The 72,089-nt window shown below is 34.2% G+C and overlaps 2 protein-coding genes across 2 annotated transcripts; one reads left to right on the top strand and one right to left on the bottom strand.

Annotated features, from left to right (window-relative positions):
* Nucleotides 1–16,083: 16,083 nt before the first annotated feature.
* Nucleotides 16,084–49,548, bottom strand: Mmut (methylmalonyl-CoA mutase). The gene is made up of 13 exons (XM_076858609.1): nt 49,427–49,548; nt 45,412–45,835; nt 43,798–44,165; nt 40,823–40,980; nt 38,708–38,879; nt 35,060–35,308; nt 33,545–33,656; nt 32,160–32,275; nt 29,234–29,349; nt 27,580–27,711; nt 25,582–25,729; nt 20,478–20,645; nt 16,084–16,549 (listed from the first exon to the last, which is right to left on the bottom strand). The coding sequence occupies exons 2-13, from the start codon at nt 45,794–45,796 to the stop codon at nt 16,421–16,423; spliced, it is 2,253 nt and encodes a 750-aa protein (XP_076714724.1). The 5' UTR covers nt 45,797–45,835; nt 49,427–49,548; the 3' UTR covers nt 16,084–16,420.
* Nucleotides 49,549–50,099: 551 nt separating this feature from the next.
* On the top strand, nt 50,100–68,115 carry Cenpq (centromere protein Q). Its single transcript, XM_076860109.2, has 9 exons — nt 50,100–50,129; nt 56,855–56,962; nt 57,699–57,753; nt 59,051–59,171; nt 59,759–59,827; nt 61,983–62,112; nt 65,936–66,055; nt 66,577–66,654; nt 67,460–68,115. The coding sequence occupies exons 2-9, from the start codon at nt 56,861–56,863 to the stop codon at nt 67,589–67,591; spliced, it is 807 nt and encodes a 268-aa protein (XP_076716224.1). The 5' UTR covers nt 50,100–50,129; nt 56,855–56,860; the 3' UTR covers nt 67,592–68,115.
* Nucleotides 68,116–72,089: the final 3,974 nt, after the last annotated feature.

The following is a 72,089-nucleotide window of genomic DNA, read 5'->3' as shown; positions in this document are numbered from 1 at the left end:
GCACCAGCCACTGTACCCGCTTCTTATTTCCTTCTCACCAGTAGCTCCTGTTTTTCCTCTATATGCTAAATGTATACACACTGTTGTTTATTTTTCAGGGTCAGTTCTTATGTCTATTGAATATTTCCATGCTCCACTGTGTTGAGGGCAAAGAAACATCTTTTTCACTTTCACCCCATTACCTGTAGCAGTTAAAAAAAAAAAAAACTCATCTCCTCCCAGCTCATATGACTATGATGTCTACACAGCAACACCCCTTTCACCCAGAATGAGCTATCTTGGCCAAAAAGCAGCTTAAAGGCAAATCCCCAGAAGACTTAATGGCACAACCTGGAAGGGATCTCTATAAAGCCCTTGTGTAGAGGATACTAAGGACTTAACCTGAGGAACTCCCAGGAGTGAGGCCATTCACACATGGACCATATCCTACCATGTATGTTTTCATTCCCTAGCCCATCCACCAGTATGAAGGGTTTAGTAATGTAGAAGAGAGCAATAAATTCTATAAAGACTATAATTAGGGTGAGATTTTAATGTGAGACATAGTGTTTCTGATTAGACATAACTCCTAATCTTGACTTTTTAAATTTTTTTAGGAGACACTGATAATCTCCGTAAAGATTCTATTCATTTTATTATTTTGTGGTTAGAGATTATGCTGAAAGAAATGGATGTTTTTCAACTTCCATGGTCAAAAAGATCAGTAAGTCAGAATAAAGTGCTAAGTTCTTGAAAGTAAACCATGATTTTATGAAGATTATATAAAAGGAATTAGGTGAGATGAAGTTGTATAAAGAAAAGAGATATACACCATGATTTTGAAAAACCTTTAATTAATATTGATGGGCTAAGACTTGGAGGGGAAGATAGCATAAATGAAGACCAAAGGAAACGAAAAACAAATAATAACATGGTACTATAGTAATGTAGTCTAGCACTCATTCTCTGAAAATTATATTTACTATATCTGATCCACAGATGTTTGTGTCACTAGCACTAATATTACTTCATATCCTCTGGGTATTTACCTTTCAGTCTATTTACTGTGGTAGACTTTTGCATGTTTTCTTAAGTTTATTTACATTGTTCAGTTGCTAGAATTAAATAATAAAATCTTGATTTTTCAGTATGAAAGTAAACATCTGTTTAATATCTATGCATAAATTAACATCAGTCTTCCCTGAACTGACAAGAAGTAATACTGGCAGAGAATGATACATAAATGTAGAATAATGTGATTATATTACTCAAGTATAAAAACTGGCTTTTTGATCATTGGTGCTCTTAACCCTTGTAACAAATGTCCCACTAAAAACTTTGTGTTAATTTTTAAATAATAGGTATCAAAACAACCAGTATTAAAGTCATCAAAAGGAAAATATTTTACTTTCAACAAAACAAATGTAATGTTTTCTTCATGTTTGGTGTAAATTTATCATGTTGCCCAAGCAATCATTTTGATGAAACATTATTATAAGTAATTACATTGCAGTCATCTTGGGAGTATTCACACTTGTGAAAGGTATGCGAGATAGAGAAAATTTAAAGCAACTAGTGGGTAACATATTCTGTAAAGGAATCTGAAAGTACTTGTTAGTGTATATATAACTATTTCTGCTCAAGAAGTGGAAAGTTGACATTTTTCCATTTTGCTTCACTGTGATATTCTCTGGGTAGTGGGCTTAGAGGCTAGGCCATCTTTCATTCTCCTCTAAGGAGAAGATAATAAATATATTCAGGTTTTAATGCCCATTTCAATGTAAAATAAAACATTAAAAAATGCAAGTGAACAGATCAAGGGTTTATGAATATTTTCTGTGAATAAATTGAAGTTTTTATATCTCATCTTTGGGCGATTATACTTAACTGTTGTTGTCTTCTAAAATGTTCCTTAGAATTAGTAAATTCATGGAACAGGAAGGTCGCAGACTTTGTCGTCTTGTCGCAAAAATGGGACAATATGGTCATACAGAGGAGCAAAAGTTATTGCTACAGGATTTGCTGATCTTGGTTTTGATATGAACATAGGTCCTTTTTTTTCAGGTATGAAAATTGTGGGGAGAGTTCCAAATAGTATGCTGTAAGTCTCATTAAAAAATGGAAAAAAAATGATAGATCAAGATGATGTTTTTGAAGTTATAAAAGAACTTGCTCAACCAATCCTCTAATTATTTAATGCTTAAATCTAATTATGACAAATAAAATTAAAGTTAATTTATATTAATTTACATTAATTAACTTATATTAATTAATTAATTTATTCATATTAATTCTAACTTTGTATTAGTAAATGTCAGTTCAGAACTGCAATTTTTATTAGACTTTGGAAGCTGGAGATGACTTTCAAAGATTTCATTGTACTTGAGAGGTGACATATTTTGTGAGAAAGCCCACATAGAATTGGTGGAAATGTTTTGAAAAAGAAATAAAACATCAGAGTGAGGTCTGTCTGTAAAGGGTTTTATTCTTTCTTATTGTCTAACTGGCATTATATTTAGTCACAGACTATTAGAACCAGATAGGAAAGTAAAAATTTGTTGGTGGTAAGTGAAACCCAAGTTCTCTGTAAAATGATACCACATTAATTATTCTAATAAACAAAACCTTGGACTGAACAAATACATTTTAATAAATTTTGTTCTGAAAGCTTTATCTTTTATATATTTGCAGGTCATTCACCAGATACTGGGCTACATGTTGAACGAGATAAGACTTTGTCTTGAGGGAGGTTACAGTCTCCTGATAAGGAAAGATTTACTAACCACTAATCATAGTAGAGTGTGGTAATTACTATGTTTGAAGTATACACAAGAAGGCAGTTCATTTGTGTCCAGTATTGTATGAACACACTTGAACTATGCCTTTCAGAAGCCAAGAGAACAAGGCAGGGAAGGTCATGCTACAAAAGAGGGTCAGCTCCATTTCCCTACCCTTTTACTTTGGTTTTGGTTGGTGTAAGATGTAAGGAATAATAATAATTGAGACACAGAAACAAGATGCAGAGGCAGGAAAAGAAGTGACTCCTTGTCCAAGCGGCCATGATTATTTCTACCAGTAGGTTACATTGGTCATTAGGACCATAACTACATTATTGTTTAGAGTATCAGTAAAGTGGCTTATTTTGTAGTTGCATTTTACAGTTACAATGAAGGATGTTAGGAGCTTTGTGCAGCTCTCAAGAAAGTCCATTTTATAATAAAGTTACTGTTATGTGGACAGATTTAGGTTTAGCGAAACATTGTGGTTTTCTAAGAAGAGTCCCTATATTCCCAGGAGCTATGTGCCTTAGATGATAGAGCTTCCTTGTGAAGGACATCACTACAGCAGCAAGGCATCCCATGTCTTTACACAGAAGTTTCCCAGCAGCCAGACATTCTGCATACAGAAAATTCCTAGCAGTCAGGCATTCTGTGCTTTTGCACAGAAACTTTCTAGCCACAAAGCATGCCACTATCGCAAAGTTTATCAGAGATCTCAATCCCAAACACAGGAACCCCTACTGCAAGATTTAATGGTTGACTTGTTATTATTATTCCTTTTGTAATGGAATGTTTTTACCTTGTCATTCTACATTGCGACTTTTTTAAATTTTTTAGCAAGTTTCACAGCTAAGAGTTTGCCTTGAATCTCAACGAAGACTTTAAACTTAGACCTTAGGAACAATGTTGGTACTAGACTATAGGAACTCTGAGAAATGGACTGAATGCTTTTTGCATTGTGAAATAGACATTAGCTTTTGGGGGAGCTGAGGGAAGAACATTATGGTTTGGATCTTAAATCCCCAAAAGCTCACATGCAAACGGCTTGGTCCCAGTACAAGTATTCAGAGGTGAGACCTTTGGCGGGTGACTGGATCATGAGGTCTCTGACCTCATAAATGGATTATGAGAATTCATATGGATTTATAAGTGCCGGTATTGGGAGGTGGTGGTAGAAACTTTAGGAGATGGAGCCCACTTGGAAGAAAAAGGTCATTAAAGCTATAAGGAAAAATACATTTTGTTATTTTATCCCTGGTTCTCTTCCCTGTTCCTTCTTCTCTCTGCTTCCTGGACACCCTGAGGTAAACATCTTTGTTCCACCACATGCTCCCCATCAAAATGGTCTGCCTTACTAGAAGCCTAAGCCAAGTGTCTATGGATTGAAACCTCTGAAACTATGAGACAAAATAAGTATTTCCTGCTTTGAGGTTATCTTTCTCATGTATTTCATCACAGTTATGGAAATCTGACTATCACGCCTCCTGAGGGCATTGGATCAGCACTCAGTTGGACCATGAGAAAGGGCTACAAGAAAAAAACCCAGCTTCTCACCTTGACTCAGAGCCCTTTCAGTCTGCCCTAGAGACTGCGAGTTCAGTTCTGTTTATCTGACATGGCAAACACTGCCAGCTTCATCTTCCAAATTCAGCAGTTTTCATACCTCCTTGCAAACAATATGAAGTATACATAACACTGTTGGTTTTGGGGGAAAAAAACAGAGTTTAAAAAGCTGTCTCACTATGGTGTTGAGTAAAGGAGATGTTTGCAAAAAAAAAAAAAAAAAATGGGTTCATTCTATCCAACTGCTTTTGCTTACATGTTTGGGTTCCAATTAAGATAGCATTGGAAATTAGCCCTCCCATTATCTGGGAGCAGCCCCTTTACCCCACATATCAGTAGTCCTTGTCCCCTAAACTCTGTACTCAGCCCAAAACCCCTTGCTGATTCCTTTGGAAAATGTCAGTCACCATTGAGTAAGCTAAATAGGAGGGATGCTGATCAGAAATGCCCCTTTCAATATTATTCTAAGCACCACAATCCAAACTTCCACATGTCTATCAGCTTACACTTGTGAAGTGGACACATCCAACTCTGGATACTGGCCTGCTTAGAGAAGTTATGTTTTCCTTGAATAGTTATATGTTCAGGCTGCCCACTAGAATCACATGGAAACTTGTTCAAATTAACTTTCTCTTTTTACAACTTTGTGGTTTCTAAAAATTTTATGGAAAGCACATATATCCAAGAAAAATAAATCAGGGAAGAAGGTCCCTAGTTTTCCCAATGAGTGGACAGACCTCAGCAGACACTGGGAAATATTTCTAGCCTCCTTGAGCAGACTTCATAATATGTCACTCACCTTGACATAAACCCTGATGATGACTTCCCTTTCTTGCTCTCTCCATAATTCCTGTCTCTTCCTCAAACTTGGGTTCAACTTTCAGCCTTCTCTGTTTACACTGAAACATCCTCTAGCATTCAACTCTCTTCTTCAAACCAGGCTCACCTTCCCTCTTTACTATCTGGATGCAGTTCCACGGCCTGATCAGCCTTGTCCTAGGTTAGTTCAAGCCACTCTTGGTACTGACAATAAACAAGTTACCATTGAAAGAAACAAGTTATTTAAACCAAATAACAGAACAAGGAAATACAGCTTTCTTAATATATTATCTAAATCCCTTTTATATAAAGAAGACCTCCCTTCCCTCATAGACATGGTGCTGTATCAGACTCAACTATAACTGGTCTCATGGGAGGTCCCTACTGCAACAGTTACCTTCACTATCTGTGCAGAGAATTTCAGTTTTCAGTGCACAAATTCATAGCAGGTAACACACCTCTGTAAGATGGGGATATCAAGAATTATTTTCCAAATTTGCAGACAACTGCAACTCAGAGACCTGGCACTGAGTGCCTTATTCTCCCTGATTCAGAGCTTATTCATCTGTGAATAGTGATGATTATACCCATCCCCAGGAGTTGCTGTGTGGATTAACTGAAATAACATATGCAGCTTGCTGAGTAAAATGTCTGGAACAGGACCACATTCAACAAACACCAGCTCCTATGACTGTTAGGTCAGTGGGAAGCTCAAAGTCACATAGCTGGGAAGTGACAACACCAGGATTGGAATCCTGGCCTTTTCATGCCAAGTCTTGGCTTTTTATACCTCATCCCCAACACTGGAAGAAAAACCTATAACACACGCCACCTGACAATGGGTAACATAGCAAAAAGACATAAGGACAGTGAACATTTTATAGTCAGAGGCAGAAATCACTTCAGGAAGATGAAAAGGCAAATGTGCATAGGTGCAGTCTGGACAAGAAACCATTCTGTCCCCTTGATATTCTTCACCATAATAATGGAATCCAGGATCTTCGACCCTAGGGAATATTATTTCTTTATATCAACTTGACCTCATAAACTGGCAAAAAGAAGAGTTCAAAACTCTGTGGTAAAATGTTGAAGTTTCTTTATATAGAAGAGGATAACTGATTAATATACATGTGATCAATTCACACTTTCAAATGTTTTAATGTGCTGTGTGTTTTTATATCCCCAGCATATAATTCTTTCTAAGATAAACAGATGAGACTCGACTAAAGGTTGGCCCTTATCAAAACTATAAAGTAGGAAAGTTTATCTTCCAAAGCACTCTACATTCCCTTCTTTCAAGTCCATTACCCTGGAAGCAAGGGTGGGGACCGCCATTCCGTGACCACCTTCAGGTGGTCAACTGTTGTGCCTAGTTTACATCAGTATCTGTTTCAATGCTCACAACAATATTATACATGTATATTAATTGCCCCATTTTTTCAGAGATGAGGAAATGCTCCCATAGTTTAAGTAACCTGTCTAAAGTAAAGGATTTGATCAATGATTATGCAGATTCCTCTACTTCAGTGCCCATGTAGGGTTCTCCCCTGAACTGTGTTCCATCAACATTAGATATTTCTTTTAGCTCTGCACTATGGGCTCATTCACACCAGGATATTAAAGACAAGACACTATTTGAATTGGTCCTCTTCAAAGATGTCTGTATTCTAAAAGTGACAAGTAGACACAATCTTAACTCAAAGGCTCTACTAGTAGAATTTGAGACAAGTTGGCAGGACTTCAGAGTACTGAGACAACTTGACTTCTCCTAGCCAAACAGTTCCCATATTGTTGCACAAATTTAAGATAACTGAAGCCTGAGAGGAAGCTACATAGCAAATCAGACCCAGTTGGAATCCAGGCCTTCCAGAACTTTCAGCTCAGTCCAGTTCTCTTCTTTGTTATCAGTCACAAATACTCAAACACAGAGAGAAAAGCATTCCAAGCCAAATAAGCATTATTTCAAAATTATTCTCATTATTATTGCCACTAGCGGTAGTTCAAATAACTGAGTTAAGGTTTTCATTCTTGAAGATAGGTAGAAACATCTCCTGCTATCAAGTTCATCTCCTCTTTGCCAAAGACAGCCCTAGATGATCTCAGGAAAGTAAGAACAGTAGAAAGTTAGCACCAGGAATGAAGAAGTTACCTTTGATAATTAAAGTGCCTATTTAGCAGTCTTATTTAGATGTTCAAACTAAAAAAAAAAAAAAATGCCATTTTTCTTTAAGCCTACTCTTTCTCATTTGCTCCTTATCTCAGTCAAAAGCCTGAACCTCCATGTAAAATAAAAGCTTCTCCTTCCATACCACTGCCCACTTGGTGACCAAATGCTACCCATTCTCCCTCTCAAATGGCTTTCTCTAGATCACCTTTCTCTTTCCCATTTTTCCCCCATTCAGCACATTTCAGAGTGTGTGTGTGTGTGTATTTGCCAGGACCATTCCAATGGTCTGGATTCGGAGATCATTCCTTTTTTGCAATCTTACCTCTCCACCACCTCCAAAGTCACTTTTGCAAAATATAAATTAGATTAAATCATTTCTCCATTAAAAGTTGCATGATTTTTCCTCCTCAGTAGAATGTATTCACAGCCCAGGTTCACTAACCTCAAACTCTCCTGCCAACCCCTCATCTCAGAACACTGTGTTTTCTGAATGAGAACTCTGCATCACATGTGCCTAGTGCCTTCTCTAGAGCACTCCAAATACCCCTTGGATCTAATCCAAACTTTCCTGCCAACTCCTCCAGATTCCCTCTACCCTTCCTTCCTTTGGCTGCTGCTGAACTTGTTCTCATCTGTATTAAACATTCACCATGTTGAAACATTATCATTTATTTTCTTATCCTTCTCTGTTAGATGAATTTCTTTTTTTCTTTTTTTTTAAGAGAGGGTGAGAGAGGAGAGAGAGAGAGAGAGAGAGAGAGAATTATTTTCACAACATCTTTGTACGTGGTGCTGAGAATCGAACCCGGGCCGCACGCATGCCAGGCGAGCGTCCTACCACTTGAGCCACATCCCCAGCCCCTAGATGAATTTCTGGGAAATATGGGCCTCAGTCTTTTAGCCCCCAGCACATAGGACACACTAGGTCCTTAAATCAATCAAGTGAATGCACAGAAAGTAAAAGGAATAGAAAAAGGAGATCACAGAAACCATCAAATTTGTTTCAATAAAATAACTGCTAATTTCTGCATTAAATGTGACTATCTACTGTGGGAAGCCTGTTAAGCTCGAATTCGGGACCCCCAAAAGACCACCAGATCGATGTAAGCAGCAAAGAGGTGTTTATTGAGAGCTAGCTCAGTCCTCCGCACACACACACAGCAACTGGTGACGCTGAGAGGCCCTGAACCCAGGGTTTGCAGCAGTTTTATACATTTTTTGGAGAGGGCAGGGACTTCACATACATCATAGCCTCTTTTAGCAAATCATCACACACCGCGGGAAAATCAAATAACAACTCTAAAACATGATTAGCACATTTACTGGCAGGAACAAGTTGTCTAGGGGTGATTGGTCAAGAGAAAGGGGGTATTCGTTTGAACTGATTGGTTTAAGCCAAGAGGGGGGTACGTGCTGAACTACATGGTTTCCCAACATCATAAACTACTGGGAGGGTCATCTGGCATCCCAGGTATTTCCCTGTCTCATGTTGATTGGTGGCTGCTAGGGGGCTGCTATGGGTCCCCACCTAGCCTGACTGAGTCAGGGACACCTGGCGCAGCAGATCTCTCCTGTAGATAAACAACTTAGCAGGGTGGGAATGTGCCTAGGAGCTCTCTGTGGGTTTTTCCAAGGACAAAGGTCATGTCCCTTCCTTGGACAGGCTTTGCTCTGAGATAGAGGCTGGTTTTTCAAGCCATCTGTGAAATACATGAGGATCTTCTCTCAGCATAGTACAGATAGGCCTGGCATTGGGAACTATCAGTGGCTCTCCTACTGCCCAATGCACATGACCATTCCCTCCTTTCTGCCAAAAAGTTTCCTCATAGTAACTCTGGAGATGAGTGTAAGATGTTAGGAACTAAACAGCCCACCTTTAACCTTTTTTTGGAGAAGAACATTTTATGATGTTTCCTGCTATAAATAAAGCAGGTGCAGGTGCCATTTTGCCAGAAGCTCAATCTGTCTGGTCAGCTTGCCTGTCCTGCTTCTGCTTTTGAAACTTCTTTCTGTGTTCTGTGGAGGTTTTGCCATTTTATTTCTCTTAGCTTTTATTTCTGAGCTTGCCATTCCACTGAGGAGAACCCCATTTCCACCGCCAGTACAGGACTTCGGTGGGAATCTACAAATGATTACGCAAGAGGTTTTTACAAGTGTGTGATGAGTACTTGCAAAGATAAAGCTCTCAAGTTCCCACTTGCCTGTGACACATTCTTCACTGAAGAGAGAGCCACATATTCTCACTTAGGTGAGTTCTGTAGAACCTGCACACACTAGGCATTTTCAAAACTTTTGAAATCCTGTAATTTTAGTTGTGGATACTTCTTGCTCACAAAATCCTAAGGAATGGACAGTAAGGATTCAAAAAATTCAGTTAGGATTTGCAGTGGATTTGCAAGTCAAGTGCAACACATTTTTGAACTCATTAAACACACTGACTGATCATACTTAATATAATAGCTCCAAGGCATAAAGCAAATCAGTGAGGATACCAAAAAGCAACGAAGTGTTCACTCTGTTGGTGAGCATTTGGTGCCTTTTCCACTGTCCCTTTTGACCTGCTTCTTGATCCTTCCCAGCTTCTGGGCATGTACATCTTCATTGTACCCCAAGAATGGACAGGGCTCATTAGCAAATGTTACCCTGTGCCTGTGATACACTTGTCCTTTATTTAGAGGTTGGTGAAATTAAGAACGATAAAAGTGTGAGAGATGAGTTACACTGACAAGAAGTCCTACTTTTTCTAAAGCCTCCATTTGTATGATAGATGGCATACTGGCTGAAGAGAAGAAGGAAGAGCTTTCATCTCCATTTGTGGAAAATTGTGGGACTGTGGGAGTCAAGAAATCTTTTGTTTTGTGCTGAGAGCCATAGCCAAGTAGGAATGAAGCATGGCATTTTTGGTTGAAAGGTGAGGACAACAAGCCATTGAGATGATAATGATTATGTTAAGATGTGCATTCAATTGGAGATTAGACCCCTGCTGTCCACCTCTGCCTGCTACTTTGGAGCTCTTGTGGGATTCCTGGAGATTTCCATTGGTTGGGGAAGTAGGTAGGAGGGAATTCCGGAGGAGGGATTTCCTGTTGGTGTGGTGTGTCCCGGGAGAAGGCCACCAGCTTGGCATTCGAGGGAGTTTTGGAAATAAAGTTTGTTCCTGCTTGAGTGGCTCGTGATTTGTGCCCAGCCAGACTGCGGCAGTTTTGGAGGCTGATTCATAGTGGGGAAGGGAGGGGGAACATGGGAGGAATACATGAAATCTAGATAGGTCAAAGGGATGGGAAAGAAAGGGAGGGGGCAAGGGATTATTAATGATGGTGGAATGTGATAGACATCATTATCCAAAGTACATTTATGAAGATACAATTTGGTGTGAATATACTTTGTATACAACCAGAGATGAAAAATTGTGCTGTATATGTGTAATAAGAATTGTAATTCATTCCGCTGTCATTTATTTTTTAAAAAAAAAATCAATAAAAAAGAAACCTTTTGTTTTTACTAAAACAATATTTCTTATAAACTACTGGCATTGGACTCATTATAGGCCCACTGATCATCTCTATCCCAATGGAAGAAACATGAAAGTATCAAAGATACACTCGGGTATAATCCCTTTGGGGTAAGAAAAAGATGGTAGGGCCTTGGAGGAAAAAAAAAAAAATCAGTAACTAAAAGTGGAATGAGGCACCCTGGAAACCAGCGAAGTCCAGAGACCACTGAGGGATTAGAAGACTGGGATATGCCAGTTCCCCCAGATGATTTCTGGAGCAAAGCGTCCCACGGGAAAGACAAATCCAGCACACAGCCATCCAGTTCATTTGTTTCAAACTTGACATTTTTCTTAGATAACCCAAGCCCGCTAGTCACAAGCAGGACAGAATTCTCAGCATGTAGTTCCTCAAAGCACCTTCCTGGTCCCTATAGCATTTGGCTAAACCTTGAGAAGAGAGTGGTCTCTATTTTCTTCTTATATCTCTGGGTTGTCAGACTTCCCTCGTCCTTTCTCCAAACCCCAACCCAGGGGATCACAGTAGTCATTCTCCATCCTTCACGTATGTTACTGGGAAAGCTCAACTTGGGCCACTAGGACTGCGTAAGGGGTTCCTTGAGAAACGCGCCTCCTAGAGGCGATCATGGGAGACCTGTGCCCCGCTGCCACTTCAGAGATAGCCCACAAAGAATATTGAGCCTCTTATCTCCGCTTCCCCTGTCCAATCCCCAAATTTCACCGGAGTTGTCTGCCGTGATCCCTCTACATCACTGCGCACAACCCCAGCGGGACCGGGTGGAGCTGCTAGCAGCCGGGGGCGGTGGCAGCTGCGGGCTCGGAGCTTCCTGCTCACCTGCCAGCCGGTGCCAGGGCCTGTGGGGGCGCGCTCGGGAAGGGCAGGCCTGGTCTTCAGGCGGTACGCGGGGCGCCCCGCCTCATTGGCTCCAGGTGCCTGGATCAGTGGGTCTGTGCCTCCTTCCCGCTCCTCCCCGCAACCTCCGCCGCCATCACCCTGGACAAAGCGGCTCTGGGCAGGGGCCAAGCTGACAGATCTCTAGGAGCCTGCGGAGATGGGCGCGCCCCTAGCTCGGACTAACCGGGCCAACCTCCAATCAGATACCGGGAAACCAAAGGCCCCTATCCGGTCTCTTCTCCGTTCCTCTCTCTCACCCGGCGCCCTTCCAGGTCCCCCACCCACTCCACCTCCCGGGAACTATCCTGCCTCAGCCCCACAGTCCCTCCTTTTTCGCCCGGGTGTAGGGGAGGCTGTGAGGACCCTCTGGGATCCTACCGCAAGAGCCTGTTCTCAGGAGAACTGAAGGACTCCTTGGGTAGCACCCTGGATGGGGGCCTTTTGGTGGTGGTGGTGGGGGGGGGGAGTGATCGGGGTGAGTGGGCGGCCACAACTAACATGAAGCTGGTAGAAAAGCAAAGTGTGGGTGGGGGAGGCTGGCAGAGAGACTCTTTTTTTTTTTAATCAATTTTTATTGTTGGTTGTTCAAAACATTACATAGTTCTTGACATGTCATATTTCACACTTTGATTCAAATGGGATATGAACTCCCATTTTTACCCTGTATACAGATTGCAGAATCACATTGGTTACACATCCATTGATTTACATATTGCCCTACTAGTGTCTGTTGTATTCTGCTGCCTTTCCTAACCTCTACTATCCCCCTCCCCCCTCCCCTCCCCTCTTCTCTCTCTACCCCCTCTACTGTAATTCTTTTCTCCCCCTTGTATTTTTTTCCCTTTCCCTTCACTTCCTCTTGTATGTAATTTTGTATACCCCTGAGGGTCTCCTTCCATTTCCATGCAATTTCCCTTCTCTCTCCCTTTCCCTCCCACCTTCTATCTCTGTTTAATGTTAATCTTTTTCTCATGCTCTTAGTCCCTACTCTGTTCTTAGTTACTCTCCTTATATCAAAGAAGACATTTGGCATTTGTTTTTAAGGGATTGGCTAGCTTCACTTAGCATAATCTGCTCCAATGCCATCCATTTCCCTGCAAATTCTATGATTTTGTCATTTTTTAATGCAGAGTAATACTCCATTGTGTATAAATGCCACATTTTTTTTTATCCATTCGTCTATGGAAGGGCATCTAGGTTGGTTCCACAGTCTTGCTATTGTGAATTGTGCTGCTATGAACATCAATGTAGCAGTGTCCCTGTAGTATGCTCTTTTTAGGTCTTTAGGGAATAGACCGAGAAGGGGAATAGCTGGGTCAAATGGTGGTTCCATTCCCAGCTTTCCAAGAAATCTCCATACTGCTTTCCAAATTGGCCGCACCAATTTGCAGTCCCACCAGCAATGTACAAGTGTACAGAGAGACTCTTAATAAGATGACTGAGCCCCGGACTCTGGCTGAGGCAATGTCGCCAAGCCCCTCTCAGGTGCTTCAGGGATTCTGCGCTGGGTGAGCGCTGGCGCCCTCTTGCTGGAGCCCTGCACCCGTCCCAGCCCACGCAGCTGAAGGTGCCCTGCGCGGCTGCACAGCTGTGCCAGAATTCTCAGCCATCAGACCCCGGACAGAAGGTTTCTGGCTTCAAGAATTCCTATTGTGTGAGAAACCGTGACACTAGGAGCAGGGGGCTGGTATCTTAAGGCAAATGGGCTGAGAGACAAGCAATCTAACGTGGATCTGTAGCTAAACAAAGTTAACCCCGGTGGAAGCAATTCAGAGGGAAGAGTCTGTGGCTTGCCGGTAGCACAGGTCAGGACTGAGTTTGTTGGCAAGAGAACGCAAAAGATAGGGAAAGTTGGGAAATTGAAGGAAGGGGTGGTGCAGACTAACCTGAGTAACAAATTCAATCAGTTCTGTGTTGTCATCTTTTTAATTGCTACCTAAATATGCCTTTTTCTTCTTACCATTTACTGCTTCACAATAACAATATTAAAACTATTGAAAAAACCCATAATCCACAAATATTCTTTGCTTACTTACCTTGGTCCCTTCTCTTTGATTAATCTGAATTAATATAAATAGTTTAAATATTTTCAGAGTTGAAAATGATCTTATACTTTTCTTCCATCTTTTTTTATGCAGAAATTCATAAGTATTTTTGATTCAAACGAATTACCATTTGGGACGGAATGTTTAGAACACTCATATTTGAGCAAAATCTTGATTCCCCAGAATTTTCTCATTGGCTCTAGTTATTTTTGAAATGGCCATAGAAATCAAGTTCAATTTCTCTTCCCAATATCTTGTCAGTATATGAAAATAGCTATCATGTGTGACTCACTCCAGGCTTCCCTTTCTGGTTAAACCATCTTCAACCCTTTAAACAAAATTTCACTGCAGTAGTTCCTACTATCTTCATCAGCTTAACAACTTTCAACCAAACAGAGTTTATTTTTTGTCCATAGATAGGTATAAAAATCTATACAAAATAAAATTTTCTGGTTATGGAAGTAATATATTCATTGTGGAAATTTTGAAAAGTTGGGAAAACAATATTTAAGGACATAAATGACATAATACATGTCAGTTACTTAGAAAAAAAAAGGCCTGGTACACAGTAAAGCTCAATATGTATTAGCTCAATGATTCATTGTGGGATAGGGAGAGGGAGCATGGGAGGAATAGACAAACTCTAGCTAGGGCAGAGGGATTAGAGGGGAAGGGAGGGGGCACCAGGTTATAAATGATAGTAGAATGTTATGATCATTATTATCCAAAGTACAGGTATGAAGATACGAATTGATGTCAATATACTTTGTATACAAGCAGAGATATGAAAAATTGTGCTCTATATGTGTAAAAAGAATTGTAATGCATTCCACTGTCATATATAAATAAAATGTTTAAAAAATAACAATATGTGTTAGCTGTTACAAAATGAACAATTATTTTTCTATCACTCAGAAAGAGTTATGTTACTTTTCTGGATGCTTTCTTTAAGTTTTCACAGCCACATAGGATTCTGTTTACTAAGAGAAATTCTGTGGGCTGGGGATGTGGCTCAAGCAGTAACACGTTCATCTGGCATGCGTGCAGCCCGGGTTTGATCCTCAGCACCAATACAAACAAAGATGTTGTGTCTGCCAAAACCTAAAAAATAAATATTAAAAAAAATTCTCTCTCTCTCTTTAAAAAAAAAGAAAAAATAAATTCTGTATCATCTTGTATGGAGAATGGAGGATAATAAATGAGATAAAGAAGGAAGAGGGGTCCAAACCAGCCTCATCTGGATTATCATGGGAAGAGTGAAACATTACCAGCAAAGCAAATGATAAAGTCAAAAAGAGAGAAAAAAAATCACAGGATCTATGTTTGGAGTGGGGTCTGGGGAGCAGGAGTGAGGTTAATGGGTGATTCCAGCATGCTTCAGATCTTCCTTGTTTCCCTGCGAGTTTCAGGAAGCTCAGGCAGATTTCATATCTCTTAGCACACAACTGAACACATCAGAGAAACCAAATTATTCAATCAACTTACTGAGTAATATGCATTTTTTATGAGAATTGATAAAATGGAATAGTGAGGATGTCACTGGACTTGAAGTAAGATTGCTCATCTGTAAAAATGGAACAATAACCATGATTTAACACCTTTCTAATCACCAGGTTCTGAAAATTAAATAGTGTTATATAGTTTTTAATTTCCACAGAAATGTAGCAATATTACAATACTTTCCAAAATACTGTTGAAATTGATTACAAAAATCAGCAGAAATTGATTACAAAACAATCACTGTTACTTTTCATCTTCACTTAATGTATAATGTTTCAACAACAAAAGATACCTTTCCTCCTTTAATGAGTAAATCTTGTAACAGTGAACTACAGGTGTTTGGGGGCTATTTTTATTTTTTGCAATTTATCTTCAATGAGCAACTCTACACAGGTAGCATCATTAGGATCTGGAAAACTATTTTCTTTTTATATCATAGATCTACATTCACAGCTTACACCTCCATTCTTGAGAAACCACATTAACCACCCAAGCACTTTCATTTAAGAATGTTCACAAACATCCAATCTCTTGGGACTTAAGTCACGCACAGCAAAAACAAAGTCATATGTTCATGTTAAGGGAGAAGGTAACCCACCTTAAAGAAATATTCTGTCATTTGTTCCCTCTTTCAACCAGGATCTAATATAATACTCAAATTGAGGTGATTCTAGTAGAATTTGGCTCAGGATTATCATAATCTATTTTCGAGCATAAATAGTCTCCACTAATTTTTCTAAGATAAATGTGATTAATTTATTAATATGTGGGTTTTATTTTCTTATACTCAAGTAATGTAATGATAAACTGAAGAAAAGAACTAGTCAGTTTTTTTCATAAGTTTAATTCTTAAAAATAAAAAGCTACTAGATTAATAAAAAACATTTCTAAATAATATATCACTATGATTTACTAAAATAATATCTCTGATAAAGTAGTATTACATACAATACTTGAAGGACAATACTTTTTTAAAAATTAATTTTTTTAATTTTTAAAGTGAAATTATACATACATACTTGTAGCATGACATCATGTTTATAAGTAAGATACTTTAAAGCTTTCAAGGAAATTGAAATTAAATTGAAGACATGATTTTACTCTCTTCTTTGATCATAACTGAAAGAGTATTTTAGATAAAAGTTAAACAAGACCAAGATGTTACGCAGATTGTTGCTTCTTTTCCAAACATTTCTCAATATCATCAAGCACTTGAACGGCTGCCTTTGGAATTCGAGTTCCAGGACCAAATACATTGGAAACGCCAACTTCATACAGAAATTCATAATCCTGTTGAAAGAATTTAATTAATAAAGAACGATTATTTACAATATGAAGGAAATAAAACAAAAAAATGACATGTTCCCTTTTTCTCTGTCCCCAGTGCCAAAAACTTTCTCAACTACTGCTGACATGTTGGGCTAAATAATTCTTTCTTGACTGGAGCTACTGCTAACAGCCAAAAGCAACATCATCCAAACTCAACTCATGATAAAAAACAAAACACACTCTGCCTATGTACTGTTTGTGATCAGAAGTTTATGGCTCCAACAAAGAACTTCTAAGCTTAAAACCATAATTTTCTCTCATCTAAATATTTATTATTTGGGTTAAATTTGTATATAGTTTTGAGTACAAGACTGTTTATTTCCTCCTAGGTATTTTGCAGCTAGTGACTGGTGGTAATTTGAACATGGTCTCAGGATGAAATCAGATTTTCCATAAATAAAGCTTTTTTATTTTGTTGCTTCAACTGTTTTTTAGTTTAATGACAGTCAAAGTCTGGGTGTAAAGATTCCCAGGGCACATATGCTGTCCCAGATTTAAGGCTATTTTAATACTATAACATTTATAACCATGATGTCAAGTTATGCTTTAAGGCACTGATCCTTATTTTATATGCAGGATGGTCTAGCTTGAGCTTATTGTTGTAGCACTCCTTTTTAACAGCACCCATTTCTACTCTTAAGTGATCAAAATTAGATAATGAATTATGTGGTCCCCCAACTATTTTTCTGTCTCTATCGAATTCATATGATATTCTTTTTTTGGGGGGGGGTGGGAACTGGAGATTGAACTCAGGGGCATTCAACCACTGAGCCACATCCCCAGCCCTATTTTGTATTTTATTTAGAGACAGGGTCTCAATGAGTTGCTTAGTACCTCACTGTTACTGAGGCTGGCTTTGAACTCGCAATCCTCCTTTCTCAGCCTCCTAGCTGCTGGGATTACAATGGGCGTGAGCCACCATGCCTGGCATAATATTCTTGTAATATTATGATTTTCCAATGGCATTTAACACATTCTGTTCAACCTGTGTCCTTCAAGTCTGTGAATTTCTGAGATCAGAGGTCATGTCCAATTATCTTTGTATCTCTAGCACTTGAGCATGTGGTATAGTTTTAAGAACTCATAAGAAAAAAGAATGAAACCTGTTTAATAACAATCATCTCCAAATTGGGGACAGTCAAAAAATGGGTTATCTCCCTCTCTAGTTCATAACATTACTTCATGCCATTTGTCCTGACACCTGAATACTAGATTTGGAATGAAGTATTGAACTTGGAGAGACCCATGAAATGTTGCAATAGTAAGAGTTTCTAACTTACCAAAATCTTACATAAACCTTGTGAAATGTACCTTAATGAAGGAGCCAAATGGTAGCAACAAGCGAATTTAGATAAAGGGTATAGAGATGTTCTTTGTACCATTTTTATTTTTGCACCTTATCTGTCAGCTTTAAATTCTTTCTAAACAATTTTTTTTTTTTTGCTTTGAAATACCCTCTACTTAGCTGGGACATGGGTTGTGAGCATGTAAGAATGCAAGTGAGCATCATGTGTTTGCTAAATTTGCCTAAAATACTTGTAGGCCACTACTCCTAAGATAGTTAGAAGATCTTGATTGTAGTAAACTACTAACAAGGAGAGGTCATATCTATTTAACTGCAAAAACTGGACACTCCACATTGACAGGGGATAACTGTTTGACCACCATAAATTAACACCTTCTAATTTTAAAACTAAGTGATTTTCAACTTAATAATGGTACCATTTTATATATTCAATATGTTATATTTTGATCAGTGTTCTCCAAAGACCCATGTGTTAAATCCAGTCCCTGGTACTGGTGGGAGACAGAGAAGCCTTTTAGGAGGAGGGGGCCTAGTGGAAGGTATTAGGTGGTGGTGAGGAGTGGGAGAATGTTTCTCTCCAAGATATTTTTTCCTCTTTCTTACATTTTACTGCCATGAGGGGAATGATTTCACAGCTCCATGTTCTCCCCAGCATGATGTTCAGCCTTGCCACAGACCTAAAACCAATAAAGCTAAGAGACTATGGACTGAAGCCTCCAAAATTTTGAGTCAAAATAAATCTTTTACTTTGCAAGTTGATTGTCTCAGGTCTTTGTCACCATAATGGAAAAGTGACTAATATACTGTAAATATCTTGTCTAAGAGCTTAATTATTATAGACTCTATAAATAAAAGCAAGATAAATAGAAATATAGAAATTGACCAAGCAATATTCTTCTTTTATGAACGTGTTCAAATATGCAACAAATCCCACTAAATGTATAATTATAATGCATAAGTAAAAATAAAAAAGAAAATTTAATTATTGTCTTCTATGTAAAAAAAAATAGATGGAATTGTTCCATAAGTAGATAGCAATAAAGAATAAAAGCCCTTAGCTGGGCATGGTAGCACATGCCTATAATCCCAGTACTTTCACAGGCTAAGGAGGGAGGATTCATTTGAGCCTACAAGTTTGAGACCAGTCTGGGCAACACAGTGAGAACTTGACTCAATAAAATAAGAAAAAGAAAAAAGAAAAAAAAAATGAATAATAGCACTTTATTTTCCCAAAAAATATATTAGATTTATGAAAATAACAGGCAGGTGTGTTAATAGTTTTGTACTGACTATATCACCTTAAGAAATTTATTGTTAAAAATAAAATAAATAATATGTTGTTTCCTCAGTAGTCCCACATTATCACATACTCCACAACCTCATATATATATATATATATATATATATATATATATATATATATGTGTATAGATATATATATATATATGTATATATATATATATGTATGTACTTCTCATTTCATAAGTAGTATATGAATTCACTATTCTAAATTCTAAGTTGTAATGGAGGAAGAAAAATTGAAGAGCAGAAAACAAAGCCACATTCCACTGATAAAATTCTGCTTATGGTGGTGGGGCCTTTGTAGCATCTACAAATCATTTATTTAGAATATCCTCATACAATGTTTTTCTAACTTAATATTCTTTCCATTCTCAGTAACAAAGGAAAACTAGCATAATCAGAAATTTGATTGAAAATAGAAGTTTTTTTCTATCTTTTTTTTTAAAAAAACATTTATTTTTTAGATATAGATGGACAAAACATCTTAATTAATTATTTTAACCAATCAGAAATGTAATATGTGAAGGATGTCCTCCTACCCCATTAAAAATTAATTGATATATCTGATCATTACTTAACATCCATTTCTTCTTCCCTAAGGGGTCCCATTATTTTTTTTTTCCAAGTATCTAGTTCCTTCGATACTCAGCCTATAATTTCCAGGACAAGCTGATTCCATATTTCTGTAGTAGGATCTTTTTGGCTCCAAGAAAATAGTACTTCAATCAAATCAGCTTAAATGATAAAAGAGATTTACAAGACAACATATTGAGATAGCTCTGAGGGAAGGCAACAATTAGGGTAGGAACATGGAGGAAATGGACAAAGTAGCTTTTCCACAATAGAAGCAAGTTAGCTACAGAACTCGCTCCATTAGGAAGAAATCCAAACTATGTCTCTGACTAGGGTTTGATATGTTCACCATGTATTTATCCTTCTTCTCCATTCCAGTGGTGATATTTGATTACTTTCATCAGCTCTTTCTCTATCACTGTTTATCAAATATGAAGCAGATATATGTTATCCTAAATTATTGGTTTGCAAGGACATAGTTCTCTCACAGAATCTTTGTAAACTGTTGAATCGTACACAAGGAGTTAAAAATATAGCTCAAAGAGAAAATAACATTACTCACTTTTTGGTCTTTGTAGAATTTACTCAGTGAAATTGCCAGTAAATAATTTGGCTCTAAATCTACAAGAAATTTATCTTTAAAGCTACAAATAAGCTATCATTACTGAGGACTCTGATCATAGTACTAGAAAAATACACCAAAGATACCTGTGGTGGAATCACCCCTCCACACATGACAAGGATATCTGGCCGTCCAAGAGCATTAAGTTCTTTGATGAGTTCAGGAACTAGGGTTTTGTGACCAGCAGCCAGTGTGCTCACACCCACAGCATGTACATCTGCATCTACAGCCTGCTGGGCCACTTCACGGGGAGTCTAAACAATCAGAAAGTAAAGAGACAAGTCATCATTTATTCCTAGGCAATGACTAGAAAAAAAACCTGTTGTAAAGGTGTTATGCTACTTAAGTCAATAAGTCAACATTCCAAGATTTCTATCATTAAAAATAGTAAAATGACTATCACTTCATATTTCATCATTCTCAAATTACAAATACTGCTAAAGCTATTTAGGCAATAAACATCAATTCTGTATTTCCTTCTAGCATTAGAATTGATTAATTTTATCAAGTTATGCCAAAATACTGTTGCTCCCCAAAATCTTCAAGATAAAAAAGCTATAGCTCTCTTTATAACTTTCATAACTGATCATTACTTAACATCCATTTTTTCTTCCCTAAGGGGTCCCATTATTTATATATATATGTATATATATATATATATATGTACAAATGTATATATGTACATATATGTATATCTTTTTTTAATCTTTATTTTGTTTATTTTTATGTGATGCTGAGGATCAAACTCGGTGCCTCACATATTCTAGGTGAGTGTTCTACCACTGAGCCCCAGCCCCAGCCCCTCATTATAACTTTTTAAAAGTATATAGGTGGTCTTAATTACCAATATTTATTGGGTTGTTATGCAACATAAGACAGTATCTTGTGACATCTATAAAGAAGTTAAAAACCAAACCAAAATGTTTTGTAAAAACAGGAACTTTGACCATTGAATGGGAAACAGTAACATCAGCAAGAGAAAAAAGACAGGAAACTCCAGACTTTTTTCTCCCATTGAGACACCAAATTAACAGTACTATATTGAATAATATAACACTTTTAGAAATTAAAGAAAAGGCTACAATACCTGGGTAAGTGCATAATGAAGAGAAGGGATGACATCAACAAGGGTTTGTTTTTTGTGTCAATTAACTGTATTTAACCATTTTGGCATATGGGATTACAAAGATGGTTTTAAGTATTCAATTATGAATTGAGTTGCCCAAGCTCATATCTTTCTCAGCACTAATCAGTTGATGACACTGCTTTGTTAATTCACATATATTTACATCATTTCATGTAAAAGGTAACTACAACTCTCACATTGGAAATGTAAAAATTTGGAAATTCACAAACTACTGTACAATTATGGGACAAAAATATTCATCAGCCTGTAAATTTTCTGAGTTTGGCAAGATTTTTAGGCTCATAATTTTAGTGTAAAAACAAAAGATTCTAAACTCTCAGGTAATAGAGCCACATTCGAGGACATTCCTAGGTAAATCACACAGCATGTAGGTAAAAAACTTGAGTCTGAGAAATATTAACAAGCAAAATTAAAACTTCTTTATATTTCTTTTTGGTACTAGGGATTAAACCCCAGGGATGCTCTACCACTGAACTACACCACCAACCCCCTTTATTATTATTATTATTATTATTATTATTATTATTATTATTATTATTATTTTGAAACAGGGTCTCACTATGTTACCCAACCTGGTCTCAAACTTGCAATCCTCCTGCCTCACCCTTCTGAATCACTGGGATTACAGGCATGCCTAGAGTAAAATTATAATTCTTAAAAGAAAATGTACACATTCTTGCTATTCATTTCTTATAGGTATGAAATTTAATTAAGCATGATTACCATTGATATCATCCATATTACCAAAATACATTAGGTTAAAGTTCTATTTAAATAAATACAGTTCCATGCTTTCTGCTTATGTATATTAAACTGCATTTACATTTCCAGAAATTTAGATTTTTAATTCAATAAAATATTGATTAAATCAGTCATCAGTGAACTATAGGTGACATATATGTTATATATGTTATGTTACCAAAATTTGTGATGTTAAAAGGCAAATTATATTTTTATATATTAGAATAAAGGAAGAGTAAAAATGCAGTTTCTTCAAATTTTTCCTTTATATGTCAATAGCTGGCAACACCTGTTTTAAAAATATTTTAATCTTATGGAAAAATATTTCCCCAAATATAACTGCTAACTATTGAAAGTCTATTGTACTTGCTCAGTATTTAAAATAAATAAAAACCAAAGCAAAAGAGTAGGAAAATGTAAAGTTTAATCAAATAAAGCAAATATGTTTTAATTGAAAAAATCAGAATGGAAAAGAATTCAACTTTAAGAACAAACAAAAACAACTTATTTGAGGTCCTTAACAAAATCTGCATTGAATACATAAGATTAAACACATTTACATATTTATATAACAATACACTTTAAGGACATATCTCTAGAAGTTTGGGCTAGTTCTTTACAGTTACAATTTCCTCTAGATTCTTGAGATTGAAATTTAAGAATTCAAACAGAGAAAACTCTTCTTATGGGAGCTTATTCAAAGGCTGGGCCTCCTCGGGAAGGTTTACTTCTTTTAAATATTTACTTTTTAGTTGTAGTTGGACACCATACCTTTATTTTGTTTATTTGTTTTTATATGGTGCTGAGGATCCATCCCAGGGCCTCACACATGCTAGGTGAGCACTCTACCACTGAGCCACAACCCCAGCCCAGGTTTACTTCTTTACTGAAGAAAATGCAAGGACTATTCTTTAGTCCTCAACTTAGATTACCTCACTGCAGTATGTAATAATGCTATATCCTTCCTCCTGAAACTGTTCTTCCTTAGTTTTTATTCCACTACTCATTCCATTTCCTTTCATTCCTTTGCTGACTTCTCCTCTACTTCCACTTAATGTCCTGGTTCTCCTTTCATATTACTATACATACTCCTCATGAGACATTTCATCCATCACCATGGTTTTAAGCAGCATTTATACACTGATAAAAGTCTCAAAACCTTTGTTTCTAACTGGGGTCCCTCTGTACTCTAGACATGTATATCTAACTTATATGGTCACTTTTATCTGAATAGTCCATAAATACTATAAACACAACATGTCCAAAATCAAATTTAGCCTCTATATTAGTTTCCTAGGGCTGCAGTATGAAATTCACACAAATAGCATGAGTTAAAAACAATAGAAATCTCTCATAGTTCTGTAGACTAGGCCAAAATCAAGGTGTCAGCAAGACCATGTTCCCTACAAAAGGTTCCAGAGAAGAATCCTTCCTTGCTTCTTCCTAACTTCTGTGGGCTGCCAGCAATCCTTGGATTTCTTGTTTTGTAGCTGCAGCATTCCAGTCTCTGTTTCTAATGTCTGTTTAAATCCCTAACAACTGTGATTTGGCAAAATCAGACTATAGATAAATGGTTATTTATCATCTGATTTAGCAAAGAAGTCACATCATTGATCAATAAGAATAGTTCTAACATGAATTGACTAATTTTTTTTAACATTAGAGAGTAACAAGTAAATCACAGACATGTATCAGAACTTCCCTTGTTTATAAGTTATGTTAAATCATACTTTTTGAATACTAGAAGAATATTTCTCAAATTTTGGGGCTTTTCATAATAATAGCAAAAAATGATAAAACTTTAAATTAATTTGCTTTTATTTACATTCCCTTCATCATATTTATATAGCTAGATCATGAAGAAGACAATGAATTAATTCCTAATTTTTAATGTTTGCTGATTTCCATGATGTAAACATTCCAACCATAACCAGTTTTAGTCTATCAGCATGATGTTGCTGAATGCACAGCTCAGAAAAAATGCACATTAGCTCACAATTATACAATATCTCCAATATGTGGACATGAGAGATTGAAATAGCCTCAAGAGCACATATAATAATAAAATATAGTAAGATAAATAGGAGGCAATATGTTTTGAGCCTATCACCTTTACTTTTTTTATTATTTTAGTTTTTGATACCTGGGATTGAGCCCAGGGGCACTTAACTACTGAGCTACACAACCAACCCTTTTTTATGTACTATTATTTAAAGACAGGGTTTCACAAAGTTGCTTAGGGCCTCACTAAGTTGCTTAGGCTGGCTTCAAACTCACAGTTCTCCTGCCTTAGCCTCTCGAGCCTATGGGATTATAGGCATGCGCCACCATGCCCCACTCACCTTTACTTTTAATATAATTTATTCAGCAATGTTAATGGCAATGTGAAACAACTGGTTTTCAAAATACCTACAAATTTAACTCCTGAATGCTTCACTAGTCAATGCTGGTTCTCTTAATACTGTCTATATATCTGTAAATACCCCATTATTACATTTTCTGCAAAATCTTTTAACTGTGACTTGATTTCTACTGTGATCCTGACATCACTTCAGTTAAGATTTCCATTGCTTCTCATTCATATTACTGGATATCTTAACTGGACTCCTTGTATCTTGCTGCAGCTCCTCTCATTCGACGTAAGAAAGTGATTTTACTAGAAAGTGAGCTTTCTAAAATACAAATTTGATTGTGCTTCTGTACCCAAACACCTTTGAAATGAACCTTCTTACATTGCTTAAAAGGTTATTAATAATCTTCACCCCATCCTCAGAACTGCATTCTGATTTTACCTTTGCAGTTAGCTGAAGGTTTCATGCCTTCTTATTGCTCTCTCTCTCTGCTAAAGCTGATCCTTCTTTGTAGCATGTCCTTCCCTGCCTTGTTCTCTCAGCTTCTGAAAGGCCAGTGAGAGTAAGAAAGAAGAAAACCTTCTTATAGATTGAGCTTACTCTTATGTTTTATGTCCTTTCAAAACACTTTCCACCATCCCTTGTGGGCTTTCTTTCCTAAACATATAAGTTACCTCTCAAAGAGTACAATGAAATCTTTGAAAGTTATTTACAGTTTCCAAAGTCTAATAAAAATTGTAATTCTGAACTGAAATTTAAGTATACAAAGTTAGAATTAATATGAATTTCATTTTAATTTTTCATAATTAGATTAAAGCATTCAATAATTAGAGGACTGGTTGAACAAGTTCTTTTATAACTTTAAAAACGTCACATTGATCTATCATTTTCTACTTTTTTTAATGAGACTTATAGCATACTATTTAAAACTGACCCCACAATTTTTCATACCTGAAAAAGAGGGCCTATGTCCACATCAAAACCAAGATCAGCAAATCCTGTAGCAATAACTTTTGCTCCTCTGTCATGACCATCTTGTCCCATTTTTGCTACAAGAAGACGAGGTCTGCGACCTTCCCGTTCCATGAATTTATGAACTCTAACGAACATTTTAGAAGACAACAACAGTTAAGTATCAATTGACCAAAGGTGGGATATAGGAACTATAATTTATTCACAGTAAATGTTCATGAACCCTTGATCTCTTCACTTGTGTTTTCTTAATATCTTTATTTAACATTGAGATGGGTATTAAAGCCTGAAATATTTACTATTTTCCTCTTAGAGGTGAAAGACAGCCTAGCCTGTAAGCCCATTACTCAGAGAATATCCAGTGAAGCCAGATGAAAAATGACAACTTTCCAATCTCTTCATCTGGTACCCTTCAGATTCCTTTACACAATAAGTGGCCCACTGGTTTTAAATTATCTCTATCTTACCTCCCATTCACAACTATAAACTTTGTTAATATGACAAATTTAAGCAGAACATAAAAAATATTGCATTTATTCTGTTAATAGAAAAAAACTTTCCTTTTGATGACTCCCATATTGGTTGTTTTAATATCTTTGTAGTATATAAAAATTAATAGAAAGTTCCTAATAGGAAGCTTGTTACAAAGTTTCAGGACACCAATCACCAAAAAATCCAGTTTTTACACTTGAGAAACATGATCACATTATTCCATATTTTCACTTCATGCTGTGACAGTGTCATTTACTGTCAGTTCAGTGAAGACTGATTTTAATTTATGCATAGATATTAACCAGATGTTTATTTTTAAATGGAAAAAAATCAAGATTTTATAATTTTATTCTAGCAATTGAACAAATAAACTTAAGAAAACATGCAAGACTACTAAAGTAAACATATTGAAAGCAAAATACCTGGAGAATATGAAGCAACATTAGTGTTAATGATACAAACATCTGTTTAAAATGAGACTTAAAAAAAACTACAGTGAAAATTTAAGATATGATTAATTTTACTAAAACTAATATTAATAGTTTCAAAATTCTTTTAATCTTTATTAATTGATACTGAATATGTTATAAAATTACATATAATTATTCAAAATCATGCTCAGCTTAATGACCAGGACATATTCTGAGAAATGTATAGTTATGTGATTTTGTCACTATGTGAACATCATAGAGCCTACTTAAAAAACTTAGATGGTGTAGCCTACTGCACACTTCAGCTCTATGCTAAGTATACATACTTATGTATATTTATATATATAATGGAGAAAACATGATCTTAAATAAAGCACAAGAGAAAATGACATGATCAAGAGACTTTATAAATATAAGATATATGAGGCTTCTGCCAACATAACATAGCATACTCTTTTATAATCAACATATTTTATAAGTAGGAATAAATTCTAAAATAACAATAAAAGCACAATAAACTAGTAACAGAGTTATTATCACCATTATTAAGTATTGCTTATAACTATATGTTCTATACTTGTATTCAACTGTCAGCATATAGATTTATACTAGCATCATCACAAACATGAGTAATATGTTGTGCCTCATGTTACTATAGCTACGGCTACAATATGATAAGGAGATAGAAATTTTTTAGCATCATTATGACCTTATGAAACTACCACTGCATATGTGGCCCACTGGCATTTTGCACTTTGGCATATGACTGTATAGTGTATTTATAATTATATATTATGTATAATAAATTATATATCATATATAATTCATGAACTTTATATGGATTATATAATTATATCTTATATAATACATAAATATATATTTAATATTAATTAGTTTTATTAGAATTACAGTCTAATTACAGTCTAGTAGTAAAGTCAATTCAAACATTTTCCAAGTTGTATATGAAAAAACTAAGCTAAGGTCCCAGTAAATTCAAGGGAATTGGGTTAACAGAAAAGATGAACTTCTAGCTTAAAAAAATCTCACATTTTACCTATTGATAGCAGATGTTATCTCTTTACTTTCTCCAAATTCTTGGCGATATGCTCCACTCACCATACGATCATTAGCTTTATGTTCACCAAATACCTTTTTCATAGCATCTGTGATTTCTCCAACTGTACATCTAAAATATTAAATGGAGGTTCCAGTAACATCATTACTTTGAAATAAATAGTTTACCTTAATACTATAATTAGACATATTCTATTTATATAAGTAAAAATATGCTATCAAAAATTTAAACAAGAATGTTTTAAAGTATAATCAAAGCAGCTTTCCTGAGAATACATAGAAAAAGTGATTCTGAATGTCTATATGCATTGTAATCTCTTTTCAACATGTAACAAAAATTCACCTGAATGACTAAAAACTGCAGACAAGTATTTGAAGATTACTGAATATATTACTACTTAAGAATACAAATGAACAAAAAGCAAAACTCCCCTCTTATTTTTTGATAAGTATATCTTTTTAAATATTTAATTTTTTAGTTATAATACCTTTATTTTCTTTTTATGTGCTGTTGAGGATCGAACCCAGTACCTCATGCATGCTCAGTGAGCGCTCTACCTCTGAGCCACAACCCCAGTCCTGATAAGTATATCTTTTAACATTTTTCAACAAAGAGAAGGTTGCTGGAGAATTTAGTAAGACCAGTTATACTATAGAAGAAACCAGAAAAAGTAGGCTAAGATGTTAACCTAAAATAAAGAGACCGGGAAATTTTAAAATGCACCTTACTGAGTGCAGTGATGCATGCCTGCAATCCTAGAACTGAGGAGGCTGAGGCAGGAGGATTGCAAGTTTAAGTTCAGCCTCAGCAATTTATTGAGACCCTCAGCAACTTAGTGAGAATGAGGAAGTAGCTTAGTGCAAAGCACCCCTGGGTTAAATACCCAGTACCAAACAACAACAAAAACCAACTATTCTGTTTTTAAAACAATCCCTTTAGCAAGAAGAGAAAATGATTGGAATAGGGATTCAGGGAAAATGATTGGGACAGGGAAGATAGTTCTTCTGTTTCCTTCATGATTAAGAATAATTCAAAATATATAGCATGACAATTGGTTTATTCAATTCTCAAAAAAATGTTACCCATATACCATCAAGGCCTGTCTAATGGGTCAAATATCAAGTTGGTTCACCTTGACAATATACTTGTAAGCATAGCAAATTTCAATCTACAAAGCTGTGAAATAGATTCTTTATAATAGCTTCAAATGTCCTGAGCCACAATGAAATATACAAGTATTAATATAACCAATTCACAGTATACTAATGTGGGACACAGTAGCACTTGCTTACAATCACAGCAACTCAGGAGGCTGAAGCAGGAGAATCACAAGTTCAAAGCTAGCCTGGGCAATTTAGCAAGAGTGTCTCAAAATACAAAATAAAAAGGGCTGGTGGTGTAGCTCAGAGGTACAGTGCCCCTGGGTTCAATCACCAGAATCACTACCCCAAAGTATATTAATGTTTCAAATGTACAGATATTTAAGGAAAAATAATAATTAAAGTTGTTATGTTTTCCATTATTTTCCTTTGAGCTTTCAGGTTTACAGGAAGAATATTTCACTTAAGTACATTTTGAAGAGGTAAAGTGATCAACTTTTAGTATTTCAAAAACTTTTAGGATATATCCTCACCTTGCACGAGCTGCATCCACTGCAAGAGCCAAAATATTTCCATCTCCGCTGGCTGCACACTGGGTTAGTGCAGCAAGACACCGTTCAGCCAAAGCTTGATCTCTGCTGGATTTGATCTTATAAAAAAGGTTAAAAAAAAAAAAAAAGAGGAAAATTTACATCAACATGTAATAAAACAGATATTAGGGGCTGGGGTTGTGGCTCAAGTGGTAGCGCGCTTGTCTGGCATGCGCGAGGCACTGGGTTCGATCCTCAGCACCACATAAAAATAAAATAAAGATATTGTGACCACCTAAAAATAAAAAATAAAAATAAAAAAAAGATATTAGGAGATTAGACCCTGACATATACAATATGAAATTTCCTGTAATCCTAACCTCAAAAATGAGAGAAGAAATAAAGAGAATAATATATAACCTAAGAAGTACATTCATTCATACAATCCATTCACTCAGGATCTCGTAAAATAGTACTAATTCAATACAATACTAACAAATCAGAAACAAACAGGGAAATACTACTGCTGATATAGCTACTTAGACTTTCCTAAAGTAGCAAGACGTTGAAAACAAGTGAATCTTTTATAGAATTATTTCAACAGAATATTAAAGATTCATAGTAAGAAGGAAAGAAATAGATCAGAACTTAGAAAATGTTTTAGTTAAATTTTAAGTTTCCTTTAGCTAATTAACAATATATTGGTAATAATACCTATACATATATTGCTGTTCTTTGTGTTTAAAATAATCCCAAGAGGTGACAGAAAGAGAGGGAAAGACAAACAATGTAAATTATGGTTAAAAACATTTCCAGTAGATCCTAGCTCTACTCTTCTCTGCCAACAATTTGCCAAAATGGTTATTCAAATTCAATGTATTATAAGCTGCACCGTCTGAAAATAAGCCTAAAGTATGATACTGTTCAAAATGCTGCCAAAAAATCATATAGAATCTATAATAAGAGGTGGGATGAAAATTTTATATTAGGGTATAGAAAAATTCCACTCCAAACTCTATGGAAATGCTCATTTTTCTATATATAGTTTTATTTTATGTAATCTAATTTGCAAGCTTTTTCTATTATAAGGGAGGCAATATAGTAGTATGGTGTTTCTTGAATGGTGGTTTTAATCCATTAATGGATGGTGATATAGAATTAGTGAACTATAATTAGAAAAGAAGTAGAATAGAAAATATCTAAGTGGATGGCTCATGGTTTGAAAAAGTACTGTTTTCTAAAACTTTTATTTCAGTTTTGAGCACATTCACATGAGTGTATGTAGACAGGCATGTAGGTGAAATGTACTTTTAACTGTGAGTCACGTTCTAAAAAGTTGGGATGACACTAGCATGGAGTTGAAAGCACAGGCATAGGAACAACATTTGGGTTCAAGTTCCAGCTCTGACATTTACTAGCTGATAGTATAAAAGAAAATTATTAACATCTCATTATATCAATCTTCTGTCAAATTGGATTTATAAAAAAAAAAAAAAAAACAGTTCTGACAAGGATGAAATGAGAAAATGCATACCTAAAGCAATTCCTAGTATAGCACTGGCACTCAATAAATCTCAATTTTATGAAAGGAATTTAAGAATTAAGAATTTCATTAAGAATTAAGAATTTCATAGTTTCAGGAAACAAGAGCTTCTGCATTTACAGCCAGTATAACATATATATGACTTAACATCTTATCATTGTATCCCTGTAAAGTAATAAATATAGTAAATACCTACAAAGCAAAATAATATAGAAAAACAACAGTCTAAGAAAAGAACTTAGCACAGTGTGTGGTACATATAAGGTGCACAAAAAATGTTAACAATTATTGCACTATTGTCCTTACTGAATTTCTCTTTCTTGCCAAAAATAAGGCTTATCATTGTTTATGATAAATGGAATCCCTCAAGCTTGAGGATATAGAGTTAATAAGAACCTAAAGTACTGGAGAAGGAAAAAAGTTTTCTCTTAACAAAATAAATACTAAGACTTTGGAGATGACTTAAAATAAAATTGTACATGCTAAATAGGGTCTTTCTTAAAAATGATAAAATTATAAGAGTGAAAAATCATTGTTACTCCTGATTAGATCGAAAGTGTACGTGTAAACAATATCATTAAACACCTGCCACTAACAATGAAAAAAATTTGACACCGACAATCATGCATTCAATATAACTGGGCAGTTTTAAATAACCAGAAGAAAAGGGAACAAAGAAAAATCATTGTGGGATTTTGTTTTGTGACTTAGAATTAGCAAGTAATTACAAATGCCAGAGATTAGGAGCTCTAGGTAGCTTGTTACAAGAGAAATACACAGGTTACAGCAGTAAAAATTAATGTTTTATCTATTTTGGTATTTTATATAATTTTACTTATCTCAATGAGGAACTGAAAATAAAAAGGATACATAATCAAAATAAATATATAATACTCAAAATTAAGTTCATTATAAACTGTAGCATATCTATCGTTGGATTTTAATAATCAGAAAGCAAATCATTCTTTCATAGTAGTATCATAGTAGAAAGAAATTACAATGAAAAGCCCTAGATTCAAATACAGACTCTGAACTTTCTTTTCTTTATTTTTACTTTTGAGTGATTTACATAATTATATAAGCCTCAGTTCTAATCAGTAAATTATGTAAGGTACAATTATTTTAGTGTGTTTTTAATACTAAGTTTAACAGGGGCAAATATCATAGTTTAAAAATACTTGAGTTTCTGGTGTCAACAGACCTCAATTGAGTCTTGGCTATTCATTTATCCCAATCAAGTTTTTTATCTTTAGTTTCTCTGTTGTTAAAAAGATAGGGGTAATCCCTATCTCATGCAATTGTTGTGAAGATTAAAATAGGACAATGTAAGGAATTATCCAGCTTCCAGAAAACAGAAAATACTTATAAAATAATAGCCATTCATACCTTTTTAAGTTTTTCAATCTGCGTCTTACGCACTGAAGTATTATCAATTGCCAGAACTTCTACAGATTCTTCTTTTTCCAACTGGTACTTATTTACTCCAACAATTACTTCAGAACCTATAAATTTCCAAAAGGAAAATAATACAGAGATTCTATTCACAAATAATTGCCTAACAATGATGCTGTAATTATCATGTATTTTCCATAACAATAAAAGTAATATTCCTAACTTTTAATGAAACTTCAGTATAGAAAGCAAATCTCAAATTTGGGGTGAAGGTGCAAGGGGAAAGTACAGTTGCATATGAGAATTTCTATGAAGGAGGACTTTTATTTTCTCCCAAACTACATGCTTTTTCAGTGTTCCTGATAAGCCTTCTTACAACATTACAAAACATAAGTAATCAGAGCAGTTACCATGCAAGATTTAGAAGCTAGAGAATCAACACCCAACAGCTTTTCTAAATTTTCTTGGATTTTCTTACAGTAAATCACTTTCAAACATAAAATACAGCTGGGCACGTTGGCACACACCTGTAATCCCAGCAGTTCAGAAGGCTGAGGCAGGAGGATCACGAGTTCAAAGCCAGCTTCAGCAAAATGAGAGGTGCTAAGCAACTCAGTGAGACTCTGTCTCAATAAAATGTAAAATAGGGCTGGGGATGTGGCTCAGTGGTCAAGAGTCCTTGAGTTCAATCCCCAGTACCAAAACAGACAAACAAAATAAATAAATAAATAAATACAAACACTTTTTACTATCTATAAGTGATTAATCAGAATTAAAAAGGCACCTCCTTACATGATAAAAAATATATTTTGCCTCAAATGAATAGATTATTATTCTTATCTAAACACATCTTAACATTCCTACCCTAGCTTATATTCTTTATTTCCTTCATAGCAATTAACACAATCTGTAATTACTTTGTTTACTTATTCATTTTCTCTTTCCCTAGAATGTAAGTTCTCTGGGCACAGAGTTTAGATCTGGCCTGATCACAGTTGTATGCCCAGACACAGCAAGTGCTTCAAATTTAACATGGTAAAAATGATTCATAGATTGAATGAATGAATGAATATGCCAATATAGAACACAATAATCACTGATAGTGTAATCTTCAAAATGTTACACTCATCTATGTATATATATATATATATATATATATATATATATATATACATGGGTATACATTCATGGATACATATATATGCTTGCCTACATACATCTATGCAGGCACAAATACAAAAATATAAACATATATGAATATATAGAGAGATTTTTTCTCAAAAATTATTTTTGTTTTATTAACTATATGTTATCATCAAACAAAAATTGGTATTTCTTAATGCTGGATTTCATACACATACTCTTCCATTGTTTCTTACCAGAATCTATTCTAGCTTGTCTTCGGGCAGCACATTCTTCAATTCGAAGTTTAGGTAATCCCTCAGCTACAGCTTTGGCCATTCCACCCATTTCTTCAATTTCATTAATGAGCTAACAATAAGAAAAACAGAGTAATAAAACTAGAACACAACAAGAAAATTTAAAAATTTTAAAGAACACAAATTAGCTCTGAGTGTTATTATATAATTACTAACAATACAATAAAATTATAAGCTGAAAGTCAATATTTCATAAGAAAGGAACTAAATAGCTATCAAGGGAATTAATTTGAACTTGTGAGTTTAAATTTTTCTGTTGAAAAGACAATAACAAAAGTAACAAGTATATTCTAAAGACAGAAAACTTCACTTGAATCTTGGGAGAAGACTAAAGTTTTCTGAGGAATCTCCATACTGCTTTCCATAGTTGTTGCACCAATTTGCAGTCCCACTGGCAATGTATTAAGTGTACCTTTTTTCCCACATCCTTGCCAACATTATGAAGGGAAGGGAGGGAGAATGGGATTAGGAAAGATAGTAGAATGAATCAAACAAAACTCTCCTATGTTCGTATATGAATACATGACCAGTGGAACTCCATATCATGTACAATCACTAGGATGGGATCCTAATTAGAGTGTTATACTTCATGTATGTATAATATGTCAAATGTACTGTCAAATTTTAAAACTTTTTTAAAAAATATTTATTTTTTAGTTTTAGGTAGACACAATATCTTTATTTTATATTAATGTGGTGCTGAGGATCGAACCTAGTGCCTCATGCATACTAGATGAGCACTCTACCACTGAGCCACAAATAGCCTCTAAAACTTTTTTTAAAAAGAAGTGCTTCAGAAAAACAGAAGCATGAGATTCAGGATTAAGAATACAACATAGAAGAAGTGAAAAAGTATTCTTAGCATAAAAGCAAGGAGAAGGCAAAGGACAACAATGATCAACATCTTAGAGAGAAACCACTTTAAATCAAATGAGAACATCAGAACACTTGGGAAGGAATTCGATAAGAGACAGGGAAAGTATTAAAAGTGAGCTAAAATACTAAACTATCATACTAAGAAAAGAATAAATGCTGTCTAATGTTTAAACATGACAAAATAAGAAGAAACAGTCATGTATGACCTTAAAGTAGATAAAAACAAAAAGGACAACAAACAAAAGTATGAAGCATATGCCAAGAAATAGGAAAAAAATAAAGTGAAAAGCTAATGACTGCTTTTTTTGGTATACGTTCTTTAACTTTAGCAGTCTTTTTAACTCTTTGAATGAAATACTTTAACATAAAAACAAACATTTTTAAATTGTTTCAATTTTGAAAACTACAAAATCAAAGCTGAATTTCCCCTTTTCTCACATTTTCTAAATCTTGATATAAGTTTAAAAATGATTAGATTTATAAGGCAAACAAAACCCCCAAGAACTTTGATACATAAATTTATCAGTCATTATAAATTTATAAATCTTGACAGCAAAGCTTCAAAGAGGAGACACTGACCTTTAAGGCAGCATCATAAACATCATTTGTGAGAGATTCCATCATATATGAACCCCCCCAAGGATCAGCCACTTTAGGAATGCCAGATTCTTCTTGAATGATGATCTGTGTGTTTCTGGCAATTCGAGCACTTTTCACAGTTGGCAAACCCAAAGCTTCATCAAAAGAATTTGTGTGCAAAGACTGAGTCCCTCCAAACACAGCTGCCATTGCTTCTACTGCAGTTCGGATAATGTTATTGTAGGGATCCTAAAACATTTGGTAAGAAATAGAAACAACAAAATAAGGAAACAGTTGATAGATGTTGTGATTATAAAAGGATATAATTAAGCAGATATAATTAAGCTGCCCACTTTCTATGCCAATGTCCACATTAGGCTTCAAAATATCAAATAAACTTAAGACAAATTAGTGATTATTAGTGGAATTAGAATTAAAAACCAACTGTACAGTATATGCTCAGGAACTAAAGCATTGTGAAATATCAAACATTTGTTGTGCCCACTTTTATACTTCATAAATATTTGATAACAATATCATGTCTTTTCTCCTTACATTTTATGAGCCCTCATCTCCTAATTCTCTCTCTTCCAATTATATTTTAGAAATCAAAGTATGGACCTCCTCGATATGCACAAAACAGACACTCAATACATGAATAACTAATTAAAACAAATAAAAAAATGAATAATAAAATGAACAATGGACTATGGGGTATGAAATCTGGGTTAGAACTTACTATGTTCCTAATTATAATTTGAGAAACTAATTTTATTTCCCTGAACTTTAGTTTCCTTAGCTTATAAAGCAAGCAAATTGAGACTAAAAAAAAGTATTATTAAAATTTCTCCCAAACTCAAAATCTCTTTCTCCATTTTTATAAGGACCTGAAGTTATATTTCATATGGAACATATAAGCTGTAATTCATTTTTAAATTTATAAAAGCAATGGAACTTTAAAATTATAAATTACTTTTAAACGTATCAAAACACTTTATGTAAAATGAACATGTATAAAGACAAGATTATCTTTCAACTTTGTTTTCTAAATCCACTGTGGTTCACTTAATACCTACTTTAATGTTAATAATTTATTTTCCACTGTTTATAATTTTGTATCCTACTTTATTTCCCTGTTCCAAAATTTGAACTTCATTCAATTTGGGGGTGGGGGAGAGTGAGTGCCAGGGATTGAACCCATGAGCACTTAACCACTGAGCCTCATCTTCACTCCTTTTTAAATTTTTCATTTTGAGACAGGGTCTTACTAAGCTGCTTACGGTCTTGCTAAGTTTCTGAGACTGGCTTTGAACCCATGATCCTCTTGACTTAGCCTCCCTGAGCTGCTGAGATTACAAGTGTGCACCATTGAGCCTGGCTCCAAAATTTGTTCCTTAGTAGAACATTACATATTACATTTTCACTAAATTACTTAGTTTTCATTCTTCATATGAAAACTGCGATTTTACAGAATTTTTGTTTTTCATTACAATTATTGTTGTATGAAGTATTCACAATGAATTTATTTTCCTGGTTTTTTATTTTACTTCTAGGCTATTATGTTTTATATTGTATGCTTGCTTCATTTTTCATTTATTATTCTAGACTAAATTTGCACACTGTCAAGTTCCTATGTAATTTCAGTAATTGTAATTTTTTTATATATGACAGTGGAATGCATATTTTCTAATTACACATACAGAGCACAATTTTTCATATCTCTGGTTATATACAACATATATTCACAACAATTCATGTCTTCATAGATGTATTTTGAATAATAATGACCATCATATTCCACCATCATTTCTAACCCCATGCCAAAAGGCATTTGAAAAAATACAGACATATGCAAATAGTACAAGTTTAAATAATATATAATTTATTATGGGAAAATAGGTATTCTCATATATTGTTGATGGAACTATATTTTGATTCTTTGGAGGGTAATTTGGTAATACTATGAAATAGTTGGTAGATTTTAGCCATACTGTGCAAAAAAAGATGCATTTTTACAAATACATGCATGCAATATTATTTGTGCAAAAAATTGCCAATTAAATGGCAGTGTTTTAAAAAACATAACCAAAACTATAGAACACTATACAATTATTTTGGAGAGAAGAATATTTTTACATATAGTTGTGAAGTAATACTTAGGAATATTGAATTTTACTTCAATCCCCATTTCCCCTCCCTTCTTGTCCCCTCTTCCCTCCTCCTTTTCTCCCTTCTCTACTCTATTGATATTTTTTCTTTTGATTTTGAAAAATGATAAAATCTGATATCATATTAGATTCTGAATGAATTATTTGAGGTTTTGAAATGTAGCCAAGGTTCCAAACTTGGCCCTTTTTGTACTCCTTATAAAAAATTGCAAATGTATGCATCTTAGAAGAGTCCATCCTGTAAATTTTTAGAAAATATATGTCTCCATATATTTTTTTTTGTTTTTTTTTTATATTTTATTTTTGTTTTTGTTTGTTTGTTTGTTTTGAGAGAGAGAGAGAAACAGAGAGAGAGATAGAGAATTTTATTTATTTTTTAGTTTTTCGGCGGACACAATATCTTTGTATGTGGTGCTGAGGATGGAACCCAAGCCGCATGCATGCCAGGCGAGTGCGCTACCACTTGAGCCACATCCCCAACCCAAAGAATAGTTTTAATAATAGTATTTAAGAAATGAATAATCTTTATAAATTATTTGCTCTTTATGTAACCATTAAACATCTATTCACTGAGAGAAAAAAAGAGACAAGATTATGACCATAAAATTTTAGTGTAATAAAATAGAATTAAAATAAATAACCCCAGAAATAATAGTATTTAAATGGTCTGCTTGCTCTAATGCTTGCTTGAACATAGAGCTTTTATAAATAAAATGCATATATATATATATAATCAACTTTTAATTACTCAGTTTTATATTAAGACTCCTATTAAAACTATATGATAATAGTAATTAAATTATGAGTTTAGATTTTTCTCATCATGAAATATTTTTTACTTTTTAAAAAATTTATTTTTATTACAGCATTATAATTATACATAGTATTTTATTTCAATCCCCATTCCCCCTCCCTTTTTATCCCCTCTTCCCTCCCACTTTTCTCCCTTCTCTACTCTATTGATCTTCCTTTCACTCCTTTGTTTATTTTATTTTATTATTTATTTATTTTTGGTATCAAAATTTATTTATTTTGGTACCAAGGATTAAACTCAGGGGCATTCAACCCTATTTTCTATTTTTTTTCAGAGACAGGGTCTCATTAAGTTGTTTAGTACCTCACTTTTGCTGAGGCTTGCTTTCGCTCCCATCTCAGCCTCTCAAGCCACTGGGATTATAGGCATAAGTCGCCATGCCAAGCTATTTTTGATTGCTACCTTCTACATATACCTAAAGGAGAAATTCCCTTAAAAACGTAAAACAGCACTGTAAGATTTAAATGATATTATATTGTTAACCACTAGATGGAGCAAATTTTATTTATGCAATATGATAAATACAAATTTAAATGTGTTTTATGCTTCCGAATATTGACGATTTTTCAAATGTTAACAGATAAATTCTACATGCTTGTACCATGTTGGTATAAGGAAATATTTATTTTCTTCATTAAAATTCTCTATTTTGAATTATATACATACCTGTTCAGTAAGTGACCATCCTGATGTCTGACAATGTGCTCTTAGAAGAAGAGATTTAGAATTTTTAGGCTGAAACATTTGCTCTATTAAATGAGCCCACAGTCTTCTCCCAGCTCTCATCTTTGCTATTTCCATATAGAAGTTCATCCCAATTCCCCAGAAGAAAGACAACCTAAAACAATAATGTTAAATCCAGAATTTGCTTAAATTTAATAATATAAAACAGAAAATTAATTGTATCACACACTAGAAAATCAATATCCAGATTTTAATATCAAACATCTTAATTTGAATTAAAAAATACACACATATAAGTATGTGCAAACCTTAACATATAAAAGTATAATTTTATGCATGTAGAAGAAATAGCTTAGAAGTAGCCTAAAAACTATTCAATTTGCAATTGTTTTTCCTTAGGAAATAATCTCCTAATGTGTCCTTGATTAAATATTCATTTTCTAAAAAATAAAAAAATATTTTAGCAATATTCAGTATGTAAGGCAGGGTTTTTTATGGAGGGAATAAATGTCAAACTTGCTTTGAATGGGTAGCAAAAATACATTTTTTGGTGGGGTGGGGGTAGTGCACACCTGCAATTATAGCACTGGAAAGGCAGGAGGATTCCAAGTTTCTGGCCAGTGTTAGCAACTTAGTGAGACCCTGTATCACAATTTTTTAAAAAATTAAAAGAGCTGGGAGTGCAGCTCAGGGGTAAAGCACCCCTGGTTTCAATATCCAGTACCATACACACAAAAAAAAGTTCGGAATTTTTTTTCATACTATTTATGATTTGGTTTGAGCAGATTTTTCTCCAATTTGTCTCTAATTTTACGATTCTCTGCTATCTTATATTCTGTAGTTGATACAGGTTACTTAATCACTTCTAAAACCACAAAGGTTATGATATCTTAAATAAAACAAGGTGAGCTTTAGGAAACCAAAACTTAATTTAAAAAAATACTTCATGTATATTTGGAAGAAGTTCCTAATATAGTATTTTTCAAATATTTTGGTCCTACAAACTTTTTTTTAAAATTTTTTATTTGTAGGTGGACACAGTACCTTTATTTTATTTTTGTGTGGTGCTGAGGATCGAACCCAGTGCCCCATGCATGCCAGGCAAGCACTCCACCTCTGAGCCACAACCCCAGCTCCCCCCCAAACTCTTTAAACTCTTAAAAATTAATGAAGATCCTAAGGAATATTTCTTCATTTGGGTAATATCTATCAATATTTTATTTACTAGTTCATTTAAAAACAACAATAAACTTACAACGTGTTAACATTAAGTAATATTTCTATGAAAAATAGGTACACTTCTCTAACACAAAAATTGTAATCAAAAATCATTATCTTTACATTTTTTGCAAATCTCTGTAACAGTTGTAGTCTTAGATCTGCTGCTGCATTCAATCTGTTGCAACATTGCATCTCATGTGAGTTCTGGAAAACTCCACTATAATCTTGGGAGAATTAAAGTGAAAAAGGCAAATAAAGTTGTAAGTTAGTCATGAAAACAGCTTTGACCTTGAAGGCCCCATTAAAGGTCTAGCAATCCCCATGAGTCCTTGGACCACATTTTGAGAACTGCTATCATAAAAAATATGCAACATCCTGGTATAAAGGAACATTCACTGATCTCTAAAAGGCAGAAGTCATGTTTTCCAAGTGCTGTACTGCCAGCATACAGGTTAGTGCTTGGCTCAGAGCAAAGCTTAACAAGTAAATACTTTATAAACCATATTTTTCCCTTTACTTTTCCATACAACTTTATTAACAAGATTTTTTGAAACACGTTTCATAGCACTGTGCATACAATATTTATATTACATAAGTACAACAGAAAAAAGTAACAGATGATTTCCATATTTTCAAATGGAAAAATTAATAAAAGTAAAATTGCTTAATCTTATGTTTACATTTTAATATAATTTGTCAATAAACAGTATTCAATTATTCTCTCATTAACATATAGATAAAACATAAGACAATCCAAAAGTAGCATGACATTTATATTTGTAAATCCATTTTGTCAACATATTTTGCTGCACAGTAATAAAATGGTTTTAAGAATCTTCTTAATTTTGAGACAATATCTAAATTTAATTTACTTACCTTGGTGCAAATTCATCAATTGTTAGGCCAGCTTGGAGTCCAGTTCTACAGTACTCCAATCCATCTGCTATAGTATAGGCCAGTTCCAGAATGGCATCAGCTCCTGCTTCCTGCATATGGTATCCACTTATTGAAATTGAATTAAATTTTGGCATGTGCTATATAAAATAAAAATCACAAGTGAACAAAAATATTAGGAGATTGTATTAAAACCATTTTCTAAGAGCAATTATTAAAAAATGATGTTCAAGTCAGATATACTTGATAATTCATACTATTTACTGAATACATTTAAGGATTGCTATACTAAATTCCATCTCAAATTTAAAAGATCTATCCATAAATCATCAAAAAGACTGAACCTGTTTTATTTTTCTAATGGAAAGAATCTGCATTAACCATTCTTTAGATTAAATAAAAGAAAATATCATTGATTCCAAACCAATACTCTGGCCTCAGAAGAAGATGTATCGATTTCATATTATTTACTAATTATTCATTTACTCTTTGGAATGAAGGCATCAAACATGAATAAGTACACAGTGGAAAAATGATTTTCAAATGAAACAAGATAAAAGGCAAGGCTAAAAAATAAAAAATGGGGGTTGGGGTTGTGGCTCAGTGGTAGAGCAATTGTCTGACATGTGTGAGGCACTGAGCTCGATTCTCAGCACCACATATAAATAAATGAATAAAATAAAGGTCTATCAATAACTAAAAAAAGTTTTTAAAGGTAAAAAATTGGTTTGATTTATTGTTAGATTTAATGCTAAGCATATCTCAGTTGGGTTCTTTTTACCACAATCACTAAGAGAACTGCATTTCCACTCTGACCCTAAAATTTCATGTTAGATAAAGTATATAATCATAAGTGTTCTACAGAGTCCAAAAATTATTATCCTTCCAGAATTAACTAAATATCAAATAATAAAAACTCAATCACAAAGAAATTGTACAGTGTTTAAAAGGACACACTCTCGAATCAGAGAGCTCAGATTCTGTGCCACTCAACTAGCTGAGACTGTACACATGTCTCTCAGTCTGTCTATTCCTTAGTTTCCTAAACTACAAAATAGAGGCAATAACTATAACTTTCCCATTGAATTGTTTTAGGATTAAATGAAATGACTCATCTAAACAATTTAGTATTATTCCAGCATATAGTACACACTCAAAAATCTTCTAGATACTACACTAAATAAAATAAGGCAGCTACACAAAGGCATTAGTCTATGATTCCTCTTATAAAAGCACTTAGAATATCAAATTCACAGAGATAGAAAGTAAAATGGTGGCTTCCAAGAGCAGTAGGGAGGGCAGAAAGGGGGCTTATTGATTAATAGATATAATAGAGTTTCAGTTTTGCTAGAGGAGAAAGTTCTGGAAATAAATGATAGTTACAGTTACCCAACAATGTGAACGTACTCAATGCTACCGAACTGTATACTTAAAATGGTTAGGACGGTAATTTTATGACCTATTATTTTGCCAAAATTTAAAATTCTTTAAAAAATACAAAAATTCACACTTACAAAGTCCTTCAAAGTAACATTATTTGATCAGTATCTGAAGTTGGCATTATATCAATTATATGAAGGATTGTTATCAAGAGATTTTGAATTTGTGGATGGCATTAGAATCTTTCACAAGATGAAATACCCAACTATAAAACAGCACAGACTACTGTTATCTATACAATAACCATTCTCCCCCTTCCTCTATTAGTGGAACCATAAATTCAGAATAGCAAAATACGAAGCCCTACATTTCCACTGTTCTTTTACTAGCATTTGCATCCACTGAATTACAAGTGGGAGTTTGGTGTGTTTCCTATGGAAGTTCATTTTTAATTGGAGGAGCTTGGTCTCTCTTCCTCTGACACATACCTGGTCCACTTCCTTCCTTAACCAGAGCTGACACACTAACAGTAAAAGATAAGCAAGATAAAAGGAGCCTGGAACCCTGATGAATACTGAGATTCCATTTAAGCAATCCCCTGACTGTCCATCTTCTGACTTCTTTAGATGAAACTGACTTCTATTTAGTTTAAGTTACTGATATTTGTGTGTTTGCTATATGCTGCTAAACGCAATCCTCCTATGTACATGTTCTTGAAATCTAAAAGTGACAGAAATGCATAAGTACATACACTTCACTTGGGCAGATGCTGTTCATGAAAAGAAGTAAAATTATAAAGTGTAAAACCTAATATCAAATGGGAAGCAGTATACCAATGCTTGTGGAGATAGCCATAATTATACAGGGGTGAATGAATTAAGTATCTTTTTTCTTTTCTTTTTTTTTTTTTTTGTAGTCCTGTGTGTGAATTAATAAGATTTAAAAACATTAGATGGAGAAGAGATTTTCCCCTTGCCATTAAATAATGGACTAATGTTAAGGTAGGTAAGGAGAAGCAGAGCAATTCTAGCAAGAAGTAAAATTTGAGAAACAGGTGGAAATATATATATGAACTGCTCAAAGGAAAATGAAGGAGGAGGAGGAAAATGTTTTCCTGTGCTATTTCTATAGCTAATATTGAGTAGGGAAGATGAATCTAATTCAGGGATGAATATTAGGGACCCCATTGATGTTGAAGATATAATTCAGATCTTTCACTCCTGCATTTAGCATAAATACACTGATATTCTGAGCCCATCTGTCTTGACAACAGTGTCTATTTCAACTACATCTGAATTCTGGAGAAAAATAAAAATTATAAATTATGAGACTTCCCTGACTCTACCAATTATCATAAAATTAAATTTAAACAATAAAGATAATACAGTAAATGTACATTGTGCAGGTTAATGTCAGACCATAAAATATACATCAAAGACAAAAACTAATAACAATAAAACACAATGACTTTGTATTCTATTTCTCAGACCTTTCCTATATTCAAGTGAAGTCACAGAGTTCTGTGAAAACTCCTATATTCAAACAAGTACAGCAAAACATATAATGATGAAGTATACCTTAGCTGTATATTGGAATATGTCGGCAATAATTTTCATGGATGGTTCTGGAGGGAAAATATAAGTATTTCTGACCATAAACTCCTTTAGTATGTCATTTTGAATTGTTCCGGTAAGTTTCTCTTTGGGTACACCTTGTTCTTCTCCAGTTACTATAAAAGTTGCAAGAACTGGAATAACTGCTCCATTCATGGTCATGGAAACTGACATTTTTTCTAAAGGAATTCCATCAAAAAGAATTTTGGTATCTTCCACAGTATCAATAGCAACTCCAGCCATTCCAACATCACCACGAACTCGAGGATTGTCTGAATCATAACCACGATGCGTTGCTAGATCAAAGGCAACTGATAACCCTTGTTGACCAGCTAAATATATAAGGAAATATTATGTAAGATTAGTATGGCATCAAAATGAACTGATTTACTTTAACACTACACAAAACACTGATTTGTCTCATTACTGTATATTTTAAAACATTTTTAAAATTTTTGTTGTTGTTGTTGTAGTTGGACACATACCTTTATATTATTTATTTGTTTTTTTTGGTTTTTTTTTTTTTTGGTGCTGAGGATCAAACCCAGGACCTCACATATGCTAGACAAGTACTCTACCGCAGAGCCACAGTCCTAGCCCTATTTTAAACATTTTAATGCTTAGATATCTTTAAATAAAGATATTAGATGTTGTTTCTGATGTGCTAAAAATGTAAAAACTGAGTTCCGAATCAATGAGAAAGAAGAGACCGATCATAGTATCTCATATACTCATGTCTATCTGAGATTTGTTGCTTAAGCTCAAGCGGCAAATCACCTGGTTTGTTCTTGACAGTTTTTGACTGAAATATTTCTAAAACTCATGAAAAGATTGGGCTGTTCAAATATAGTTAAGACAAGAGCATTTGTTTACTCACTTTTTTGTTCTTTAACATGGTCAGAAGAAGATGTTTTAGCTAACAAAATTATGAAAGACACCCCATCCCCGTTTTTTGGTGTAATTCTGGAGATCGAATCCACTACCTTTTACATGCTAGACAAGAGCTCTACTACTGAGCTACATCCCCAGGCCACATCCAGAATTTTTAAATAAATATATAGTCTACACTAAACATATGTTCAGTCCCCCATTAACAATACACACTTAGGAATGCTCAAGTTTAACATGTAACCAACATGATTTAATTATAGATCAGAAAAAGAAATTATAAACATAAGTTTCAGAGAATGAATGCAAGATTGCACTGAATCTACCAGTATATTATTATTTTATTTTTACTTTCTTTGGTCATAATTTAAACTATCTTCCCCTCCAATATTTATTCCAACAATAGTAATTAAAAGCTTTTCAAAGGTAAAGCAAAAGTCTTTTCTTCATAAAACTTCACCTCACCTAATTGCTTTTATACATAAAGGTATAAGCACTTTGTTCTAACTCACTTATCCTTTTAATCACAGAAGTTGAAAAACATTCATTTCTTTCATCATAGTCTCTAATCACAAAATTATAGAGTAAATATCTTAAAAGAGATTATTAGTGTCTCCTCAAAAAAACCAAAAAGCCAAGATTAGGAGTTATGTGTAATTAGAAATATAATGTCTCATGTTAAAATCTCACCTTTAATATTGTCTTTATAGAATTTGTTGCTTTCTTCCACAGTACTAAAGCCTGCATACTGGCGGATGGTCCAGGGCCTAAAAGTATACATGGTAGGATAAGGTCCACGTGTGAATGGCTTCACTCCTGGAAGTTCTCCAGGTAAGTCCTTAGTATCCTCCTTGGAATACAAGGGCTTTATAGAGATCCCTTCTGGGGTGTGCCATATTAGATCTTCTGGGTTTTTGCCTTTCAGCTGTTTTTTGGCCAAGGCAGCCCATTCTGGATGAAGAGGTTTCTGCTGATGTAGACACCGTATCCATTGGAGCCTGGAGGATGATGGTTCTTTTAACTGCTTCAGGTAATGGGGTGAAAGTGAAAAAAGCTGATTCTTTACCCTCAACATGATGAAGCATGAAAATACTCAAGGAAATTGAGAACTGATCTAGAAAAATAAAAAAAAAATAGTTTGCATATATTTTAAAATATCCCTTTTGCTACTTTCTGCACCTAATATTGGCTCCTTTTCTCCACATTTACAATTGTTCTAGTTCTTCTTCTTCTTCTTTAGACCCTTAGTTGGCTTTAATGACCAGCCTTAGCACCATCTAATCCATTTACCTACTGACACCAGTGCAAATTTTGTCACATTCTCACAAAATTTTTCAAAGGTTCTGCATCATATTGAAGATAAAGTATAAATTCCTATTTTTTTTCATTTAAAAGAGTTTTAATTAATATTTACTTCATGAAAGGCATTACTGTAGCTGGTAAAGAAAAAAAGTGGTAAAAAAATCAAACAGGCATCTAAGACTTCCATAACCAGTTTCTGCTATCCTGTCAAACTCACATCTGACTTTGTCCACTCCACATTCTGTGTCAAACTCACATCTTCCTTTGTACTCTACATATTATATTCTTGAAATACTGGATTCCCTACAGTTCACTGCAGATGCCAAAGATTTATGAGTTTGTTCTGTTCTCCCTTCAGCCTAAAATATCCTGTTTTTATTTAGATAATTCAGCTAAGGCATTATCCCTTAACATGCATTTTCTATATGCCAGGCACACAGAAGGCCCTAAGGACTTCACAGAGAGCAGAAATTTTAATTCTGAAAATACCAACAGGTAGGTATCAATATTGTCCTAATTTTAGAGACTTGAATGTAGAGAACCTAATTTATTTCTTTCTTCTACTTTTTTTTTTTTCAAGAAAACAGGGTCTGACAAATTTGCTAAGGGCCTAACAAAATTGGTGAGGCTGGCCTTGAACTTTCAGTTCTCCTGTCTCAACCTTCCCACAGCTGAGATTACACATGAAAACCACTATACCCAACTGACAGCCTAATTTCAAAGAACTTCCCTTTAATTAATATTTTTCCAGACTCCCTGAATCCAGAAGTTGGGCCAAATAGCCACATCAGTAATCTTGCTCCTTCCAGTTTACGAATTGCTCAAACTTTAGGGCTATGTATTCTATGTATTTCTTTTTCTTTTGGTACTGGGGAATGAATCCAGGGATTCTCTATCACTGAGTCACATCCCCAGCCCTAATTTGTATTTTATTTAAAGACAGGCTCTCACTGAGTTGCTTAGTACCTTGCTTTTTCTGAGGCTAGCTTTCAACTCATGATTCTCTTGTCTCAATCTCCTGAATCACTGGGATCACAGGTGTGCACCACTGCGCCAGCTCTATGTATTTTTTTTAATATTTATTTTTTAGCTAAAGGTGGACACAATATCTTTTTTTTAAAGAGAGAGAATTTTTTTAATATTTATTTTTCAGTTTTTGGTAGACACAACATCTTTATTTTATGTGGTGCTGAGGATCAACCCAGTGCCCCACGTATGCCAGGCGAGTGCGTTACTGCTTGAGCCATATACCCAGCCCCTGGACACAATATCTTTATTTTATTTTTATGTGGTGCTGAAGATCGAACCCAGGGCCTCACTCAGGCCAGGTGAGCGCGCTACTACTTGATCCATATACCCAGCCCATCTATGTATTCTTAATAACTAGCATAGAGTCTTACATTAAGTGATGGGAGCCAATTTCATCAGTTTACAGATATAGAAATTGAAGTTCAGAAAAATAAAGAAATAAAGTGGCTTGATCAAAATCCCATAGAGGAAAAGAGTAAACTGTTTATCTGAATTACTGAATAACTTTAGAGTTATCCAGCCTCAGTATACAGAGATTATCATTTTAAGCTATTTTATATGCAAACATAATTAATAAATTTATAATACCATATTATTTTATACTGGCGAACCCACAAGATAAATGAATTTTAAATTCTATATTCCATACCATTTCTTGGATTTAATGAAGCATAAAAGACTAACACTATAGGGTCATGAAATAACAAACAATTCACTAGTGGAAGTATTAGCTATAACTGAATTGCAGCATATGCAAATACAGAATTTTTTATGTAGTTATTTAAATATTTAGGAAACAATAAAATTAATTTTTATATCAAAAGTGACTACTTATGGTAGCTAGTACAGAAAGGGAGCTAGAGGGAACCCATTGAGGTGATAGTCTTGAACGGAATGACAATTACTTAGATGTATTGCATTTGTGGAAATTTATTAAACTGTGAAACTATAAAGTACGTGCTTTCTGTAAGTATACAAAAATAAATAAAAAGTTAAAACTAGGTTATGTATAGATTCTTTTTTTTAAAAAAAAAAAGTAGACAAGCTCATAAAGAATCAGGGTACATCTTTGTAAATGCAATACACTCAAATAGGTAAAAAGTCCTTAGGACAAAGTCTAAACATAAATAAAATAAAAACAACTCTCATAAGTTTTAAAGGTATTATGGTTTTTATTTTATTAAACCTGGGGGTCCTTGTCATCCATCTTTTTGCAAGCTACCCTTGTATTTACTAGCTTAAAAGATTAATGAGAAAAATTAAGAAGCTATAACTGAACCATTCCTGTAGCAATAATATAAAAGGTAATTTGATAACTGAGACTAAATTGAAGATGGAAAGTACCACATCCATTTCACACAAAATACTCTGAACCTTTCTTCAACCTGGACAAATGACAGGAGAGAGCCCTGTAAAACAGAGACTTCCTGAAAACCAAATGGCAAATTGGGAAGGTTGGAAATTTTTTAAAATAAGAACATAACCACTATTGATGGCAATAGGACTTCTGAATTTTCTTAGAAGATGCATCAGGAAAGGCTTCAAGCATTCAGAGAAGCAACATGCAAAACAAATATGATGATTAGAATGGGTTAAATAGAGGTGATAAAATTCTTCCTCTCACCTTCAGAAAATATACGTAGGAAAAAAACTTTGAACCAAACCATTTTCAAGTTTGACTGTTCATGTGGGTACCTAAAGAAAGGCTAGCTACCTCCCATGATCAGGCATTTTGGATTAGAGATGTAAGTTAATATTAGCAACTAAGGACGTGCAAATTAATATTAGCATAAAGAATTCATTAAATACAAATTATACTGCGTTAAATCAAGTGGCTTAAAACCTTGCACGCTTCAAGCTTCTAAAAGACCTCTTTCTAGACAAAGCCAAGAGCAAGTAAATATTTTACACTTTGCCGATTTAGACCTGTTTTTCCTATTCCATGTCTCACTCCTAACCCAACTACGTTTTGTCTCATCGCCTTTTTGGAAAAACTCTAATAACATGAGCCGGAGACTAGAAGGAAGGCTGCCATGGAGCCGGGGGGGGGGGGGGGGGGGCAACCCCTCTGGAATCATAGGAAAAATGAGCTCTGCTTAATAGGTACTCCTGTGGCCCGAGATGACAGCGACATTGTTCCTGAACTGAAGAGCACCTTTGCAGTGGTGCCTCCAAATACCCAAGGACCTGAATGAAAATTTAACCCTGAGGAGAAAGAAAGTCGAGGAAAGTGCTATCCTTTCCAGTAGGAAGGAAAACAAAAAGGACAGGACAGAGTAGGAGAGAAAAAGGGGTAGAGCAGAGACGAGCCAGAAAAATGAAAATGGAAGTATCTGAAAGCCTGACGGGCTCCCAGGTGCAGAACTCTACTCACTGGCGGACTTGTTGCTGACAGCTCTGTGGGAGAGGGCGGCAGACCCCACGCACACCGCCCCCGCCCCTCACTTGCCAAGAGGTCAACACTTCTGGAAGTCCCAGCAACAGTGCAAGCGCGAATGCCTCCTAGGCCAATCAGGGAGCCAAGGCTGACACCGCCCTCTGCCAGACCAATCAAATCATACGTTCTGCGAGCGCGCTTCTGATGACGTCAGGAGCAGGCCTGGACGACCGCCTTCTACTGCAAGCATTTCCGCTTTCTTCTCACGTTATTCCGGGTCTCCGGGTTTTGATTATTTGGGCGCGAAGTAGTCTGAGCACAAATTCCAGAAAGACTGAAGAAGAATCAGTCAGTGGTGAGTCGTGAGTCCAGGTTAAGGGATGAGTTTCGTAGCCAACACGTTTATAGCAAACTCCGAGATTTCTGTTTGACGAGCGAGGCGGTTTTTCAAAGGGAAATGTCCGATGTCCCAAAAGGTCTGCAACTCAGGAGCCGAAGGCTGAGGTATTTGTTTTTTCTCCAGGGCGCGAAGCTGCGCACCGTCCTCACTGTGGTCATCCTCCTTGGCCACATTCCTGAAGCTCTGCGCAGTCGGTGGTGAACGAAGTGCAGCTTTAGAGAGCAGTGTCCGTGTTTCTTCAGGGGTCGTGCACCCTCTTGTGCCCTCTGGGTTGAGCACCCTGATTTGAGCTTCAGCAAGGTGATGGAGAAACCAAACTACGTGGGATACCTCCCTCTTTGGTGTACAGTCCGACTGCAAACTCTCCCTGGTGCCTTGTTTCTTTCTACTCCTACCTTACACTGTGAAAGCCTCGCTGAAGATTTCCTGCCGTCGACACCAGTTACATTTCTTCTGACCTGCCATTGCTTTTGCCGATTTCTCTTAAATACTTCATTCATTCATTCTTCTTCTGGCTAAATATTTCAAAGTGTAATTCAAATAATGGTTTCTTTAAATACTGTGTATTCCTACATGTACACGCAATCAAATTTGAGGTATTCATTCAGTCATGTCTCTTTCATAGCAGTTACCACATGATAGATAGGAATTGCCATATCTGTTTCTAGTCACTATGACAAGGCTATGGTTTCCTGTGGATCCAGAAACAGGACAAAATTTCTGTTTCTTTTTATATACACCACAGTTATCCCAATAGTGATAGAAATGACGACTTTTGTTTATTGAGTTCTTACTGTGACCCAAGTATTGTTCTATGCACTTTATATGTTCTGTAATAAATCATTTTAGCCCCTCAGACACCTCTGATGTTAGTACTCTTATTAAGCTATTTTACTAATACAGTAACTGAATTAATTATTTCAAAGCTATATAGCTTGTTAAGTGGCAGAGCTAGGATTTGCAGCCTGGACAACTTATTTATCCTCATCCCTGGCTAACTCTTAACCACCATAGCAGTGGTTATCAACATAGGGCAGTTTTGCACCAGGGGAAATTTCACAATGTATGGAGACATTTTTGTTTTTCACTCTTTGTGAATGGTTGGATTCTAGCTTCTGAAGCATGATGACAAGGAATACTTCTAAATATCTACAGAGCACAGGATAGCCTCCTACAACAACAACTCCAAAAATTATCCCATACAAAATATTAATAATGCTGAGGTTTAGAAACCTTTTATGCTGTGTTTTATGACCTCAATTAAAACAATTCTTTCTAAAATCTTGACAAAGGACTGATTTTTTAAAAAAAAAATCTTTTCATGCACAACTGATACTTTTGTAAAATACAATTTAAAATTAATTAATTATTCAAACCCATAGACTATACAACATCAGTAATGGACTGTAATCTAAATTGTGGGTTTGGGTTGATATGACAAGGTAGATTTGTTGTAGCAGCTCCAGTACTTTGGTGTTAGATGTTGATGGGGGAAATTGGAGTGGATTGGCATAGGCAGAGGCTATATGGGAACTCCCTATATTTACTGCTCAGTTTCACTGTAAAACTATAATTGGTCTAAAAATAAAGTCCACTCTTTAAATATTACACCAGAAAAATGAGATTCAAAAAACAAGGTCAATTATTTTATGATTAGACTTGACATACATAAAATTACTTTTTCATATTGTTATGGAAACTTTTATTATGCTCAATTACTTTTTGTAGTTTTTATTAGAGCATTATAATTTATACATAATGGTGGGACTCATTGTGACATATTCATAAATGCACTTAATAAACTTTGATCAATCTCATTTCCCTGTACCTCCCCTTTCCCTACTTCCTCTACTCTACTTGTCTCCATTGTATTTTTTTAATTAGTGCATTATAAGTATACATAAAAGTGAGGATGATTGTGTATATTTATATATGGACATAGTGTAATTTGGTCAGTTTCATTCCACAGTACCTCCTCTTTCCCTCCTCCCTTTGAATCTCCTTTCTTACTCTATTAGTCTTCCTTTTATTGTCATGGGATCACTTTTTTTTTCCATCTGTTTTTCACATATAAGAAAAAGAATTCAATCCTTGACTTTCTGAGTCTGGTTTACTTCACTTAACATAATATTTTCCAGTTCCACCCATTTACCAACAAAGGGTATAGTTTCATTCTTTATGGCTAAGTAAAACTCTACTGTATGTGTGTGTGTGTGTGTGTGTGTGTGTGTGTGTGTGTGTATATATATATATATATATATATATCACATTTTCTTGAACTATTCATCTTTTGACAGACATCTAGGCTAGTTCCATAAGTTGGCTATTTTGTGAAATACGCTGCTATAAACATATGCATGTGTGTATAACCATAGTATACTGATTTAATTATTTGCATAAATACCAAGTAGTGGAATAGCTGTGTCATAGGATCATTCCACTGCTAGTTTTTTGAAGAATCTATACTGATTTCCACAGTGGATGTTCTAAATTTTAGTCCCATTAACAATATGAGACTTTTTCCTTACACTCTTACCAGAATTTATTATTTGTATTCTCTCTCTCTCTCTCTCTCTCTCTCTCTTTTTTTTTTTTTTTTTTGGCACCAGGGATTGAACTTAGTGTCACTCAACCACTGAGCCACATCCCCAGCCCTATTGTATTTTATTTAGAGATAGGGTCTCACTGAGTTGCTTAGCACCTGGTCATTGCTAAAGCTGAGCTTGAACTCACAATCCTCCTGTCTCAGCCTACTGAGCTGCTGGGATTACAGGCATATGCCACTGCACCCCACTATTATTGTATTGTTGATGTTTGTTGTTCTGTCTGAGGTGAAACAAAATTGCAGTATAGTTTTGGTTTGCATTTCCTTAATTGATAAGGATATTGAACATTTTTTTCATATATTTCTTGCCATTTGTATTTCTTCTTTTGAGAAATGTCTGTATAGATTGTTTGCCCATTTGTTGATAGGGTTATTCTGTTTTTTAATGTTAAGTGTTTTTTGTTCTGTGTATATTCTGGATATTAATCTGTTGAAAGAATAGTTGGTAAAGATTTTTCTCCCATTCAGTAGACTCTCTACACTCTTGGTTTCCTTTGCTATGCAGAAGCTTTAATGTGATACCATCCCACTTGTCCATCCTTTGTTTCATTTCTTGAGCTTTAAGAGTCTCATTAAGGAAGTCTGTGCCTGTGCCTATGTGCTGGAGTGCTGGAAAATGAGATTCAAAAAACAAGGTCATGTGCTGGAGTGCTGGAGTGCTGGAGTATTGACCTTTTGTTTTCCTCTATCAGTTGTAAAATTTATGGTCTAATATTCACATCTTTGACCCACTTTCAGTTGTTTGTTGTGCAGGGTGAGAGGGATCTAGTTTTATTCTTTGCCAATGAATATCCTATTTTCCCAGCACCATTTGTTTAAATGGCTATCCTTACTCTCACATATGTTTTTGACTCCCTTGCCAAAGATCAGATAAATGTATCTATGTGGATTTGTGTCTGTATCTTCAGTTCTATTCTATTGATTTACATGTCTGTTTTTATGCCAGTACCATACCTTTTTTGTTACTCTAGCTGTGTAGTATAATTTGAGATCAGATATTTTGATGTTTCCAGCCTTATTCTTATTGTTCATAATTGCTTTGACTATTATTAATCTTTTATTCTTTCATGTAAATTTTAGGACTTTTTTCTAGTTGTGTGAAAAATGTATTTGTTATTTTGATGGTGTAACACAGGGTCATGTGAGGGCTGGAGGGTTCTTGTCTCATGCACCCAAAGAATGAAGTACACAATGATGAGGGTGAGAATTCAGTAGTAGATTTATTAGAAGCAAGCAAGGAGAGCTCCTACAGCATGGGAGGAGACTGCCTAGGAGTATTTATACTCTTTTGATGAAGAACCAACCTTTCAATGGAAAGTTCCCCTTTGATTGTTCTCTTTCTCTGTCTCAATTGAAGATGCACAACTTTAATTTCTTATTCCCATAATGGGATGATTTAATGTGTTTGTTAACCTGAATTTATCTATACTTGTTCCTTAAAACAAAAGAATTGCTTGGGTTCAAAACACCTTAATGAGGTTAACTAATGTTAAGGTAGTCAAGGAAACTTGGAGCAACAACAGAACATATGGGTATCTAAGCATGAGTGGGGTCTTCTACTCAGACAACCAAAAATAAAAACAAAAAATCAAGCTTTAGCCTAGGGTTTTAATCTGGGGTTATGGTCCTGCCTCAGTGGGAATGCATTGAATATGTAGATTGCTTTTAGTAATATGACCATTTTAAAAATGTTAATTCTGCCTATCCAAGAACATGGAAGGTCTTTCCATATTCTAATGTCTTCTTCAATTTCTTCCTTTAACGTGCATGCAGTAGTGCATGCCTGTAATCATAGCAAAGCAGGAGACTAAGGCAGGAGGATCCAGATTCCATGCTGGCCTGAGCAACCTAGTGAGAGTAAAAAACAACAACAACAACAAAAACTGGGGAGCTAGGGATGTGGCTCAGAGGTAGAATGATTCAGGGTTTGATTCTCAGTTGCCCTAGGGGAGTGTATGGGGGAGTGACCTATAATTTTCATTATAGAGGTCTTTTAACGAAATCTAAATTTGGTTAGATTTGCGGGGGGCAGGTAAGTTCATTATTGCTGTATAGAAAAGCTATTGATTTTTGTATATTGCTACTTTGTTCAATATCAGCTCTGGAAGTCTGGTGGAGTTTTTTGGATCTTCTATGTGTAGTATCATATCATCTACAAATAGATAAGCTGATTTCTTCCTTTCCTATTTATATCCCTTTAATTTCCTTCTTTGTCTTAATTATTCATGGCTAAAATTTCAAGTACTATATTGAATAGGAGTGGTAAGAGTACATTGAATACCTATACTTAAAAAAAAAAAATCCCCAATAAACAATCAGTTGTTACATTTCAAGGCCCTAGGAAAAAAACTAATTCCAACTGGAAATAATTAAGATCAGACCCAAAATTAATGAAATAAAGAATAGAAAACAATAGAAAGGATAAGTGTAACATAAAGTTGGTTCTTTGAAAAGACATATAAGATATATATACCCTGGTGAATTAACCAAGAGAGACAGAACACCCAAATCAATTAGAGATGAAAAAGGAGATATCACTACAGACATAGCTGAAATCCAGAAGATCTTCAGAAACTAATTTGAACACAAACATTTCAATAATTTGGAAAATTTAGAAAATATTGACAAATTTCTAGTCTCATGACTTACCCATATTGAGCTAGGAAGATAGAGAAAACCTCAACAGACCAAAACACAAGCAGCAAGATTGAAGTGGTAATAAAAAGCCTTCCAACAAGAAAAACTCAGGACCAAATGGATTCTCAGCTGGATTCTACCATATCTTTAAAGAACTTGTGCCAGTACACTCCAAATTATTTCCATGAAATAGAAAGGAAAGGAACCCTCCCAAATCCATTCTATGAACACAGTATCACCCTGATAACAAAACCAGAGAAGGATACATCAAGGAAGGAAAACTAGACCAAAATCCCTGATGAATATAGATGCATATATCCTTAGTAAAGATTAGCTGTCCACATTTAAAAGCACATTAAGAATATTGTACAACATGATTAAGTTGTTTTCATTCACAAATGCAAAGGTTGGGTCAATGTATATAAACCAATAAATATAATCTATAACATAAATATAATTAAGGACTGAAGTTGCATACATGATCATTTTAATAGATGCAGAAAAAGCCTTTGATGGTATTCAGCACCAATTCGTGTTAAAAAAAACAGTGTAGAACTAGAACAAGAAGGAACTTCATTAAAAGTGCTGTGTATGTATGATAAACCCAAAGCTAGCATCATAATGAATGGAGAAAAACAAAGCATTACCTCTGAAGTGATTCTCAATTTCTGTATTTAAAGGAATTGCACCAATTTTGAGAATCAAATTTAAAATAGTGCTGAATTACATGTTATTGGGTAAAGAATATTAAGAGAAAGTGAATAACATCCAAACTGTAAGTGTAAAATGAGAGAAGACATAAGAGCCCACAAACTTTGGAATAAATGAAGTAGCATTTTTAGGTAGGCTTTGGGAAGAAGATGGCTCATAATCTGAGAGGATAGGTAAGATAGGGGAGAGAGCAGCTCAGGCAAAGGGACAGTGTGTACATGAATGGCAGATTTATCAGTAGGAGAGAAGTATGTTTAGAAAAGGAATGGTGAGTACTTTATATATCCAGTATATGTACCTATCAACAATATATGCGTGTGTGTGTGTGTGTGTGTGTGTGTGTATACATATTTCCTTGGGTACTATACCTAACTTGTAACCTATTTACTCCTGTGGTCTAGTGTAAGAATACATAACCCATTCCTCTATCAGAAATGAGTTTGGTGATAAAGGGCTATTAGGGAAAAGGAATTGTTCTAAGTATTCTCATTGACAGCACCATTCCCATGTGTATTTTGTAGTTGGTATACTTTTGTACTCTTGTTAAAATGTACATAGTGTATTTAAATGTGACTTAAATCCTTATAAGTGTCAGGCTGTCACATTAATATCCACAAATATTCATTGATAATATAATCGTAAAAATTATCTCCTCCTATCTTTTCCATAAATTGAACAATGGGAAAACCCATTACTTAAAATCAGAAGATATTATTCTTTGATCTGACATTTTCTGTCTCTGTATAATTTTTTGATATTAACATGGAGATAACGTATGGAGGATAGGAGGTGAAAGATGCAAAAGCATTTTTAAATCATTTTTAAAGCCATAAAAATAGAAACAATTTCAAAAAATGAAATTGAATTAGATCTCCTGATACAAAAAGCCAAATTATTTGTCTTAAAATGTTTAAATGTATTAAAAACATATAATACTCTCCCTAAAACTTATTTAAATTATTATTTTTAAAGAAGGAAAAATTAAAACGAAACATTATAGGCTTTAGCATTTTTCAGTGTTCTTTTTATTTTTACACACTTTTTAAAACATTGTTACTCTTTTACTATGTAGATCGAGATGCCTGGTAAAGCAAATGCTTCTAAGAAGAAGTCTCAACAGTTGAAAAGAAGTTCAAAAAGAAAAATCGATAATGAGGAGCTGGAGTTGTCCGAGAAACAGGTAATGAAAATATCAGGTCTCACCTTTTAGTACTCTTTTGATTAGGAACATCATCTCTTGTATTTGAGAAAAATATTTGAAGTCTGAGGATCAGACTTCCTACAAATTATAGAATTCATCTCATAGTCTGAAAACTTTTGTAACATTTAGGAAGTTGTCAAATAAAAATTGTTACTTCCAAATCTAAAAATAAACATTGACCATAGAATTCTTAGAGGAAGAAGGGTCCCTGGGGGTATTGCTAAGATGTTTAAATGCAAAGGTTAGGAATAAAGTCTATGCATTCTTATCACATTTCTATGTTAAAAGACAAGAGTCTGTCTTTTGGTGTAGATTTTTATTAGCATAGAGAGAAAACAGTTTGGGGGGAAATTTATAATTCTAACTAAATTTGTTCCCCCCGCCTTTTTTTTTGTACCAGGGATTTGAATACAGTAGTGCTTAGCTACTTAGCCACAGCCTTTTTTTTTTAATTTTTTTTTTAATTTTGAGGCAGTGTCTCACTAACTAGCCATCCTCCTATCTCAGCCTTCCTGGAATTACAGGCATATATCTAGCAGCCCTTCCCTATTAAAGAATACATGAATTGGTCAAAATTTTTTTTTCTGTGGAAACAATACCAGCAACTTTTTTTCCACCCACGAGAGGGTATATGAATCCTCTTCAATATATATGACAAATCTATTGTTACGATGATATTTATCTGATGTTTAATTCTGTGTGTGTTTCCTTTTAGGTTAGAAACACAGGAAAAAGAAATAAAAATCATCCAAAGAATTTGTCTTCTGAAGGTATTCCTTGCCTATATCTTATCTACTGTGTGACTTTTTCAAGCCGTGAACAAATTTTCAGCATCTTGTTTATGGATTCTGCAAAAGCTAAAGATAATAATAAATCCCGAAATTCAGATTTTTGTAAGATATGGTTATTATTTTGGTCAACTGAAATTTTACTGTATATCTCCAACAAAATACCATCTAGACTTCTATGCCACTAAGTTGATAGGACTAGAGAAAAATCATATCACAATCTGAATTATTACTGATCTATAATAGAGACAAACCTACTTATTTCTCTTCAAGACAAATATGCTTTATGTTCTATCACTACTGTATAACTGTATAGATTAGTTTTGAACCACTAGTTTGGAATAATTAGTTTGAAGTTGTTGTTATCTTAAACATTGCCTCTTTTTTTCCTTGTGTGTGTGTGTGGGTGGTGGTAGGGATCGAACCCAGGGCCTCACATATGCCAAGCAAGTGCTATAGCACTGAGGCTAATCCTCAGCCCCATTGAACATCATTTCTTCATTGGTATGATTTGTGTCTTTCCTCCCCAAAGATGAGGTTCTGGTTTTATACTTCCATAGGGCACAGTCCTTTTTTCTTTTGTAATGCTCTGCACATCTGTATTTTTTTAACATAGTTTTTCTTCAAACGGATATTTACGGGAGCCAATACTATGTATTCTTGTTTATTCCTTATAAGTACAATGTAATCCATATTGAACATCTATTTGTGGTTCCATTAGTCTGTTTTGTTCCAGTTCCCATCCAGTATTTGGTAGAAATCATTTTCTTGTCTTAGTGAAGTTCTTAAGGAATTCAAGTCATTTCTGAGTACCAAGCTGTAATAATCATAGCTTAGTTCTTCAATTAAAATTATTTGAGCTGGGCATGGTGGTGCACGCCTTTAATCCCAGCGGCTCAGGAGACTGAGACAAGGAGGATTGTGGGTTCAAAGCCCGTCTCTGCAATGGCGAGGCACTTAGCAACTCAGTGAGACCCTGTCTCTGAATAAAATACAAAATAGGCCTGGGGATATGGTTCAGTGGTTAAGTGCTCCTGAGTTTAATCCCTAGTGTATTTGAGGTTTGTATTCCAATATTAGTGTTTCAGTTAACATAATAGTAGGCCAAAAAACCCTCATATTCAACACCTTGCACGTTATAGCTATGTAATAAAAAGTGAATTTTTTTTTGTTTTTATAATTCCCTTAACGTTTTTAGATTTTAAAAAAAAGTAATTTTTAAGTAAAAACAAGCAAGCTTTCTGAATTGACCAAAGTCTTCTTCTATTATCAATAACAGAACAAATAAAACATACTAATCTAAAACAGATAAAGATAACATCCAACAAGAGAAAAACCTGGCAACTTCTTTCAAACAGTACCAGAGAGCATTTGCAAACTATGATAGAATCAGTAATAATGTGAGTATACAGTTTTTCCTTTTAACTCATTTGGTTCCTACTTATTTGTTTCCTATAGACATTTTTTAAAATATCACTATATGTTAAAGTGATGGATTCCTTTTCTGTTTCAGAAGAAGATAAATTTAATACCTTATGAGGGCATTAACCTTCTGCAAAAAGGCTTCTTTAATTTTTGAAACTTAGGATTCTGTCAGTGAAATAAAAGTCTAGTCTTTGTGGCCTGATCTGCTTTCTGTAAAAATTTTAATTTGTTTTGCCAATAAGGATGCTGGAAGAAATTGCGTTCAAAGTGATTCTTTCTATGGAAGCTACAATGCTACTGGGGATACAAAGAAATTAAGACAGAATTCTGCTATTGTAGAGCAAAATTCTATCAGAAAAGTGAGGCACAAAAATTATTATAATACAATATGAGTTTTAAAATTGCATTATACTTTGGTTTAAAACATATTTAATAAAAAAGGAAAAGTGATTGATTCTGCCTGTCTAGTAAAGAGGAGCACTAGAGAGGATTCAGAGAGAAAAAGTACACATATTCATTTGTGTTTTAAATAAATATTTATTTAAAATATTTTTTTTCCTAGAGCAATTTTGAGTAACAAAATTAAAGAAAAGGAACAAATACAATGTCATCTCAACTACCTGAAGATAAGGTAATATAGTTATGCAACTAAAAAATGACTAATTTTTTAAAGTCTAATTTTGTTTCTGTTGCTAAAATTGACGTTTATGAAATGAAGCTTTTTGTTTTTGTTTTTAATAAAGTACACAGCTTGGAAATATGTGTTTTCACCTAAACTGCTGCTGCATGTGTTACTGAAACAATTTCAGTTTCAGAGAATTTGTATAAAATACCAGAGAATCACAAAACTCTTATTGCCATGTTTCAAGATATTTTTGCTCTTTATGTTGTGACAAGTCATTAACAGGTTTCTTTTCAAGTGTTCTTAAAAACCACACCACTGCCCATGATTTTCAGTGATTACTTTTCTCTAGTATTAGCACAACTATTCTTTTCATAAAATCATGTTTTATATTTCAGTTTCAGGTTAGCCTAAAAATTTTTTATCTCTTATGAGTCCTTTGAGCACAAATTCTATTTCCTTTTCTTTAGTTCTCAACCCATAGTAGAAAAATAGAGTGGGATAGAATGGGGTAGGTGAGGGTAGGAGTTTGTTAAAAGAAATTGAACAGAAGGACTGCTGGAAGTAAGCTTATAAGCTTCATAAAGATATAATGGCCACTATTAAAGAACAAGGAGGATATCAAAAAATTTAATGAATAGAAGTATAATAAAACCAGCTGTATAAACTCATAAGACAGTGACGAGCATGGTGACGCATACTTATAATCCCTGCAGCTCGGGAGGCTGAAGTAGGAGGATCACGAGTTCTAGACCCAGCCTCAACATTTTAGTTAGACCTTAAACAACTTAGTGAGACCACGTCTCAAAATAAAAAAAAAAATTTTAAAGGGCTGGGGATGTAGCTTAGTGGTTGAGTTCCCCTGGGTTTAACTTCTAGTACCAAAAAAAAAAATTTTTTTTTTTAAATATATAAGACAAACAGTGTTGCTTAGCATATGAATGACAATATCATAGTACATAATAATTGTTGTCAGAGTGTCAGAAAAGATGAAATTATATTCAACAGATAGGCAGTTTTCTTCATGTAGCTATGAAGATATATATTTCAAAGCCTGCCTATTTTCTTTACATTTTTACTTTCACAACTCACTTTCTTTAGTTACCAAAGTAATCATCCCATGATATTCTTACTTCTGACACAACAGAGTGCAGCATTAGAATCTATACTAGGTCCTAATTAGAAATCTGAATAAATATTTTTATAGCAGCATTTCTCAAAGCGTATTTGAAACACTTGTTTTTAAAGATATTCTATGAATAAAAATAATCTGACAAATTATATTTGGGTATATTAACATATAATAATCTGTACAGTAAATAAATGTATTTCATTTTGTTTAACTTAGCATCTGCCAAATTGATATTTACTACAGGAACCTATTTTCACATATTAGTCTTGTTTCTGCTTTTCTCTCCATGCTATCTCCATTCTTTTAGTTCTTTTTAGCTATCAGTTGTTTTCTCTAGATTAAAAACGTAAACATACAGCTTCCTATAGTATACATCTTTCAGCCTTATAAAAAAACAGGAAAAAAAATACTTTTATCCCCTTAGCTTCAGTTAGAAAATTCTGGAATATAGTCTCAGACCCAGCTTAGGTAATGCGCTTCTTGGTGTTGAATTAATTTTGTGGTAAAAACTCTCATGTATGATTAATGTAAATTGACTAGTAGACTCTCTTAACCCAACAATTCACAATTAGTAATAGACTTATGTGCCATCATAGTTTAAAAAACATATATAAGGGCTGGGGCTGTGGTTCAGCGCAGAGTGCTCGCCTAGCACGTGCAAGACACTGTGTGGGTTCGATCCTCAGCACCACATAAAAATAAATAAATAAAGATATTGTGTCCAACTTCAACTAAAAAAATTTTTTTAAAGAAACATATATAGGTAATAAAAGGAAAATTTGATTTTAAAATACATGTAAGTTGTTAAGTGTGTAAAATAAAAAGTGTTCTTTTGGTGAACAGCCATGATCTGAGATAATTCTTCATAAATTTTACCAGAATTTTTTGGGGGAAGGAGGGACAGGAGCTTCTACCATAGTTTAGTCATTGTTGGTAGAAGAATGTTATAGCCTTTATGAATATCAGGACAGAGAAAGAGAGAGAACTGTTTGAAAACAAAAATAAACAATCATATTTTATTCTATTCTTAAGATTACTACAGTTGTGTGAAACCATGAAAGTCCCTCCCAGAAAGCTGAAATATTTAACTAATGTTTCAAATCTACTGAAAATGGAAAAGGCACAAGAAACAGCTAATGAAGAAGGTCTGGCATTATTGCAGGTATGGAATTTGAATAGAGAATCCATAATTAGAAGGTTAGAGAGAAGAGAAAGAGACTTTTAAAAATATTTTTAAGAATTACCATAATATTTTTCCAGTAATAAATACTGGATTTGGGGGTCTCTGAAGTTGAAATGTTTCTGATATAATTGTGGTGAAGTAATAGTCCTATTTTTGTTGTTGTTGTTGTTTTCTATCAAACTGTTTTAATAGAACTGTCTTAATATGTTTAATTATAAAGTTATAGGAATTCATCACTATATGCCATAGAACCTCAAAACATTAGTTTCATCCTGTATATGGCAAGAAGATATAATCATTGTATTATTGTTATCATAGCTTAAGTGTATTGAGGGCTTTCTATGTAGTTATATCTCTTAATCCTTACAGTAAGTTAGAGTCTAACCTTAATTATCTCATTTTACAAATGGGAAAGAAATACATACATTGTTATTTCTAATGGAACCTTAAAACAAATTGCTTCAAGTTGAGATGCTAATCTAATCGGTCTGACTTGAGAGCTTGATGCTTAATTATTATGCTATATTCCTTCTTAATAGGAAATAACCTTAGCCATCTTGATGAACTTTAAGAATTTTAATTTGTAGATATATGAACAAAAAGGAACCTTAAAGAAGCTTATCAATTAATTATAAAAACCAAAACAATTTGGACAAAGTATTCTTAAACATTTTTTTTTAGGTTTTTTTTTTTTTTTTTTTTTTTTTTTTTTGTAGTTGTAGATGGACCGAATGCCTTTATTGTATTTGTTTATTTTTATGTGGTGCTGAGGATGGAACTCAGTCCCTCACGCATGGTAGGCAAGCGCTTTGCCACTAAGCTACAGTCCCAGTCCTCCTTAAACATTTGAAGTAGTTTGTAGATGTGGTGTTAGGTCTTTGTTAGCAATTCTGATTGCAAGGTAGTAGAGGTAGTAGTGCTTTATGCAAACAATATATCCTCAAGAATTTCTAGCATTTTCAAAATTCTTAAGTAATTCATTCCAGCCTTCCATAGTTTTAAGAATTTAGTAGAAGAGATAGGAGCCACAGATCTAAATATATTATAAATAAATAAATAGGGTTTTTTTTTGTTTTGTTTTGTTTTGTTTTTTATTTTGGTGGTTACCTCATTTATTCCCAGTGTAATACTACCTTTAGTTTGTACCCCCAGTATTACTACTTTATCAGGGTGTCTTTTAAGATTCTAGTGAATAATAATGGTGAATGTTATTTTAATATTTAATATTTCCACAAATCAATTAAAAATATTCAGAAGAAGTAGTAAGCCATAGTGTGATTTTTATAATACGGGGAAACATTTCTGTTTTACAGTTAAAATAATACATCCATGTGACAGAAACAAATACCATCTAAGACTTGTGGTAGTCAATTACTTAATGAAAGCACTACTGGTGTTTTGGGCAGAGTTTATTTACATAAGATGGTCTTCAAATTAGTAGTTTTAAAACTGTTTAAGTGTGTAAAATAAAAAGTGTTCTTTTGGTGAACAGCCATGATCTGAGATAATTCTTCATAAATTTTACCAGAATTTTTTGGGGGAAGGAGGGACAAAAATAAACAATCATATTTTATTTTATACATTAGTTTTATAAATATTTTATACATTAGTTTTCTCTTATGTGTCTTACTTGGAAACATTGCTTTTTCCCTCTGCAGCCTAGAGTTATTGTTAGTAATTTTCTGAAACCTGTTAATAGTAACACAAGTTTTACTCCTATATAACATGATTGATTATTGTGCTCTTAATGATGACGCTAAGGAAAAGGAAACACTGAACAAAATCTCATATTTTGGGAAGATGGCATTAAAAATGCTGAGGTATTGTTTTTTTAATCTCCAGATCTTTCATAACAATGGAGCGATAGTATTTCAAAATCAGCATAAGCAAATGTTGAAAATGAGGAACAAAAATAGCATTCCTATAGACAATTTTATAAAAGCATGCCAAAAGGACAAGGGCACAAAACAGAAGAACACTAACCTAATATCTCAACTGAGTTGAAAGAAATTGAAAAAATGATTGAAGGTGTGGAAAAAAAAAATCATAAATCAGTGTTAAAACTACTAATAAATGAAGTTACAGAATTCAGGAAAGAATGAGATATTAAGGTAAATAGTTTGCATTTGCAAGTTAAATTAGCAGAAACACTAAAGCAAAAAGACAACAGATCATGTGTATGATTAAAAAGAAGATAAACTGAGAAAACAATTTAAATCATAAAAAATGTTTTTTGTTTTTTTTTTAGAGAGAGAGTGAGAGAGGAGAGAGAGAGAGAGAGAGAATTTTTTTTTTGATATTTATTTTTTAGTTATCGGCGGACACAACATCTTTGTTTGTACGTGGTGCTGAGAATCGAACCCAGGCCGCACGCATGCCAGGCGAGCGCGCTACCACTTGAGCCACATCCCCAGCCCCATAAAAAATGTTTTTTAAAGGAATTGAAAAAGAATGACAAAATTTTGATGAAGAAACAGCATGAGAATGATAATAATACTCAAAGAAGATAAGCAAAACAATGCTACAAAATAAATTCTAATGAAAACTTTTAATCCTTATTATAGGTAACTTTTTTCTTTGTGAGACCCTATCTTAAAAAAAGGGAATGTTGCTTAGTGGTTAAGCACCTCTGAGTTCAATCCCTGGTGCAAAAAAAAAAAAAAAAAAAAAAAACCAAGAATTAAAGTCTTCCTCTGTGGAGTTTTCATTCTAGTGAGTTAAATTCACAGTCTCAACATTTTAGGCACTCAAGGTTTGGCATACGTGTCCTGTAACAGGACAGGCAATAAACAAATTAGATTTTGTGGAACACATATTTTCCCTGTTGCATATTCTTTTGGTTTGGTTTTTAACTCTCATTTAAAAATGTAAAAGCCATTTATAATTCTTGAAGTTTATTAAAGCTGCAATTGGCAGTTACCAATACCTGCAGGTGCACTTTTAAGAAAATAGCCATTTAGTATTTATATTTTATATAAATATTATATTTCTTGAAGAATGCTGCTATAATTGCCAGCAACAATTCTGCTTCCAGTATTTGCAGAAGAACATCGATGTAGCATTGGCTGTATTGCTGAACAGTATTAAGAGTTATTACCTCTGAATATTTTCTTTAAGATGCATTTAATTGTTCCCTAACTCCCAGAAGCATTGCTATCATTAACTGTTGCTAGGAATTTCAGTACAGTACTTAATACTCTTTAGAATTCTGGAAGCTAACTAATTCTATACTTGGCCTACAACCAGCTCATTCCTTTGTTTTTTCCCATACTCATTTCATTCATGTCTGTGGGAAACTATCACTTTTTTTTATTACTATCCCAGCTTTAATGACCAGTATTGCCTTCTTTGACAAACTACAATAGCAGACATGCAAATGTTCCTAACTAAATGAAAAAACTTTGAAATTAGTTTCTCTGCTACCTGAAGTTATATCATACGTAAGGAAGGCTGCTGTATGTGCTCATTATCAGTCCTTGGACTCACATTTGGGTCCTCAAGGATCTCTGATACTAGCAGCTTTGGTAAGTTTTTGAAGAAGCATTCATGGACATAGAGTATATCTCCTTATTCCAGTAAAATTCAGTTTCATTATAAGGCATTATTACAATGGCAAAACAGCTTTCTAGGAAGTCAGTTTTTTGAAAGAAACAGAAAAATTCACTATTTTCTTCCCAAACTGTCTTAATATATGAGGTTTTTAAGACTATCTATATATGTATATGCATATATAAACATAGATAATGGAGTTAATTTGATAACATTTAATTTAAATATTAATTGTTTTTTCTTTCTGATTCAGGAAGAAATAGATAAAATGGTAGAGACCACAGAATCAATGACTGAAAATATTCATAGACTAAAGAACAAAATTCAAATTGTGGCACATGAGGTAGAAGAAGAGGAGGAAAAGGTAAAACAGGTAATTGCTTAAAAATATGTTGCTGAAAAAGAATGAAATGATGAAATTTGCTGGTAAATAGATGGAAATGGAGAAGAATATCATGCTAAGTGAAATAAGCCAAACTCAGAAACTGAAAGATCAAATGTTTCCTCTAATATGTGAAAGCTAGAGAAAAATAAAGGAAAGGGGGAGGAGAGGATAGGATAACAAAAAGAACCAATTGAATATAAATTAATAGATGAGTAAAAGGAAGTCTAGTAGAGTAAAGGAAGAAAAATGGGAGAGAAGAGGGTGGAGTAGAGGAAAAGGGGGAGGGAAAAAGGGGCTCATGAACTGAAATTAGTTCCCATGTGTGTATGTCAGAATGAACCCAACTACTTCATGTAACTGTAAAGTTCTAATAAAAAAAGAAAAAATTGTATTGCTGGAATTTAGATATAATTTTTATTGCTTAAATTTTAATAAGATAACTTTGGAAAATAATAAAATGGTCAATATCTATATTTTCAAATAAGTCTAGTTTTCTGTTTCTATGTTAGATGCTTCAAATGGATTGTAGTGGGGTACTCTCTCTTCCAGAACTTTCTCAGAACAGTCTTAAAGCACCCACACTTCACGTAAGTACCCATTTACCCTACTGACTATATCACCAGTTTTATGAATTCCATATGTGTAAAATTATATCCTATTCCTTCCTTTAAAAAAATCCTAATCCTGAGAAAAACGGGCAAATCACTTATCTCATTTGACTGCATAGTTTGAACATATCTCCTTGTTGGTTCATATAGTTCTCTCATTCTTTTGTGAGGTGGGAGGTACTGGGGATTGAACTCAAGGACACTTGACCACTGAGCCACATCCCCATCTCTATTTTGTATTTTATTTAGAGACAAGGTCTCACTGAGGTGCTTAGCACCTCGCCTTTGCTGAGTTGGCTTTGAACTCGCAATCTTCCTGCCTCAGCCTCCAAGCTGCTGGGATTATAGGCATGATCCACCATGCCTTGCTAGATCTGTCATTCTTGTCCATAGTTTGTTGGTAACATTTCATTGCACAGCTATACCAAGATATAATTGTGATGAAAATAAAGAACTTTTGTGTTACAGATGATGCTATACACACACAAGCATGCACACACACACACACATACACGCACACTATTATAACTGTAGAATACATTTTGAGAAATAAATTTTAACAGTTGTTTTTATTTTATTTTGTTGTTTTCCTATCCATAATCCACCAATGGTGAGAGGAGCAGAAATAGAGAAAGGGAAAGATAGATTTGAAAGATGAATAGTCATGAGTTGACAAGTGGTGATTTGGGTGGTGGATACTTGACACTATTATACTGTTCTCTCTAAATAACAGGCATTTTTCATAAGAAAATATTAAAAACTGATTACACCATTTTACCTCCAGAAAGAAATTTTGAAGCTAATTCCAAACCAAAATGCTCTTCTAAAGGACTTGGATGTTCTTCACAGTTCATCCCAGATGAAGAACTTGTCAGTGTTCATCGAAGAAGCCTATAAGAAACTAGATGCCTCGTAAAGAGTTGTTTTTTTTTTTTTTTTAAGATTGTTTCATATTAATTTAATGTTTATGAATTTGTAAAACTGTTAACTTATGATTGTATTATAGAGGCCAAAGCCTTGTATGCACTTAAAATTAGCATCTAATGTAGTCCTGAAAACTCTGTTTAGAGCAGCTGCTAAATCTAGAAGATCAATATTTATATTGTTGTATCTTGCAGTTATTTGCCTAAACACATAAAATAAGAATAGTCATGACCTAATGATTTATAATGACTGTATGAAGCTCATTTATTGGTTAGCATATAATTGTCATATCATGACTTCTTATATATAAAGTGTTTATGTATAGTGCCTAATGAATAATTATGTAACTATTTGCTGTCACTCATTCTTTAGCTGATAGCTTGTATTTTTTTTTTTTTTTTTTGTCTAGTTATCTGGAACTTGAGAAATTCCCAAATGCCTTCACTTTTACCTAACTCACAAACTTTTTGTGGAATGATTAAGATTTCTTTAACTTTAAAAGTAACATCAAATTTTATTTCTTTGGTTGGTTAAGGAGTAGATGTTGAATATTTATTTTCTGCCTTCATCAAAGCATAGTTTTATTTTTAAAAATTATTATTAAACAGGAACCTAAGCACATTTAGACCCTGAAACAAAAATCAACCAAAAAGCTGTTTTGGAAAAGCTGAGTGAATAAGAACTGACTGCCAAAGGTAAACTATATTGAAACCTAAGAGGGCAGTGGACAAATTCAGGATTATATAAAATGCAGTTTATTAAAGACTGTAGAGAATCCCTTCACCCTATGGCAGGAGGAAGGTATCTCACAGCCAATCAAAATGCACCTTGGCTTTCTCAAATACAGTTAACATGTCAAAAGTCAGTTAAGAGACAGTTCAGGTGTTAGTGTCCCAAACAAATGCTTAGCTGACTAACTTAATGAATTTGCTTATTGTTCAGAGTTTGGAATACATGGTCACCATGGTGACCACCAGGGTCACCTGGTGACCAGATGATGTTTACTACTAATGTGGCTATTGTCATTTCAAACTGGACCCCCACAAATTCCTTTCTTATAAATCTGTCCTTATTATGTAGTAAGCTTATTTGTGTCAATAAGTGATTGCTATAAATATATGAAAAAACTTTCCTAAGCCACTACTGTATATTGTCTTAGTTCTTTTATCTGTTTGTAAAATAAATTAACTACCATTTGTTTCTCTGTCTGAGAATCTTTTTCTTAGTTTATTTAGAAGATGCCATAATTCTGTTAATATCTTCCAGGGAGAGACCATCAGGAACACATCTGTAGTTAAGCAGGTTGAAGTTAATGTTAATTGTAATGAGCACAACCACACATCTTTGTGATCCTGAAACACCTTGTTAAAGGATCAAACACAATTTCCTCTTAGGAAGTAATGGTAAGGAGGATCAGTAATGGATTTTAAAAGGGAAGAAAGTCTTCAGGAAAGGAAGCTGGCAAAGCAACTAAAAGTAAAATTCTGCCGAAGGAAGAAAATTTGATTTAAATTTTTTGAGAGAGACACAATGGATGTGTTACAGACTTTAGTGTAATGTAATCATTTAAAATTCTTTATATGAGCCCTTGGATTTGCCCAACTCTTAGATGTGCATATCTAGCAAATAGGCTTTGTTTAATACGAGGCACCTGTGCTGGAACCTAAAATTAAGGGATTTACTTTTATTTGGTTGGATAGAATTTCTTGGCATTCTCTGTTTACCAAAAATACGCAGTTGCACCTGTCAAAATTAATTAGTATTTGAATGGTTTGCATTGGCTTCGTTTCTAAGCATATGACTAAATCCACTCGTGTTTCATTTATCAAGAAATATTCAGAGAAAGGAAAAAATGAAAGCAAGAACAAACACATTTCTCAATTGGGCTTTAGCATGTCTAAAGGGACTGAGCCTGTTTTGTGTTCTAACTAGCTTTTCTTATTAAAAGTTGCTTCTATTGAATGCATTTCTTTACTTCTAAACCACGACAGAACCGCTTTCTCTTGGTTGGTCTAAGTATTTGTTTCCTTGTTAACTTCTATTATAGGGCTATGAATGTGCTGTAACAACCAAACAAAGATGGTTATATGTTTTAAAATTGTACAGAGAGAAAAATAACGTTTTTAAAATTCATAAAACCACTATAAAGTGGTTCATTTCATTTAAAAACAAATGTGCTTTGGCCTATTTCATCCCATTTTTGCTCACGAAGAGGTTTTTAAAATTAATAATGCAAATTTTCAAGTGGGACAAAAGGGCTATACAATAAAAACAATGATAAAAATGGCTGGTATTTATTGAGTGCCTGCTGAATGCCAGGGACTGTTCTAAGTCCATTACATGTATACATGAATTTATACCAATGTTAATTACAATCTTTAATCCCCTATGGGATTAAACCTCAGTAGTCACTATTTTCTCCAGCAGATGAAGAAACTGAGGCACAGAAAGGTTAATTAACTGTTTTTAAGATTACACAATTGTAAGAGATTGAACTAGGAAGTGAAAAAAAATAATTGACACTTAAGAATTTTCTACTAGGCTACACATAGAAGGGGCTACTGAATCTAATGAGTAAATTCTATTAAAGAAAAAAAATCATGTATTTTGGGAGTATAATGATAATTTGTTATTACTGGGTTTATTGTTACTTGAGTTTACCTAAGAAAATACTTTTAAATTTATCTGACATTGGCAACCTTCATTTACCTCCTTTGTTTTTTTTTTTCCTTTTAATCTCAGAATTAAAAATTCAATTTAGCCCAGTTAGTCTATCTCAAATTTAATTTCCTTCAACCAAAGCAGTTTTCCTGGGAAAGTACATTTGCCTTTTTTATTATTTTTTCTTCAAGCAAAGAGCAGCTATTCTTATTATTTTTGATGTTTAATAGAGAACAAAGAACTTTCAAAAAGATTGGAAGTTTGTTTGGGATGCACTTGGAAACAGGATGTAATCTAAACTTAGAGAAATTATTTTATGTTTCAGAGTCCATAAATAATCCTGCCCTCCCTAAATTTATTAGTTTTCCCTAGGATATTGTACTTCATACCGTAACACTTCTTTTCTGTAAATAACAGCTTCTATTCAAATTTTAAATCTATTTTATGATTAACATTTAGGAAAAAAATAAATTCTCTAAGAGTACAAACAGGAAAATGTGTTGCCCTCAGTAACATGTTTTTAAAAATTTAAAATTGTGAATACACCACAGTTAAAAAACACTTATTTTGATCTATAATTGATATTTAAAACAATTTTTCCAGTCACTTTTAACTACCAACTGCCCAATGTATTACTAGTGTCTTCTAGTAGAGAATGTCTATTAATTTTATGAAACATAAAGATAGTGAAGAACATCCTCCCATGTGACCACATTCAAATTGAACCACTCTTCATATGCTGAAGAGACATTTGTATGACTTACCATTCCAAAACTTAGGTATTGCCATGTGTGCTGAGATATCCAAGCAAATACTTGTGCTGGGTTTAAGATTGCAGCCATTTTAGAAAAGTAAACTTTCTCAAAGAATAAGGTGAAGGAATTAAAATTTACAAAATTACTCAATTCCACAAGTATCCTGTCCAGAGACTTTTCCCTTGCAGCTTTGAAAGTTTAGGGCAGCAAAATCATTTTCTTCAGGTAAAAATACCTCAAAGATCAGTACCTCTATATCACTTTCTTATTCCTCATTTGCTTGTATCACATTCCATATTTATCCTCTTCCATGAGATCCTGATGAATAGATAGTTGTATGTCTTAAAAATATTCATCTCCAAATCAAGATTACTGCTCCCTTGCTTTTAAACTGTTAAGATTAAATGGAATAGAAAGAGGTAGGACAAAAGTACTTACATTCTGTTTGAGATGACTGTCACCTTACAAAGATCATAAACCCTCCCCTTCTACAGGTGTGGGTTTTTTTTCCCTCCCTCTTTCCACTAATTAGGGAAATAGCCTTAAGTATAAATTTACCATTTATACAGAAGGAGCTGCTTCACTGATACACAGCTAAGAGATCTCAGTTTCAGACTGAACTCTCAATAGCAGGTAAGCTTTTTTTCCCCCCTTCTACTAAAATAGTAAAATCATTAGGTTATAATTGTAGCGAAGAAAGGGAGAAATAGAGATGAAGTCCACCTTATGCAGAAAGAATAAGTACATTTTGTTTTGTTGGTTTGTATTTTCTTTTTAAATTTCTTGATATGAGGACAATGAGTGTTATGAAATATGAAACTGCATTGTGATTTGGGCACAACTAGAGTAATAGAGAGTAATCTCTCAGAACCAAAAGCCTTTATAATATAAAAAATAATTATGAACATTGAATTGTGAGTGATTAAAAAGAAAAGTTTTTCCTAAAAGACCCACCATTGTATTGTAAATGCTGTATCATACCATAAAAACAGATCTAATGTTTATGATTAATATTAATCAAAAGCATTTCAGGTACTTGCTCTAATGAACACTTCAAATGCTCCAAAGAATCTT

This window comes from Callospermophilus lateralis, chromosome 6 (genome assembly GCF_048772815.1).
Source record: "Callospermophilus lateralis isolate mCalLat2 chromosome 6, mCalLat2.hap1, whole genome shotgun sequence".
NCBI lineage: Eukaryota > Metazoa > Chordata > Mammalia > Rodentia > Sciuridae > Callospermophilus > Callospermophilus lateralis.
This window is presented reverse-complemented; position numbering and strand designations above follow the sequence as displayed.

Bases quoted from the DNA above. Each gene is read 5' to 3' on its own strand.
- Mmut (XM_076858609.1), bottom strand. From the start codon at position 45,796: ATGTTGAGGGTAAAGAATCAGCTTTTTTCACTTTCACCCCATTACCTG. The intron at 27,712-29,233 runs GTGAGGATATAT...TTAATATTTTAG, and splicing joins GTGGATGCAGCTCGTGCAAG to ATGTACAGTTGGAGAAATCA. The intron at 20,646-25,581 runs GTATGAAAAATT...CTGATTGTTTAG, and splicing joins ACATAGGCCCTCTTTTTCAG to ACTCCCCGTGAAGTGGCCCA.
- Cenpq (XM_076860109.2), top strand. From the start codon at position 56,861: ATGCCTGGTAAAGCAAATGCTTCTAAGAAGAAGTCTCAACAGTTGAAA. The intron at 59,828-61,982 runs GTAATATAGTTA...TCTATTCTTAAG, and splicing joins CTCAACTACCTGAAGATAAG to ATTACTACAGTTGTGTGAAA. The intron at 66,655-67,459 runs GTAAGTACCCAT...TTTTACCTCCAG, and splicing joins TTAAAGCACCCACACTTCAC to AAAGAAATTTTGAAGCTAAT.